This window comes from Eschscholzia californica, unplaced genomic scaffold, assembly GCF_041429995.1.
Source record: "Eschscholzia californica isolate CP2 unplaced genomic scaffold, dmEscCali1.0.p SCAF_5, whole genome shotgun sequence".
NCBI lineage: Eukaryota > Viridiplantae > Streptophyta > Magnoliopsida > Ranunculales > Papaveraceae > Eschscholzia > Eschscholzia californica.
Genome location: NW_028238472.1, coordinates 34,123,232 through 34,193,794, shown reverse-complemented (window position 1 = coordinate 34,193,794; position 70,563 = coordinate 34,123,232). Strand labels below are relative to the sequence as shown.

The 70,563-nt window shown below is 35.9% G+C and overlaps 8 protein-coding genes across 9 annotated transcripts; 6 read left to right on the top strand and 2 right to left on the bottom strand.

Annotated features, from left to right (window-relative positions):
• Positions 1-2,612: 2,612 nt before the first annotated feature.
• On the top strand, positions 2,613-4,616 carry LOC147538773 (endochitinase-like). The gene is made up of 3 exons (XM_086641193.1): positions 2,613-3,088; positions 3,213-3,375; positions 4,029-4,616. Exons 1-3 carry the CDS (start codon positions 2,629-2,631, stop codon positions 4,423-4,425), a joined length of 1,020 nt encoding a protein of 339 aa, XP_086497319.1. The 5' UTR covers positions 2,613-2,628; the 3' UTR covers positions 4,426-4,616.
• A 3,541-nt stretch (positions 4,617-8,157) lies between these two features.
• LOC147538772 (uncharacterized) lies at positions 8,158-10,709 on the top strand. The gene is made up of 2 exons (XM_086643442.1): positions 8,158-8,508; positions 9,878-10,709. The coding sequence occupies exons 1-2, from the start codon at positions 8,499-8,501 to the stop codon at positions 10,693-10,695; spliced, it is 828 nt and encodes a 275-aa protein (XP_086499568.1). The 5' UTR covers positions 8,158-8,498; the 3' UTR covers positions 10,696-10,709.
• A 4,889-nt stretch (positions 10,710-15,598) lies between these two features.
• On the top strand, positions 15,599-17,909 carry LOC147538771 (endochitinase 2-like). The gene is made up of 4 exons (XM_086643922.1): positions 15,599-15,696; positions 15,737-16,626; positions 16,695-16,857; positions 17,410-17,909. The coding sequence occupies exons 2-4, from the start codon at positions 16,140-16,142 to the stop codon at positions 17,804-17,806; spliced, it is 1,047 nt and encodes a 348-aa protein (XP_086500048.1). The 5' UTR covers positions 15,599-15,696; positions 15,737-16,139; the 3' UTR covers positions 17,807-17,909.
• A 2,268-nt stretch (positions 17,910-20,177) lies between these two features.
• On the top strand, positions 20,178-23,244 carry LOC147538770 (Tetratricopeptide repeat (TPR)-like superfamily protein). Of its 2 annotated transcripts, XR_015225555.1 has the most exons (3): positions 20,178-21,735; positions 22,408-22,499; positions 22,620-23,244. XR_015225555.1 is itself a non-coding variant. In XM_086641560.1 (2 exons), the coding sequence occupies exon 1, from the start codon at positions 20,314-20,316 to the stop codon at positions 21,730-21,732; it is 1,419 nt and encodes a 472-aa protein (XP_086497686.1). In that variant the 5' UTR covers positions 20,178-20,313; the 3' UTR covers positions 21,733-21,735; positions 22,408-23,244. The 2 variants fall into 2 exon arrangements, 1 of the variants encoding a protein (XP_086497686.1); XM_086641560.1 differs by having other exon boundaries at positions 22,408-23,244.
• Positions 23,199-25,759, bottom strand: LOC147538769 (expansin-like A3). Its single transcript, XM_086643001.1, has 5 exons — positions 25,594-25,759; positions 25,282-25,391; positions 24,978-25,159; positions 23,966-24,098; positions 23,199-23,622 (listed from the first exon to the last, which is right to left on the bottom strand). Exons 1-5 carry the CDS (start codon positions 25,757-25,759, stop codon positions 23,383-23,385), a joined length of 831 nt encoding a protein of 276 aa, XP_086499127.1. The 3' UTR covers positions 23,199-23,382.
• Positions 25,760-33,274: 7,515 nt separating this feature from the next.
• LOC147538768 (uncharacterized) lies at positions 33,275-51,300 on the bottom strand. The gene is made up of 2 exons (XM_086643363.1): positions 51,135-51,300; positions 33,275-40,560 (listed from the first exon to the last, which is right to left on the bottom strand). The coding sequence occupies exon 2, from the start codon at positions 40,277-40,279 to the stop codon at positions 34,769-34,771; it is 5,511 nt and encodes a 1,836-aa protein (XP_086499489.1). The 5' UTR covers positions 40,280-40,560; positions 51,135-51,300; the 3' UTR covers positions 33,275-34,768.
• Positions 51,301-55,611: 4,311 nt separating this feature from the next.
• On the top strand, positions 55,612-58,297 carry LOC147538767 (Regulator of Vps4 activity in the MVB pathway protein). Its single transcript, XM_086643345.1, has 7 exons — positions 55,612-55,820; positions 55,907-56,039; positions 56,527-56,630; positions 56,720-56,891; positions 57,072-57,212; positions 57,317-57,405; positions 57,526-58,297. Exons 1-7 carry the CDS (start codon positions 55,747-55,749, stop codon positions 58,148-58,150), a joined length of 1,338 nt encoding a protein of 445 aa, XP_086499471.1. The 5' UTR covers positions 55,612-55,746; the 3' UTR covers positions 58,151-58,297.
• A 1,737-nt stretch (positions 58,298-60,034) lies between these two features.
• LOC147538766 (uncharacterized) lies at positions 60,035-61,832 on the top strand. Its single transcript, XM_086643000.1, has 3 exons — positions 60,035-60,205; positions 60,324-61,076; positions 61,750-61,832. The coding sequence occupies exons 1-3, from the start codon at positions 60,091-60,093 to the stop codon at positions 61,830-61,832; spliced, it is 951 nt and encodes a 316-aa protein (XP_086499126.1). The 5' UTR covers positions 60,035-60,090.
• The last annotated feature ends 8,731 nt before the right edge of the window (positions 61,833-70,563 follow it).

The window sequence follows — 70,563 nt, the reverse complement described above, 5'->3', positions numbered from 1 at the left end:
GATGTCATAGAGGAAGGTGATGTTTCTCTCATGAAGGTACACACAGATGAGAATCCCGCAGACATGTTGACTAAAGTGGTGACGTGTAGCCAGTTTCAGCATTGTCTGGAATTGCTACAAATCGGCTCGTGTTAAGTTGCCCGAAAGGGCGTAATGGCGACAAGGTAAACTTTATGTGAAGGATTGGTAGAACTACGGTAGGCTTGATCCTATAAAAGGGTACGTAGGCAGCCATGGTCATATGGTGCAGTCGGATGAAGTTACAAGAAGCAGATATATCTTACAAGGAGTATCCTGGTGTTCGTCCAAAATTTGAGGTGTATCAAATTGTGTACGAGGTGGAGAATTGTGAGAGGCAGAGGCGGTTTGGAAATTGGCTATGGCGGTTTGTGCAATTGGAGGCGGTTTAGGATGCTTCAATTTTTGGCGGTTTAGTTTTGGTTTCCAATTCTAAATTGGAATTGGTTTCCAAAATTTGGTTCCCCCACCGGCTTATATTATAATATAAATAGGGGGTCTTGGGTCCAATCTAATCATCATCAACAACAAACACAACTCTTCTTTAGAGAGCTAGAGAGAGAGCAAGAGTGAGAGAAATTTTTCATAGTTTTTTGAGCGGTGTTAAATTTCTCGGTCGTCGAAGATTTAGTATAGAAGGTTATTACTATACGGTACCATCTTGGGACGAACTTGCGGGTTGTGTGAGTCGTCTTCATCTATCCTTCAATAAAGATTTCTTGTTCGCCCGAGGACGTAGGCTTTAAAGCCGAACCTCGTTAAATTCTGTTCGCATATTTGATTTTGACTTAGCTTTTCGATTACTCTTCATAATCGGATCAATTTCTAGGATAGGTTCGATAGCTTCCGTGACTTTTAGTTATAACAGGTTGCCGTCAACAATTGGTAGCCCAAGTGGTTCCAAGGTGTTGACATAAACTCCAGACCTCCCTGGAGGTCCCAGGTTCGAATCCCAGAGAAGGTGGAATCTTTTGTTATTTGAATTGGGGTTATTAGGGTGTAAATAATGTTGTTGGGCTTTAGGCCAGGTCTTGTTGGGCTATAGGCCCGGTTCTGTTAGTGTTTGAGTGGGCGGTTATCGAGCTTATCACATCTATGATGTATCAAGTGCCAAACGTAACGACATACGTAGATCGTAGTCGACTTCCAAAAAAAAAAACATCTGGTTGCCAAAGTGGTTGAAATGTCTATTGACTCAACATCTTGAAATGTCTCAAGGATATTTTGTATATGGGCCAAATGTCTTGGAATGTCAACAAGATATTTTGTCTATGAACCAAATGTCTTAAATGCCTCCAAAATGTTTTGTCCACAAATTCAATGTCTTGAAATATCTATAACGACATTTTGTCTATAGATAAATATCTCGAAATGTCTTAAAATATCTACGAAATATTTTCCATGAATGTCCTTCTAATTCTCTATCCACTACCACCCCTTATTTTTTAAATAACCCTCTTAATACTTTCTTGGCTTTTGTGTAACGGAATCTACAGGAAGACAAGTCGCAAGTGAATCAATCACCCTCCAGGCCAGATCAGTAGATGAAGGGGAAGAGCAGGCTGCCCTCCATGACATTTTGTGGGCTCGAAATTATGGCATCAGGAAGTTACTTCTGGAAGGAGACTCACTCAATGTCTCTAGCTTTTTAAATGGGAACCAAAGCTCGGTGCATTGGACGGGCAAAACATGTTTTAAAAGAGAATAGAAAGCTAGCTGCAACTTTCACTTCTCTTTCTTTTGGTTTTGTCGATCGAAAGTTATATAGCACTCCACATAACCTTGCTATTAACTCTAGGAAATCAGGTTTATGCGTCTGTATATGTTTTCCTAACTGTAGTTCGGATCACCATAACGTGCCTGTAACTCATAATCTCATATTACTTCTATAGAATAGATGTTATGGTTTGCTTAAAAAAAAAAAAGAAATCACATGTGATATATCCTTTGAACTTAATTTTCTCTTATTATTGGATAAGATAGAGTATGTTTACTGTTGTTAATACTTCCTCTCTCCTGATTCACTTTCTCTTTCCACGTTTTTCTCGAAGAGATTAAAAAATAAAACAAGAGTGGACTTTCATCTATATGAAGAACATTTAGAATGGATGGAGATAAGAAGAGAAAACAATTAAAATAAAGAACCCACAGGACCTATTAAAAATGAAAGTCACCTAGCTCGAATAACAATATAAAAATGATAAAACAAGTGAAGAAGATCAGTGGATATCTTAGGAGATGGTCAGATTTCGCCGAAACAATCAAGAGAAGAGCACGAAAGGAAATCCTGCCATCCACCTTAAGTTTCAGCCCAATTTCGGTCTAGACTTTCTGCTCATTAGACATATAATGAACTTCGAAACTTGCGCTTAATTTGTAGGTGCCCATTGCAGTTAACGTGTTACTTGCGCCAATACGTGATCATCTTACCAAATCAATTATAGACTATTACCATATACTAATATATCATTTATCCACTCCCCATTTGTATTTTTATATTATACCACGTTTTTCATATCAACTCATAAATTATCTTTTCTTTCTCAAGTCTCTTTCTAAATAGGTATATATATAGTGGTACTCACCAAGTTGAGTATAACAAGAAGAAAAATGAGGTTTTCCCATCTGTTGTTAATCTTGAGTTTGATCAACTCCTTAGCAGGAGTTTCTCTAGGAGATGGAGAATGTGGACCTGGACATCCTCTTTGTGCAAAGGGTTTCTGTTGTAGTAAATCGGGTTATTGTGGTACTACCTCTGCCTACTGTGGTAAGGATAATTGCCAGAGCCAATGTCCCACCGTTCCATCCCCACCACCACCACCGCCACCAATTACTCCTCCAACACCACCTAGTGGAGGCGACCATTTAACCTCTCTTATTAGTCGATCACGTTTCGAAGAAATATTCAAGCATAGGGGTGATCCTCCTAATTGTGAAGGGAGTTTCTACACTTACGATGCTTTTATTGAGGCCTCAAAATCTTTTACCAAATTTGCTGCCGTTGGGAATACCGAAACCCGTAAGCGAGAGGTTGCAGCATTCTTAGCTCAAACTTCCCATGAAACTACTGGTAAATATAGATTCTTGCATTTAGAGATATTACCTGTGTTCTTGACAGGGCAGTTTATATGTATATTTCTCTACTATAAACAGCAGAGCACAAATCTTACCCTTGATTTTATGTGATGGTACAGGGGGACCAGGCTGGGCTGCTCCTGATGGGCCATATGCATGGGGTTATTGTTTTATCAAGGAACGATTCCCACCAATTATTTACTGCGATCCCAACAGTGAAAAAAGGTGGCCATGTGCCCCCAGTAAAACTTATATTGGCCGAGGACCCATGCAACTTTCCTGGTAAAGAATTTCATGGATCGTTAATGTTAAAAGGCATCAAAATTATGACTTCGTACAATATATAGTGTTTGAAGTGGTCCCTTGCTCTTAGGAACCTGTCTGTGAAACCACCACCCTTTGACTTGGTTCACAAACAAGGCTTGAGTTCTGGTTAGCCGTAGCTAACCTTAGAAACAAAATATATAGATGAATAATGAATAGTGATTATAAATTAGGTACCCCTCACTCTATATTGCTCTATCATTCTCAGGGAGAGGAGAAAAATATGAGAAAAATGAAGTAGACTAACACAGTAGAGTGTTAGGATAATCCCACATTGGTTGTGGAAGGGGCATGCCTTCACTTAAATAAGTATTAAGAAAAACCTCGCCTTTTCAGCTTTTGAGGTACGAGATACCCACAAAATACTAATTATCCTCATGGAGAAATTGAGGGAAACACCCTCCCTAGCATGTTCTTCCTCTCCCTCTCTCTCGGTCAGATCTTCTCTGTCGACGTCCCATTTTCATCACCTTCTTCTTATCTCTTTTTTATCACAAATTTGAAAGTTGTCAAACTAAGGTTGTTATGGTTGTGAAAATGAATTATTGGGTGGGTTTTTCTTGTCATGTAAGAACCAGGGTCCTCTTATACCTGCCCTTGATTTCTTTCAGGAACTTCAACTATGGACAAGCTGGAGAAGCCTTAAAGTTAAATCTCCTCAAAAACCCAGATTTGGTAACCCAAGACCCAGTCATTTCCTTCAAAACAGCATTCTGGTTCTGGATGACTCCTCAATCCCCAAAACCATCTTGCCATGATGTAGTGACCGGACAATGGACTCCATCGGCTGCTGACATTAGTGCCGGACGAAAATCAGGTTACGGAGTCATTACCAACATAATCAATGGAGGGATGGAATGCAACAAAGGCGAAAATGATGCTGGCAAGGATAGGATTGGGTTCTACTTGAGATACTGTAAAATATTTGATATTACCCCTGGTCCTAACCTTGACTGTTATCACCAAAGGGATTTCAATTTAGGTCTCAAATATGTTGCATCATATTAGAAATGTAAACTTCAAACTCTTCTCATGCTTCTAGTAGCTGGTCTAGTCGAACCTGCTTATAAATAAGAGAAGGTGAAATAAAGTAGTATTTGGAGATGTATGTTTTTATTTTATTTTTTATGTTTCTTCTAGCTTGTTTCTTCTAGCTTGTTTCTTCTTTTATTGAGATTAAATATAGCTAGATTTGTATATTTGTGTTTGGCCTATCTCACCTCCTGAGTATTTTTCAACAAAGGGGAGCTCATTCACGGTCAGCTGCTGCTCGCTTATAACAAGCAAGCCATAACCAGTTTCTTGCTTGACCCCATATCTTTCTGAAAATGTTAGTTTGACCCCTATATTGGTTATATTAACTATTGTTCGACACTTCTATAGTTCTACTTCAATGTTTGACATGCTAGGTCAACCACGTGCAACTTTTCGTGTTGATGTATTGTTCGACACTTCTATAGTTCTATTTTCTTTACCAGACTACCATGTGAACTACATCTCTTTGATTAGGCAATTCTCTTGATATTAATAAGATTTGAGTGTGAAAGAAAATAGTACACTGAACATATATGCCTCCTAACAGATTGATGGGTCGCACGCTGACATACACGTTTCGGGCTTGTGTGTTAGTAACTCAAAATCGATGGCTTAATGAGATTTCGCTCCGCTCATTTAATTATGTGGTTAATGAGATTTGTGAATAGGTAGCTCTTGTTTGGTGAAGAATCAATGGAATAGCTTATGCCATCAGAAAATATCCAGGTGAAATACATGAAGGAAATATTAACTTATAAGCTTCCTTTATCTTTCTTTGTATTCAACCTATATTGTTGGTAAAGGGTAATTACGAAGTGTAGACGACCAGCAGATGGCGATGGTTGGCCGGACCTCCAGTAGGTGGACATTCCCTTCTCAAGCAACTACACCTAATTAGATTTCCCCATTGGCAATTACAAGGTTCCATCTTGAGCTTCTTTCTTCGACCCTTGTCAGACGAGCACAATCTGCCCTTAATTTTTCTTCTTGGGCTCAAGACTCTTTAGGTTATTGAATGGTAGTGAACAATGCTGCTACTTGCTAGCATAGAGGGACTGACCTGCCAAAAAAAATCGCTCCCTGCTACTTAGGAAAATTATTTTCTCCTGTAAAGAACATATTACACTCTTATCAGGTAAACGGGAGATGTAAAATTAACTATCTTTTTATGGTTAATTACCACGCGTTACAACCTTTATATGTATATATTATCTGAAGGCTTTGGCTGATAAGTTTATGGAAGTAATTAATTAGAAAATGATCGAAATTGCGGATGTTAGAATCACGCGAAATGCGGATAGTTGATGTGAGACGGTGCCATAATCAAAGGCAAAACCAGAATTTTTACTAGGTGGTGACAGAGTGATGAAAGAAAATTACTGTGAGATGTTTAAACCAACACACCTAATGATTTATCAACTTGGAGTAAACAAAATTGAAAAAGATTGAGTGTGGGTTATTCATTCAGAACTTTTATTAGAAATTTAGAGTTTTTAAGAATTCTAAAGTTTACCGTTAATTTTAGGCCGCGGCTTTGCTTTGGGGAATAAAAGAAAATCTCCGGAGAATAAAGTTTTAGTCGATTAATATCTGATTTTTAGTCCAAAAATTGATTTAGTCAGACATTGATCCCTAATCTTCATCTTCTTTCTCCCCTCTCTTAGTTTTTTTTTCTCTCCCTAGTTCTCTTAGTTTACTATCTAAACCATGATCATATCTATGATGTTGGTTTCTCTTAGTTTTTTTTCTCTCTCTTAGTTTTTTTTCTCTAGTTCTCTCTTAGTTTTTTTCTCTCTCTAGTTCTCTTAGGGTTACCTATGCTACTTTCTCTAAACCATGATCATATCTTTGATGTCGGACTTCTTCGGCTAACTTAGATGTGAAGTTTTCATTAAAAAGATTTAGGGATTTTTTTTTTCTCTCTTTAGAAAGTTGGACCAAGTTATAAAGAAGAAAGTTAGGGATAAAGGATGATGGGAATTATAATGAAGTATAATTGTAAAAAAGAGAATGTAACATTTAGTGAAAGAAAAGAAGAGAGGAGAGAAAATAGGTGGCAATGGTGGTGGTGGGAAATTGTGGTGGTGAAGGTGATAGAGAAGATGAAGATTAGGAGGTAATATTTGATCGAGTAAATTTTTGGACTAAAATAAATATTCCTCTGAGAATGAACAAAAAGCATGAATTCCCTAGAGAATTTATTCCCCGGAGATTATTCTTTATTCCTTAAAGCCGCGGCCTAATTTTAAGAACTTTGAAATTCATAATTATTGGTTCAGAATTTTATTAAAAGCTTTAAAATTCAGCGTTATTGTTTAGGATTTTGTAAGAACCTTTAAGTGACGTATTATTCTTTGTTTTTTAATCATAAATCTAGAATTTTTAGCCTAAAATCGAACCCATAAATTTTTGAGAATTTTTAAAGATTATTTTACTCCCAATTTTGCCCGTTTGAAAGTCTCACCTGTTTAGATGGAACTCAGAAATTCTAAAATATGTGTACTAAGGTGTATATAACAAATTCTTGAGGTTAGAAGAAACTATTTAACGCTCTCTTTCTGTCACGTCCTTCTCCCACTCTCAAGAAAAAAAGTTGCAGTTGAAGAATCCAATTTAAAACTCCAAAATTTCTTTATCTATATCCATTATTCTCTCTCCAAAATCGAGTTCAACTCCCGATTTGTACCACCCACACCTATTCACCAACACTTAATATTTGCTTTTTTCAACTCTAACATGGTGCGTTTTGTTCGAGCACAAAATTTTTGTTCCTTTGTTGGTTTATTTGTTGAAAAAGAGTCAGTCTCACATAAAAGAGGGATAAAGTTGATACCACAGAGGAAAAGTTATAAAAGCAAGCTCCAAAGAAACATTTTCTCAGAACTTCAAGTATGGATCAACTAAACCCTGTAAAGAAAAAATTGGTTACAACTCAAAGTAAAATACTTTGTTTGTTTATATTAGGGTAATATTCTTACTAATTATAACAATGTGGGTGGTATCTTTATTAATTAAATAACCCGTTTTCTAACTAGTTAGTGTGGTCGTGGCGAGTTAGGAATGACCCGGATCGTGGCAGGTCGTGCTTTCGTTCCTAACGGGGCATGGTTGACGTGTTTGAGACTTTAAATCTCAGACCCTCCACGATCCAGTTAACCGTGACAGGTCGTGTCGTGTTGCCTTATAAACGAGTGATGTCAGTCTGTTTTTGACGACATTTCTGTTGGCCACCATTACATGATATATTCATGCCCTATAATGTAATGACTCTTGGAGTCTAACGTAAAGTGACAAATAATAATAAAAAAAAAGAAATAAAATAAAAATAAAATAACCTCTCTCTCTCTCATAACTTTCTCTCTCTCTATCTCGTAACTTCCTCTCTCTCTCTGAGTTCGTGATCTTCAAGTTTTTCTGGCAAAGGGGGGATCCCTATGCCGGGATTTCCTCTTTATTTGTATATTATCTATTAGATCTAATATTATCATGTTGGAGTAGAACAAAGAGATAGAGACGAGGATGGTGGTATAGGTAACGGTTCCCCTGACGTTGATCGATCATCTCTTTCTCCTTGACAAGAGAAACCAATCCTCCATGTGGCTAACTATAGATAGGAAGTTTTCAGTAAGGAGTGTGAGAGAGACGGTTGTGGTGCGATCAAGCGTGATTTTGTCGGCCTTCATCACTTACCCCGACTAGTTTCTGTTGGAAGAAATTCCAATATATGTGGGCTCACATATGTATAGACATTTGTATGGCTATCTCAGTAAATTGTCAAGTCGTAAAGTGGTCTAATATGGATTGACTTGATCAGTAGGTATCAAAGTGTCATGGAATAAACGTGTAGAGACCATTAAGTGATTTCTAATTTGATGAGGGGCCAAATTAGAAATAAAAGTCTATAAATAGGGGTTATGGTCCCCATTTGGGCTTCTTCCCTAATCTCTACAAGTTTGGTTAAAGTGTGAAATCCCTTCATCACAAGAGAGGTTCTAAAGGAAGAAGAACTAAGTGGAAGATCAACCCTACCCAACCATCTTCAAGCTATGGATCAAGGTACGCTTCCGTGATTAAGTTTCATCTCTATGAATCTTTTGGAGTTTATGTAAGTATGCTTGTTCATGTTATTTGATTTCATCATAATCATCTTATAACATGATTAGTTTAAGCATGTAAGGTTAAATATATTTACTAACAATTGGTATCTAGAGCCACTCCAATTTTAAGGTTCATTGAGAGATTTAGGAGTTTATGGTATTTGATTTATCTTATGAACATATAACAAGGTTTTGTTATGTATAAAAATTAAGGTTATCATGATCTTCCATGAAAATTAAGTTCGGATAGTTTGTAGATAGGTTATCTTGACATATAAATATGTATAGCATGTGATTTGGTTCCATTTCAATGTTTAAGGATCAAAGTTTTTTTTATAAAATTAAGACATATTGATCTTACATATTCGGATTGAAAGTTTTATAGATTCGGCGAAATCACATTTTAATACAATTTTGATATTGGTTTAAACAAATTATATGTCAAAATTTGGGATAAATTTTTTTTTTTATATAGTTCCTATATATTTAAAAAAAAAAAAAAAAAAGGGTTGGCATTCATTCCCCACTTAAAGTGGGGAATGAAACCGGGGTGCGTTACCCAACCCCACTTTAATGTGGGGTTACTATAACAGTAACATCCCCACATTAAAGTGGGGATAAGTAGTGCCCATGGAACGTGGGCAGTCCAACGGACCGAGTCAGACAGATCTGATTCGGACCGAGTCAGACAGATCTGATTCAGATCTGACTCGGACCGAGTCAGACAGATCTGACTCAGATCTGAATCGGGCCGAGTCAGGTGTCATGTCAGTGTGTTAGACCGGTCTGAGTCAGACCGATCTGACTGGGTCAATTGCAGACCAAATTAAAAGTTGTTTTTGAACATTTATTTTGTAAAATTTAAACAACTAATAACTGATATATCCCTCAAACAATATCCGACATTCGATAGAATTAATTGAAGTAAAATGTCGCCAAAGTGACCTCTTTTATGTAGATTAGTTCAATGACAATGTTGGAGTAGGTCGTGTGTATGTAAATTCATGCGGGTATTAAGTCGACCCAAAGGTAGTTTAATATTTGGCCGAACTACATATACACCTGCGGTGATAAATGTGAGATGATTGTAAGGTGTCCATGTGAATAATGAGTTGGTCCAAAGATAGACTTATTGTTTGACAGGATTTATCGTCTATGTTTGATTACTGCAACAGAGATACCACTTACAAATTAGTATTACTGTCCAAAGACTTGATGCTAATGTTGTGCTCGGTATTCTGCTATGTATCTAGTTATTGTTTAAATTTTAAATCTCACTTTAGTTAGGATGTGAACATGTAAATTTATTATGTCTATTCTCTGTGTAGTTGCTGCAAATATACCAATGAATGCTAACAACATTCCCATTCTCAATGGGAACAACTTTAAGGACTGGAAAGAGAGCGTTCTGATCGTTCTGGGCTGCATGGATCTGGATCTTGCACTTAGGGTGGAGCAACCTGCCCCTCTTACGGATGATAGTTCTCCTGATGAAAGGAGACACTATGAGAGGTGGGATCGCTCCAATCGCATGAGTCTCATGATCATTAAGCGTGGCATTCCAGAAGCTTTTCGAGGCGCAATCTCTGCTGAGGTAACTAAGGCCATTGATTTCCTTGCCGAAATCGAAAAAAGGTATGAAAAGAACGATGAGGCAGAAACAGGAACGCTTTTGGCGAACCTGACTTCTATGAGGTATAAAGGCAAGGGAAACATAAGGGAGTACATCATGAAGATGTCTCATATTGCTTCCAAACTTAAGGCACTGAAGCTCGAGCTATCTGAGGACTTACTCGTGCATTTGGTAATGAATTATCTTCCTGCACAATTTGGTCAATTTAAGGTCAGTTACAACTGTCTGAAGGAGAAGTGGACTCTTAATGAGCTCATTTCAAACTGTGTGCAAGAAGAGGAAAGAGTGAAGCATGAGAACTCTGAAAGTGCTCATTTGACCAGTACCTCAAAAGGGAAGGGCAAGAAAAGGAATAAGGATAATGAAGCTGCTAAGGGTCCAGAGCAAAAGAAGCCTAAGGAAGAAAACGGTTGTTTCTTTTGCGGAAAACCTGGGCACATGAAGAAAGAATGTACCGAGTATGCTACTTGGCGTGCCAAGAAGGGGTTGTCTGAGCTACCGAAAGCCATTTGATGGTGAAAGATACATCTATGTGGGAGACAGGCAGGCAGTAGAGGTCGAGGCAACGGGCCATTTCAGGATATTATTAGGAACTGGTTTTTATTTGGATTTGAAAGACACTTTTATTGTACCGTCATTCAGACGAAATTTGGTTTCAGTTTCTGTTTTGGACAAATTTGGTTATCATTGTTCATTTGGAAACAATCAGTTTAGTCTTTCTTTAAATTCAAATAAGTGTGGTACTGGTTCCCTAAGTGCTTATGATAAGCTATACATCCTTAAAGACAGCAGCTTAAATCCTTAATAGAGTACCATCTAAAGCAGTTGCTAAAGCCAAGTCTAGCATCTACTTATTTGGGGATGTCCATCTGAGGCAAGGCTTTATAGGCCGAACGAAAAGAATTTGGACTCCAAAACAATAAGAAGCTACTTTATTGGATACTCGGAGCGATCTAGGGGCTACAAATTTTATGATCCCACAAGAAAGTCTATTTTTGAGACGGAAACTGCAGTATTTTTTGAGGATGTTGAGTTTGGGGGGAGATATAAGGTCAGAGATATTGTCTTTGAGGAGGAATCGGTTGTGATCCCTACTACTACTTCTGACAATGTACCAATCTTAATGCGTACGATTGTCGAAGAAGGAGATTTGGAACCCTTAGAAGACAATGTTGAACAACTCCCCACTCCAGTTCAGGAAGTTGTTCCTGAAGAACAAACTCAACAACCTCAAGAGGAAGTGCCATTAAGGAGATCCAACAGAGAGAGGAGAAGTGCCATTTCGGATGATTACGTAGTATATCTCCAAGAACATGAGGACACTGGTGGATTGACAGAAGATGATCCAATCAACTTTCGTCAAGCCATGCAGGATTCTAACTCTGAAAAATGGATCAACGCCATGAATGAAGAATACAAATCAATGCAAGACAATCAAGTTTGGGATCTTGTCCCATTACCTGAAGGTAAGAAACCCATTGGTTACAAATGGATTTTTAAAACCAAAAGGGATTCAAAAGGTAATGTGGAGAGATATAAGGCTCGTCTTGTAGCTAAAGGCTTCACTCAAAAGGAAGACGTAGATTATAAAGAGACTTTCTCTCCGGTTTCTTTGAAAGACTCTTTTAGACTAATTATGGCACTTGCAACACATTTTGATCTTGAGCTACATCAAATGGATGTCAAAACGGCGTTTCTCAATGGAGACATTGATGAAACAATATATGGTTTGCAAATTAAAGAAATCCATCTATGGGCTCAAGCTGGCTTCCCGTCAGTGGTACTACAAATTTCAACAAGTTGTAGTCTCATTTGGTTTTGAGGATTGTGTGTATCACAAGTGCAGTGGGAGTAACTTGGTATTCCTGGTTTTATATGTCGAAACCAGGAGACCCCCCAGTCGCTAAAGGAGACAAATTTAGTCTAAACCAGTGCCCTCAAACTAATCTGGAAATTAAAGAAATGCAACAGATTCCTTATGCTTCAACAGTTGGGACTCTGATGTATGCTCAAGTTTGTACACGTTCAGATATAGCATTCATTGTCGTTATGTTAGGCAAATATGTAAGTAATCTTGGAATGGATCACTGGAAAAGCAGTCAAAAGGGTTTTCAGATACTAACAGAGAAATAAAGATTATATGCTCACATACAAGAAGTCGGATCCTCTGGGAGATCATAAAGCATTTGATTCCGACTATAGTGGATGCAAATAATTACAAAATCAGTATAAGGCTACATTCGTCTATTTACTGAAAGAGCTATGTTAGGAAGAGTGTTAATTAAACACTCATAGCTTCTTTTGGATCATGTAATAGAAACTTGTAGCAGTTTTAAGACATCCAATTTTGGATTAGGATTGCAGTATTTTGTCACTAAAAATGTCATTCTAAGGGTATTAAAATATCATTAAAGTCATATTGTGACAATTATTTTGCATCTGTTTCATATTAACAACAATGAGAACTAAAATTTAAAGTTCTCGGTTGTGAATAAAAGAAAATAGAGTGGGTTTCTTATAGAGCATATTAAGACAAACTCCATTATTGCGGAACCGCTAACTAAGGGATTGACACCGAAGGTGTTTAATGAGAACATTGTTCTCATTGGTGTTATATCACTATATGGTAATAAGGTTTAGACATTGCTCTATGTTTTGGATATTTTCTGCAGAAATAAGGTATTCAGTTATTTTACACTCTGTGATATTATGTTAAGGTCGATCTCAATAAAGTTTCGGTAGGACCAGTTGGAAATAGACATGGTAAGATCACATTGCATGTAATTTCCATGCTACGCGTCCATGATTGATCTATGTCATTTGGTTATGTTGGTATGTGTGACTACTGATGGATTTAGTGACGATTGAATGTTACGAAAGTCACTTTAATCCCATACTAGCACAACTGATGGACCAGATTGTTTGGGATACCTAATATTTGATAGCATATTTTGAGCTCATAAGGATGTACACATTTCTAGATAGCATATGTGGCCCAAGTGGGAGATTGTTGGAAGAAATTCCAATATATGTGGGCTCACATATGTATAGACATGTGTATGGCTATCTCAGTAAATTGTCAAGTCGTAAAGTGGTCTAATATGGATTGACTTGATCAGTAGGTATCAAAGTGTCATGGAATAAACGTGTAGAGACCATTAAGTGATTTCTAATTTGATGAGGGGCCAAATTAGAAATAAAAGTCTATAAATAGGGGTTATGGTCCCCATTTGGGCTTCTTCCCTAATCTCTACAAGTTTGGTTAAAGTGTGAAATCCCTTCATCACAAGAGAGGTTCTAAAGGAAGAAGAACTAAGTGGAAGATCAACCCTACCCAACCATCTTCAAGCTATGGATCAAGGTACGCTTCCGTGATTAAGTTTCATCTCTATGAATCTTTTGGAGTTTATGTAAGTATGCTTGTTCATGTTATTTGATTTCATCATAATCATCTTATAACATGATTAGTTTAAGCATGTAAGGTTAAATATATTTACTAACAGTTTCTTCATCATCAACCTCCATAACACTAACAGGATTCTTCTCGGCTTAAAGATGATGGATCCATCATAACAATTTCATTGTCGGCGTGCCCGTCATCAGAGAAAGGAGAAATTTGTGTCAGGACTTGATGGTTTGAGAGTCATAGAGATCTTTGAATGATGATGGTCATGGTTATGCGCAGAGCCGGCCCTGGCCCAAAGCGAGCAAAGCCTCGCTTTGGGCCACATAATTTTGGGGGCCACATTTCATTTGCAACTTTAAAAAAAAAAGGGTGCCTCAAGAAAAAATGAATCAAGTAAGGCCCATTATTAGACTAGAAGTCTAGAAGGTCATTTTACTCTCACATACGGGCCCACGTTTATACTCTTGGGTTCACGAATCACGTGTAGCTAAATTCCTTTTTCAATTAGCTTTATTACAATTTCGCCGTAAATTGTAACTCACCGTAGAATTTGGCCCTATATTTATCTAATACTCAAATTTGGTCCAAAATTATAATTCCACTATGTTAGTTTTTTTTTTTTTTTTTTCCTTTTTACTCTTTCTTTTTTCAAAATATTTTCTTTCTTATTCTTTCTATATATTCTAAACTATTTTCATGTCTAAAATATGACTTACGCGGTAGAGAGCTGTAAGCTGTCATTTTTAGGGAGGTCTCGCGAACACACATCTCTATCACCTTTCTCTTTCTTTTTCTCTCTTCTCCATATCCTTTTCATGTCTCTCTCCTTCCTCCTCTTTTTTTCACTCTCGAGAATTTAAATAGAAGTTGTTGACGAAACTCTTAAGATTTGAGTCAAGATGAAAGACAATATTTTTTTTTAATAGACAGTGATACTGATAATCTGAGTTAGTATAATAAAGGTAACTTGGACTAACTTATGCGTGAGGATTGAAAGAAAAAATTCATTTATGAAAAACACAAGTTTATTTAAGAAAATTGAATACCACTAATTAAAGTTGGGAAGACTTCTTAGTACTAAGGACTCGGTAGGATTTTTTTGCAGATTTAGTCAATATATTTGGGTACCTATGTATATACAAGATATTTAGTCCATTTTTGTGTTGGAATTGGTTAAAAAGGCATGTGAATCTTTTCTAGACTTCAACTACTTGTGGAACTATACAACTATGTGCTAACTTGTGCAAACTTACGTGTAGATATTGTATATTTGTGAAAACTCCATACGTTCAAATCCATCCAAACTTACATAGCTTTCAAATACATCCAAACTTACTTACGAAATTCTTGCTAAAAATTGATTGATCTTTTATGAAAAAAAAACGTTTGAGGAGTTTGGAGGTCTACACACACACACACACACATATATATATATATATACATATATATGGGGCCACACTTTACTAACTCGCTTCGGGCCTCACAAAACTCAGGGACGGCCCTGGTTATGCGGTTTTTTGAGAGGGACTAAGAGAACTTGGCTCAGAGTATCAACTTCTTGATCACGAACTTACGACATCTAACTCTCAAACCATGTAATTTGTTGGATTGTATTCCTTCATATGAATGAAATTCTAGTTTAACTCAAAAAAAGAAAGTGACAAAAAAAAGATTTCTTGTTAGTATGTTTTTTAAATCTTAATAAGAAAACTTGGTGATTTACGAGAGAAAGAGGAATAAGAGATGGTGGTGGTGGTGGTGGTGGTGGTGGTGGTGGGAAGTAAGAAGTCCCTTTGCCATCTGGCCATCTGCAGAGAGTTCTCGATGTGAAAACACATAAATTAATGAATGATCTTTGAGTACGAAAAAGAGATTTGGTGGTGGAAAGAGAAGAGATGGGTAGTTAGAGGAAAATTATGATGGTAGTTGGGTGGCCAAGAAAGAAATAAAGACATGCAGTAAATGTTTTTGGAAAGTAAGGGTACATAGAGAAAAAAAATCGACCAGTAAAATTGACCAAGATCGAGTGTTTTGGCCGGAATCACGGATCTAGAAATGAAAGTTATCTAGATTGGCACATGATTAGCTTTGAAATTCCCACTGAAGTTGTTTTTTTTTTTTCGTTGAAATATCCCACTGAAGTTGTAGATCCAAGTGCATTGAAGCCATATTTGTGGCACTACCTAAGAATTCATTTTCTTTTTTTGTTGAGATAGAATTCATTTTCTTGCTATCCTATTTTATTGTATTTTATTTGGAAATCTGGGTTGAAACGGATTTTGTGCATACACTATTTGATTGACTGTTTAATTAGAAAATTTTGAAAATCAACTTACTCTTCTATACTAAATTAGAACGTGGTTAATGTCATAATACATAGTCTTAAAGGGTTATCATATCAATTCTATACCATGTGCCAATATTATTGGTCACTATCGATTTCTGTTATTATATTATAACACGTTTTTTTTATCAACTCATTACTCATCGATGGTAGTTCTCTCTCTCATCTCTATATAAGGCAGTAAGAGAGTTGAGTTTAGTAGCAAAAATGAGATTTTCATATCTATTTTTAATCTTGAGTTTGATAAACTCCTTAGTAGGAGTTTCTCTAGGAGATGGAGAATGTGGAAGTGGAGCAGGAGGTGCTCTCTGTCCCGGCGATCTCTGTTGCAGTAATTGGGGTTATTGTGGCAGCGGCTCTCTCTACTGCGATGAGGGTAACTGTCAGAGCCAATGTCATCCCACTGTTCCATCCCCACCACCTCCTCCTCCATCCCCACCCCCTCCCCCCTCCCCACCAACTCCTCCACCACCACCTAGTGGAGGCGATGATTTAACCTCTCTTATCAGCAGATCACTTTTCGAAGAAATATTCAAGTATAGGAGTGATCCTGCCTGTCAAGGGAGTTTCTACACTTATGATGCTTTTATTGAGGCCTCAAAATCTTTTACCAATTTTTCTACCATAGGGGATATCGATACACGAAAGCGAGAGGTTGCAGCTTTCTTAGCTCAAACTTCTCATGAAACTACCGGTACGTAATAGTAACTGCATCCATCATAAAAAAATCTCCGGCTAATATTAGTTGATGTGGTACTGCAGGGGGATCAGGTTGGGATGCTCCTGGTGGGTCATATGCATGGGGTTATTGTTTTGTCACAGAACGATTCCCAGGAAGTATTTACTGCGATCCAAATAGTCAAGATCGGTGGCCATGTGCCTCCGGTAAAACATATATTGGTCGAGGACCCATCCAACTTTCCTGGTAAAAATATCTAGTCATGAATATATAGTTTGTTTGTCTTCATGCTATCATTGTTCTCTTCTTCCTTTCTTTTTCAAAAATGAAGTGAAAAATGTATCAAAACTATTCTAGGATACAACCTGTCGGTATTTGAAATGGTCCCTAGCTCTTAAGAATCTCTTTACGAAACCATGGGCCCATTATTGAGATCTAATCATTCTCGAACGAGAGAGAAAGATTGAGAAAAAAACGAAAAGAATGCATAGAGGACGCTGACAGAGGACATAGTGTTGCTATAAAATCGACACATTTCTTGTGGCCGATTGTCTCTTAATAAGTGTGAAGAAAAATCTCTCCTCTTGACATAGTTAATGAGGTGAAAGAGGCCCAAGACCACCCAATACTTATAACTCCACCAGCTAGACAGACAAATACAATCTTCTTTTTCCCTCTTCTTTTTACAAAATTGAAAGTTGTACAAAATGTTAGGGTTGTAAAAATGAAGTTTTGAGTGAGTTTTTCTTGTCATGCAAGAACCTGGGCCCCCTTATACCTGCCCTTGATTTCTTTCAGGAACTTCAACTATGGACAAGCTGGAGAAGCCTTAAATTTAAATCTCCTAAGCAACCCAGATTTGGTAGCCCAAGACCCAGTCATTTCCTTCAAAACAGCATTCTGGTTCTGGATGACTCCTCAATCCCCAAAACCATCTTGTCATGATGTAATCACTGGACAATGGATTCCATCCATAGGCGACATCGATGCGGGACGATTGCCAGGTTACGGAGTCACTACCAACATAATCAACGGCGGAATCGAATGCAACAAAGGCGAAAATGACTATGTTAAGGATAGGATTGGGTTCTACTTGAGATATTGTGAATTACTTGGTGTGAGCCCTGGTGACCACCTTGATTGTTATCGTCAAAGGCCTTTCAATTCTGGCTTACAAAATGTTGCTTCATATTAGTCTAGAAATCTAAACTTCAAAATCTTGTCATTCTTCTATCTTTTTCTACTTGAAACTGCTTATAAATAATGGAACGTGACAAAAGGTAGTACTTCAATATGTCTCTTTGATGTTTCTTTTCGCTTGTTGTTTCTTTCACTGGATCGAGTATAGATAAGTCTGTGTTCCTGTAGGCTAACTCAACTGCTGAATACGATTGAATATTTTCACGAATTTTTTTACTAAAATCAGCATATAATAAAGATATAAAAGCATTCATAAAACGACCCTCACATTTGAGATGCAAAATTTTGTATACACTCACCATTTTTACTAGCAACCCTCACATTTAACTTCACTTGGTGTATTTAATTTGATCAAGTAAAGTTTTACTCACACTCACTACTTGGTCACTCAGATTCTAACTGATAAAAAAAAACCCAAATTCCTTTACCACTCCCGAAACCCATGAATCCCTCCTCCATTAACTCTTTTATAAATAACACTCTACCCCCACCACTTCAATTTTTTTGATCTGTAGGAACACCGAAACCATGTCATTATCATATTTCAATATCATTTTTTTTGTTGTTGAAGCTTTGCATTGGTGTTTTAATGGTGAAACTTACGGGAAAAGGAAAAAATTCAAATTCTTTATTTGATCCGGAAAAAGAATTCAATGAAAGTGGTGCTTTAGTTGGAAAGTGAAAAATTTCATGTAGGAACCTAACGGACATACCAGTCTGGTAGGTATATATACCCATCAATCTGAAGCTTCCTATGGATGAGCGAACATATGTCGGCTTGTTGCATCCGACCTTTGACAGTGAATAACCACTTCTTTTTTTAATTTCCCCAAATCATGGAGGATAAATGGATAATCACTTCTCAAGTATTTGGCCACCAAGTTTTCTTTTACCCATTCTTGGGACTTTGGTGGTACAGTTAGTGAAGAATGTTCAGATTAAGAGGTCAAGAATTTCTTCAAGGTAGTGTCAATGCCTCACTCATAAGTGAACATGCATTATCTTAAAACGTGAATGTGTCATCTTCAAGCGAAAATAATGTATTTGAATGAACCACCTATAAGTGAAAATCAAGGTGTCCAAATTAAACAAATAGGTCATAGTATTTATAAATCTTTCTAAGTTATCTGAGATGGACAAAGTATTTGAAAGTCTGGAAGCACTTATAACATGGTGTAGAGCATTGGTGGACAACACAAAATTGTCATTTGTGTAAGCAAGTGAAGCAACTCGTTCAATGGTAGCAAATCTCGACTAAAACTTAATTGTGAAAGGATTGGTTTTTCGACCGAGATGCTCTAATTTTCTAAAACCGCGAGACTGTGTTAGTCAACTAAGTTGTCGATAGCAAATGAAGTTATACATGCAAGTAAATGTTCGGCTGTTGACAAATGTATATGAATGAAAGTTTGACCTTATTTATCTACATTTTTGTTTTTCATTTTTATTTTTATTTTTTTCACATTGCTCTCGACTTTCCATCCGCATGAGGAGTGCATGCGAGCAAAAAATAAAATTAGAGGCCTCTTTCTGACTTTGTTCGTATGGAATCGGTAGTTGTCTTACTGGCGGAATATTGAGAGCTAGATACTGCTCTCAGTTTTTTCACCGATAGTCGAGTACTACCGTCGAAACATCAAAGTCCGATAACATCTTTCCGATTGAGTTCAAATGACATCGATAATTCTCCTACCGACGGAAAATCGAGAGCTAGCCTTATAAAGTATTGCTCTCAGTTTTTCGTCGCTAGGATGAACACCGACGAACGAACATCAAAATCATAAGCATCTTTCCGATTTAATTGAAATGGTGTCCCTAGTTCTTGTCTTTGTTACACATACCGCTAATATTTGAATAAACAAAGAAAGAAACGGAAGATGAGAAGAAAGATGATCATAGGAGAGATGACGAGGGTTGAAACCCCCTCTGGCTATCAAAACCAGGGTTTTGAACCCCTTCGACTTTCACTTGTATATCCTCTTCTTTATTACCTGTTACTTTTTAGAAATTGAGATTTTTTTTTTTTTTTTTGGAAGTCGACTACGATCTACATATGTTGTTACATTTGGCATTGATACATCAAAGATGTGATACATTGTCATGTTGGGCTATAGGGCCGGTCTTGTTTGAGTGGGCAGTTATTGAGAAATTGGGATTGTACAAGTATGGGTTGCCCTGGTAAAACCCCCCAATTTGTTGGTGGTGCTTTTAGACGGATTGCCTAGGTAAAACTAGGAGTGTCTTATAACTTCCCACTTCAGAGCTCCACCAAAGAGAAAGAGAAAGAGAAAGAGAAATGTTATGAGCGCTCCCATATACTAATACGATTGAAAGATTGGGGCACTTGTAATTTCATTCATACCGTGTGTAAATGACGAAGAAGAAGACTTAACCAACCCTGAACCCTAAAACCCTAAAACCCTGAACCTTACTCGCGCGTAAAAGCTTTCAGGCGAGTACAGAAAACTTAACCAACCCATCGGAGAAGAAGAAGACTCTAAGATGGGGAAGATTCCTCCGTCGATGAGACCATCACAACTTCCTCTCTCCTTTCTCAAGAACGCTCCTTCCCTTCCAAATCAACCACCGCAAACTCCAACTCCCACTCATCGTCCCCATTTCCCCTTTTCAAAAAACCCTAAGAAGAAAACCCCCAAATCATCTTCTTCTAAAACCCTAATCAGACCTGAAAACACAAGACCCATATTCAATTCCCCAAGTCTCTCCGATGCCAAAAAGACCTTCGATTCCCTTCTTTCATCATCCTCTTTTCAACTCGATATCCGCCACCACAATACCCTCCTTCAATCTTTCTCTCATATCTCCTCTCTTGATGATTCTCTCTCTTACCTTCGTTATATGACCAAGAAACACCCTTCCTTCTCCCCTGATCGTTCAACTTACAACATTTTACTCACTCAATCCTGCAAATCTCAACCTGATTCTGACCTCTCAACCGTCCATAAAACCCTAGATTTAATGGTCGATAATGGGTTCCCTCCTGATCATGTCACCGTTGATCTAGCTGTTCGTTCACTCTGCTCCATTGGTCGTGAAGAACATGCTATTGAATTAGTCAAGGAATTATCACTAAAATTTTCACCACCAGATCTTTATACTTATAATTTCCTTGTTAGACATTTATGCAAAACTAGATCTTTACCTATGGTTTACAATTTTATTGAAGATATGCAGAATTCAGTATCTTTAAAACCTGATCTTGTTACTTACACAATTCTCATTGATAATGTTTGTAATAGTAAGAATCTTCGAGAGGCGACAAGATTGCTTGGAGTTCTTGGGGAAGCTGGTTTTAAACCTGATTGTTTTCTTTATAATACAATTATGAAAGGTTATTGTATATTGAATCGAGGAAGTGAAGTAATTGGTGTTTATAAGAAGATGAAAGAAGAAGGAATTGAGCCTGATTTGGTTACTTATAATACAATGATATTTGGGTTATCAAAGGTTGGAAGAGTTGATGAAGCTAAAAAGTATTTAGCTATAATGGCGGAAATGGGTCATTTTCCAGATACAGTTACATATACTTCATTAATGAATGGAATGTGTAGGAAAGGAGAAGCTATTGGAGCTTTGAAGCTATTAGGAGAGATGGAAGAAAAGGGGTGTACTCCGAATTCGTGTACGTATAATACATTGCTTCATGGGTTATGTAAATCGAGATTACTCGATAAAGGATTGGAGTTATATGAAACAATGAAATCTATTGAGATGAAGCTCGAACCAGCTTCTTTTTCTACATTTGTAAGAATGTTGTGTAGGGACGATAGAATTGCGGTGGCGTATGAAGTTTTTGATTACGCGGTCGAGAGTAAGAGTTTAACAGATGTTGCTGCTTATTCGGCGTTGGAGAGTGAGCTCAAATGGCTGAAGAAAGTTAAAGATCAAAGAGTTGTTTAGATGGTTTGTTTCTTAATCAACTATTCAATTTTGCTCTTGCTGATATTGTAGGTTATTATGTTGGTGTTTTAATGAACTAAATGTACGTCTTATTTATCATCGGAGGTGATTTCTTTACCAAATAATGAACTAAATACACTAATAGAAGCTAAATTTTTTGTCTGCAATTACCCATCCTAGTTGTTTCACTGCTTTTAATATTCATTTAGTAATAGTTTAAAACTAATTACTTGGTCAAAACATTGTACAAGCACCGTGAAGGATAGTTAAGAGCAAGATCACGAGTTCGAAATTTGTTGTTAACCAGTCCCACCTGGGTGTCTATTCTACCCTTAATTGCTAGGGTCGTATGACAAAGGGATTGGTCTCTAGATAGAGCAAGACGAAATTTGGATTGTATAATAAGGTTATATTAGGTTACTCCAAAGCTTATCTTATCATTTCTTTCAGATTTACATGTAATATCGTATTACTTTGAAACTTCAAAAGTTCACATGATAACAGAACCCTTTCTCTTCAACTGCATTCCACGTGTAGTTTACTACTTCTGCAACTTTGTAATTGAATAGCTCTCTGTGCTGATACAACGGACAACATAGCTGTGGGTTCGCAATCTGAAGTTTAGTGATGAAAAAACTTCTTTTGTGATCTGACTGTCTTTTTGTGTCAAAACAGGGAGAAACTAAACCTAATTCGATCCAGCAGTCAGTTATGAAAAACTATTCATATGTGGTAAGTTAGGAACCTGCGTAGTCTAGCAGTTGAAGGTATGATAAATTCTGGAACCCTCTTCAAGTACTACCCATTTATAAAACCATTTGGAGCTCTAACCACAGACAGGAATCTCTCTTGATTATGAATTTGTGATATTGTACCTGAATGGCAAGTTGGATACCCTGTTGGAAACCTTGCGTCTAACATTCTTTGGCTGAAGAAGTATCGGTCAAGAACAGATGAAAGATCCATCATGCGTGCGGGTCACTGCGGAACAGGCTGCCTTATGTGGGTGGAAGCTCCGTCAACGGTCCATTAAGTTTGATAACGCCAGATGGTGATGGAGTCCATACATTGGGCAATGGACCCGTGGTGTCGAGAGAGTTAGCCGAGAGTGAAGACAGGTTCAGCTCTTGTAAACCGATTAAATTGGAAATTGTTACAACTGTCCAGATTTCCACAGACACCATGCAGAGAGACATAAGAATAATATTTTGGGATTGAATCAAGAAAACACTTTCTGCAAATTCTGTGACATCCATCGAGCATTGGGTAATTGCAGGAGAAAATTATAGCTCATCATATATTACAATTAGGGATTTTTCTCGCTTCTGCCTCTTATCTTCCCCATATTCACCTGCAAATTGGGGGTAATAGTAGTAGCATAGTACTAACCTTTCATTAATGGACATCATCTAACTGGTACATTGTCATACCCATTAACACAAGCAGAATTAGAAGAGGTAATAGTGTAAGTACTAAATTAAATTTTCATTAATAGATATCTCCTAACAACAAGATACATTGTCTTCATGATCTACCCATTCTCTCTTATTTTGTGATTGACTTCTCACAAACACACAACACCATTGTTTTTTAGTACTCTAAGAACTTACTAGTAATAATAGATCATGTAATCCCATCTAGGGTGATAGATTAGGTAGTACAAGGACTGCAACCATCCCTAGCATCAACAACATCATTTATCTGATCACCCAAATCATATATCTCCCCAGCCTTCCAGTCAGCAGGCAACCCTTTCTTTGTCCAAACCATTCTTCTATCATATCCTCCTATCAAGAACAACCTGAACAAAAGTGGTCCTTCTGGCACTGGACTCACATCCCACACTGCCCCAAAATTCCTATGCATGGAACTCCCACTTGACGAACTCGGCTGCAAATAACAATACAAATTTGAATTATTGAGACAATTTTACATCAGTAGCCGGACGGGCAAGTGATAAGTCCATAACTATGAGGGGACCCGAGACACCCAACATTGGTATCGGATCCAAGGAAATAGTAAGTCTCGTATCCATAGTCTTATCGAAATAAACCTGATGTTTAATGGGGATATTGTTAGGATAATCCCTTATAGTATTAGAAGGGGCAGATAATCAATTTACAAGTGTGAGGAAAAACCTCCCGTCCTGAGCTAGTTTTCAGAGGGAGAGAAACCCGAGACTACCAACACTGCAACGTCAACACCTAGTTGATCGAACATATTTCCTGATTACCTTGAGGACATCCAAGAGTTGGATTTCCGTTTGGCCACCTTGGTACAAAACAGTTACTGCTAAATAATTTGGCTTCTTGCTTGTGTTTTCCACTCTCAACGACAAATTCTGGTTCTGGTACACACATGGTATCCTGCATTCATATTCAACTACAATCAGTGGTTCGTCTGAGTATGATTAATTTGTACCCAACTCGCTCATATATCTGACTTATTTGGAAGCCAAAAAAAAAGTTAAACAAACTTGGAAGAACTCCCAAATTTTCGAAACTTGTCAAGTGGCTCATACATGAACTGATAATCTTTGAGTAATGTACATTTCTATAATTTTAAGATAATGGATCAATCATTTCTTGAGTGCCACATAGATGTATTCTTTTTGTTTTTTTTGGGTGTTATCCTACCATATCTACAACCCAAAAATAGAATTATAACTAAATTCAACCAGATATCCTCATTAATCGGAGTGAAGTTTGTGAGAACAGTCCTAGAAGGAAGGCGATCTAGCAACCAAGAATATAACGTCTAGGTCATGTCCACTCATTGTCAATTGGTTTTGAGTTGGATGACTACAAACTTAACATGCTATTAGAGCAAGTCTCACACGTTTAAATTGGTTTTGAGTTGGATGACTACAAACTTAACATGCTATTAGAGCAAGTCTCACACGTTTAAAAGCCACGCGTGCACCAAGTCATTCGTAAAGAAAGAAAAACATGTGTTAGCTAAAAAAAACGCCACACATGACGCGGCGTGTATGAATAGTCCCACATGGGAGTAAGATGATCTAGCAACCAAGATATGATGTCTAGGTCCTCTTTTACTCATTGCTAAGTGAGACCTTTGGTATCAGTGCCAATTGATTATGAGTTGGATGACGACAAACTTAACAAAGTTGACCAAAATTAGTCCAAATCAGACAAATATCATACTGAAATCAAGTGAGAATTGAAACCTTAAACAAAAAACACTAAAGAAACTAAATTCACCTTAAAGTTGTAAGTAGTAATTACCTTCTATATTCAACGTCAATTATCCCTTGACCTAAGAGCTCACGAGCCATACCCTTACTAGCCATGGAAATGAAAGCTCTATCACTTAGAACAAAATCTGTTTCATTGTTGGCTTTATGAATATCAGTTAATATCACATTTGTCCCTTCTCCTCTACACAATCTCTCATTCTTGCACCTTATCTGTCAAAACACAATACCAATTTGAATAGGTTTGATGGAAAAACAAGTAAAAAAGAAGTTTTTTTTTTTTTTTTTTTTGAAGGAAAGTAAAAAGAAGTTAAATCCGAAAGTTTCAATCATACATGGAAGCAATCTCCACAGCCAACTCCAGCTTTAAACAGAGAAGGAACACCAGCTGCAAGGTAGCCATTGTTGAAGTTTGGAGCTATTGGTCCATACCCACAAGCTCCAGCTGCAATCAATCAACAAACAAAATCTTACCCATTAAAAAACTTTCAAGAATAAAACATGGGTCGTCATCTAAATTAGCATTCACAAATCAAACATCGCCTGGGTCGAATATATATTTAGAGAGAGAGATGGAGAGAGAGAGAGAGATGGAGAGAGAGAGAGAGAGAGAGAGAGAGAGAGAGAGAGAGAGAGAGAGGGTTTACAAGAAAGAGGTTTGGAAGAGGTGAAGTAAGCAGCCTTGCTTTGATGCAAACAACGAGAACTACACTTTGTAGCAGCTGATGCAGATGAAATCAGAAAGATAGAAAAGAAGAAGAAGAAGAAGAAGAAGAAGAAGAAGAAGCACAAACTAGAAATGCGAGCAGACATCATTGATTGGGGGTTTGTGTTAGGGCAGAGGAGTGAGGAGTGAAGTAGAGTGAGAGAAAGAGAGAAGTACTTTATTTAAAGAGAAGAAAAGATAGAAAAGAGTGGGAATTTAAGAGAGTACAGTAGAAAAATAGTTAAGGGGTTAATTTTAGGGTTATTTCCCTAATGGCCCCCAACTTTGTGACCAGCTTCCCGCCTGGCCCCTTACTTTACGAGAAATACCTATATGGCCCCCTTCCGTTATAACACCGTCACTCTCTCTTTTCCATCATGTGTTTCTCTCTCTGCCAACTCACGCCACATCATCTGTTACGCCACCTCATCACCTTCTCCGGCAGAGGTCGTCGGCCGGCCAAATTTCCGGCCGGCGACCTTCAAACTAAAAAAAAAAAAAATTTCTCTCTAAAATTACTCCGGCGAAGGTCTGCCTTCGCCGGAGTAATTTTAGAGAGAGAGGAAGAGAGAAAAAAAAAATAATTTTTTTTTTTAGTTTGAAGGTCGACGGCCGGAAATTTGGCCGGCCGGCGACCTCTGCTGGAGAAGGTGATGAGGTGGCGTAACAGATGATGTGGCGTGAGTTGGCAGAGAGAGAAAACATGATGGAGGAGAGAGAGTGACGGTGTTATAACGAAGGGGGTCATATGAGTATTTCTCGTAAAGTAGGGGGCCAGGCGGGAAGCTGGTCACAAAGTTGGGGGCCATTAGGGAAATAACCCTTAATTTTAATTTGGCCTCCAACTCTAATTTGTGAATAGTTGGGTCTATGTGACCCCCATATTTGTCCAATTTTCAATGTTGGCCACTATAATCATATTCTCATCCTATTTTCTTTCTTACTGGCCGAGTTAGGTCGCTAGAAGAGCTGCCGGCAACGACCAGCTTATCATTTTCAGCGACCTTTTCAACAAAAAAATCACTGGTTTTTTTTCTTCTCACCACCACCACCACCACCACTACCAACATCATCATCATTTGCATTCTCAGTCTCTTGCTCCCTCACTATCTTTTTTCTTCTTCCTCCCACCACCACCACCATCATCATCACCGCTCTCTCTCTCTAGCTACGTATTTGAATGTTTTGTTGAGCTTCAACATAAGCTTCGACCTGAAGCTTAATTCAACCAGAGAGAGAGAGAAAATGGTGATGATTGGGGTGGTGAAAAGAAGAAAAGTAGAGAGATTGAATTTTATTTTATTTTTTATAAGAGTCAACGAAAATGAGCTGCAAGCTGTTAACGACGACCCTTCCGTACGAGTTAACCTGACTAGCTAGTAAGAAAAAAAGAGGATAGAGAGAAAAATACTTTTTATACACAGGTTAAAAAAGAGGGAAAAAATTGACTATTAAAGTTGAGTAAGAAAAATTTGAGGGTTAATTTCGTTTTAGCCCCCAATTTGTGACAAATTCACCGTTTTTCCCTCATAAGCAGTTCGATTTAGTCCCCAATGGCCAAAAAATAACCAACTTTTTACAAAACTACCCTTGGGATCCAAAGTGGAATTAATTCCAAAAAGAATTATAAACACTAATGTCACCTCATCTCTCCTTCTCACTTCCAGTTCATTATCTCTCTAGTCACTTCATCATCTTCTCCAGCGTACGATTTTTTCAGCGACCTTCAAACTTAAAAGAAATTTGTCGTTCCCTTCTTCTTCGCTTTATCTTATTCATCTATCTCCTTCTTTTCTCTTTCTTGTCACTATCTCTCTTTATTTTCTCTCTAGCGAAGGGGGAGCCCTTTGCCGGCCAGAGGTATGGGAAAACAAGACTGACAAAGGTCTGGAAAACCCAGACCTTGAACGTCTAGATTTTCACATCTCCGACGAAGGGGGCGGAGAGATAGTGAGCAGAAAGAGGAGGGGAGAAAAGTGAAGAAGAGAGAAAAAGATGAAAAAGAAAAGAGAGGAAAGAAGGAAGAAAAAAGAGAAAGAAGAACAAATAAAAAAATTTCTTTTAAGTTTGAAGGTTGTCGAAAAATTGCCGATCAGCGACCTTCACTGGAGAAAATGATGAGGTGGTGAGAAAGATGAAGTGGAAGAGAGAGGAGATGAACTAAAAGAGAGATTAAGAGATGAGGTGACGTTAATGTTTATACAACTTTTTGAAATTAATTCCATTTTGGCCCTCAATAGTAATTCCGAAAAGAAAAAAAGTTAAAATATTTTTGATTCTCGGGGGCAAACCTAACTATCAAACACTAACGGGAGCGAAAATGTGAGTTGGTAACAAGTTGGGGCCCAAAATGGAATTAACGCAATATATTACTGAAATAACATATTATTATAAGGGGTCAAAAGTTTAGTGGATCATAAATTAGGGGCCTTGTCAGAAATAAACTCAATAGTTATCCAATTGAAGGGGGAATGGGATATTTGACGGAAAGGAGGAAAGAAGTGGACAAACATTTAAACGAAAACGCGGTGACCAGACAAAATAATTGTTTTTTTCTCCCCACCGACCCCATTCTTATTTCTTCATCGAAGAGAGATAACCATGGAATTAGAAAAGACAACTCCACATTTTCACCTAAAAAGATGAGCCCAAAAAATTGCAATATTCTGCTTTACATGCTAGATTTAAGGTTAACTAATGGGTCTGCTAGTTTATATATACCATTATTATTATTATTATATAAAAAATTATTGTTTATGATTTAGGAAGCCTTTATTCCTTGAGTAATAGTGAAATCTAGTTTACAAAGAGTAATAATAAGGCTTCTTTTTTTTAATTGTTTAGATCTAAAATCTGAATTTTCAGGTTGGATTTTAATTCAGATTTCAGATTTGTAATTGTTGTTTAACCACATATCAAATGTTACCTGAATAGACTAGATATTTTAAGGGGTGAAATAGAAGGCCACTCATTTCAATCTTTTAAACAAGTTTGAGACGGAAGTCCAACATCCGAAATATATCAAATAAAAATATAACATGTTGCTCTATCTTCATCTTCACTTTCACACTAGCACCACCATCATCAGTACTGACCACACCGCATTACTAGCACCAACCACTCCACGACCCTCTATCAGTCTTTCTTTCTCCTTTTATCTCTCACTTTCAGGGAGAATTTTTTGTTGAACCCTTGGTCGACTCTGGTGTATGATTATTATTATTGTTAGATTAGCCAATGATAGGCAACTTATGATTTCGGTTTCAAGGTTATTATTTTTGAAAGAAAGAGACATGCGGGCAAGGGTTTAAGAAAACTGAAACGAAAGGAAAACTTTGAAATAGTAAATCCAGTTGAATGATCGATCAGGTGGGAAGCCTATTAAGAAAGTAATATACTCAAAAGTAGAAGGCATCTTCAGTAAGTTTCTTGATAGAGCCACTAAATCGAGAAATTTGTGATTCTGAAAGAGAGAGAAATAAATCAAATCTTGAAGAAGTGAAAAGAAGATGAGGAGGAAAAGGAGGAGGAGAAGAAAAAAGTTCAGTTATTGGTTTTAAAAGTATGAATTTCATAAATCAAAGTTCAGATATGATAATTTAGATTGGAAAACAAACATGCTAACTATTAAAACAATTCAACCATCAACGAGGAACTCGATTATAAGGGTGGTTGTTAAGTTTGTGGTCATCTAACTCAAAACCAATTGACAATGAACGGGGAGGACTTAGACATTATATTCTTGATTGCTAGGTAACCCTTCTCCCATGTCGGACTATTCTTAACGCCCTTCACGTGTGGCATGGTTAGCCTAACACGTGTTTTTTTTTTCGGGTAACGTGGAGCACGTGTGGATTTTAAGCGTATGACGTGTGGCCCTAGCTCTGATACCATGTTAAGTTTGTGGTCATCCAACTCAAAACCAATTAGAATGAGTGGAGAAGACCTGGACATTATATTCTTGATTGTTAGACAGTCCTTCTCTCATGTGAGACTATTTTCACAGGTGTAAATGTCTTAAATCAAAGTACAAACATGATAATTTAAATTAGAAAAAAAATATTTGAGGGGTAGTCAATCCAAACATTCGGTGACATTTCATAGCCCACAAATGTCAGACACATCCAATCAGGGACATTTTAAAGTCTGTTAAAGTGTGAGGCTTTCAATCGCAGACATTTCAAAGTTCACAAATGTCCGAGAGACATTTCAAAGTTCACAAATGTCCGAGGGACATTTCAAAGTCTATAAATGTCGGTGACAATTGTCAGTTTATGAGCTTTGGTGGATTTGGATCTGTTGGAATCGGTACTTAGCTCAAAAGGAGCTGGACCGATTTTTCCTTAATTTGAGGTACCTATATTCATCGGAATCTCGATCAAGACGTCTAGTTGGATTTGTCTCGTCGAGCTATTAAATTTAGACTCAAATTTTGTCCAAATCCGATTCCGTATGAGTGAGTTATTACAAAATTCGTTTGGTATGGGTACCATTAACTCAAAACCGGGATTTTGAGTTAGTACCACATTTATGAAGGAGGAAACATTTTATTTCCTTATATAGAACCTTCCATATATTTCTGGTATGTTCTTTAGAATAGAAAGGTGACTCACGTGGTTTGCACCACGCAAACCATGCACGCGCACGCGCGGCGTGGGCGAATGGGCGTTTAGGGCGCATTGGGCGCTTTTGAGGCCCCCGCACGCACTTTGCACTTCGCGAGGAGCGATTGGAGCCTTGGATTTTACGATCATAGATATGATCTGACGGTCAGGATATTTGGCGCTCTTTAAGATAGATCCGTTGATGATCTAACGGTGGTCATTCAATGCGCGAGATCTTAATAGATCCGTTAAGATCTGACGGTCAACATGGCACCCGAAAACCAACAGACAAATATGACTGTTGGGAAGCATCCATTCTTTTCTAAGGCACCTGTCTGAAGTGTCACCAATACTTCTATAAATACCAAACAGAATCCAGCAAACGAAATACGAAATTTTAGCATTCAAAGTTAAGAGCATTTAGAGTTTAAGAAGTCAATTCATCTGTCGTTCTTACTGCTTGTTCTAAGTTCGCACGCTTTCAGAGAAACGAAGTACTCTCGTCGTCATACTGAAAGGTACAGCCGTTGTATCCTGGGAGACAAACATCTCACTGATTTTAGTACTAATACCAGGGTGTTCACTGTCTTAAGGAAAGAGACAACTCGACTCGGCTTTTCTCTCTCTAACCTTTTTTTTTATTTTATTAATCTTTGTTTGATTATACTGGTTTTAATTTTTTAAGTTTTAGACATAAAAGTTATCTCTGAATTTATTTCAGAAAGACACAGGAAGGTATATCCTTGTTTTTATTAAAACAGGAAGACATAACCCTGGTTTTTCATAATACCAGAGAAACAACAGGATCTTGATAGCTATTTTGTGGATTCTAGAGTAAAACATAACAAAGTTTATCCACAAAAAAAATGAGCGACTTTCGTGACATTTTTACATTGACATTTCGCTGAAATATACCACTAATGATAATTTTTAATATCGAATAATGATAATTTAATATTGGTTAATTTTGTATTTTATCACAAATAAATACATTACGCTTTGAAATGAAGTCCATGAAAGTCCATATAATGGCAACGAAAAAATTGTCAATGGAGTCCACGAAAGTCAATGAAAGTACCTATACACAATCTCAATAGAAATGTCAAAGAGAATCCAATAACTCTCCATTATCGATGAAAATATACATAGACATGAAGTCTATGAATGTTTGTGAATATCCGACTTAACTACCGCCTCCTATAAAACAATTCAGCCGTAATTGTATATCTTTTGATTGTGTACGAGATGGTAACAAACTTATAAGGATTGATAACAAATTTCCAAGACAAAACCCTCTTATTCATTAGCATAAACATGCATCATTTAAGAAGCAATAATGGGTCAGCTACCTTTGGTTTGGCAGAACCACGATCTGAATTATTGTCATCACATTAAGATTTTGTCTAGTAAGGTCCTCTCATTAATTATATGTCTGTTGATTTGGTTCACCAAGCTCATAAAATTATACGGTAAAAGGTAACTTTCGGAAAAAAAAAAAAACAAATACTTGGCCATTCCCATTCTAGAATTTATCTGAAAAACATTAGGAAGTGCCTTCCAAAAAAAATTTAACGCTAGGAAGTATGGGTTTTGTTGTTTTCATTACAGTTTGTTATCTCTAGACTTTGGTGGGTTCTTTCCTCTAGGAATTATTCTCCCTTAAAACTTGCCAAATCCTTATCCTTTCACATGTCTCCTGTTATAACACAACCCTAGGGGTGACAAAACAACCAAAAACATACATGGTACTAGAACCCAACCGAATCATCTACGCGACTCCGCTTGGACTCGGCTACCCGTGATTCATTGCCTATCTTGATGGTGTAAACACATCTAGGATAAGTTAGATCAAGTTTGTTAATATCTTTTACATTTGATAAGTATTTCTTATGTACACGCTACACATATATAAACTCGTATTATACTGAATACAGATTATAGTTCATCAAAAAAAAAAAAAAAATTATAGAAAATTATTTTCTTTTTTCTTCTCTAGATCTCGGTTTTGACTCTCTCCCTCTCGGCTTCTCATATTCGATCATCATCTTCATTATTATTATTAAGAGGTTCCTGCCTATTTACACATGGTTTCCTTTTAGCCAAAAGAGGAGGACGCTCCCGGAATGAAAATGTGCATTCCAATGGGCCCAATTCTGGCTCCACCCAACTGTAACTTGGGGAACTGACAATGGCCCTTGGAAATTTTAAGGCCACCGTCATAATTGTTGAGGCTAAGTGGCTAACTGTAGCCAGATAGGGCCAGGTGATGTTATAAGCAGACCCTTGTTTTTTAAATAAGAGTTGTAGCCTTGTAGGTGTTTAGGTCAAAATTTCAACAAAAAAAAGGTGTTTAGGTCAAAATAATATTAAAAGATGGGTAAAAAACAACAAAATTTCATAATTATTATTGAAGTCAAAATATTTTATAAAGACTAAATTAACTTTTTGTGTAACTAATCTCTAATTTTTGAACTTAATATGCATAAAACTCTTGCATTAGAAAATTTATTTTGATAAAATATATTTTCTTAGAAAGGGTTTTTGGTATCTTTCTAGGAAGTTTTACTTTCAATATTTTTTTTCTCAAAAAGAAAAGTTTCGGAAAAAAAACCATATTTTTTTTCATTTTCTTTTTGTAATCTGGATTTGCAAATCTCGCAAACTCAATTTGCAGATCTTGCAAACTCGATTTGTCAAACGAAAACCGACTTGCTGATCTTGCGAACGTGGGCTACACAATTGAAAGTTGGTTAGAAAATCTTGCAAACTCTGTTTACACAATGCAAAGACAGTTTGCATATTTCGCAAGCTCCATAGGTAATCTGGAACAAAATAGTTAGGACTACACCCTACGCACTTGGCTCTGATACCATTCTATACAGGATCATGGGTGGAAGATAGTTAATGGAAGAAGAAAGGTAGTGGAAGAAAGAAATAGTTAGTGGAGGAAGTGAGTGGAGAAATATGGAAAGAGGAAAAGGATTTTATTCTTATTGTTCTTTCAAGATTACAAGGTTATTTTTCCAGGTAAAATGAAAGGTACTCTTACAAATGAACTGAGTCTCCTTATATAGGCGGAGCTCTTTACAAAACAACAAAATAAAAAACGTAAGCAATGACATAATATAATTGCTTTTAGAAAAGTAAAGGAATCGCATCATTGCTGGTAACAGTAATGGAATCGCATTATTGCTGGTAACAGTAACCCCGGGTGCTCATTGGGCCCCATCGCCAGGTTATTAGCACTGCTAAAGCACGATTCTCTATAAAAGATAACTGGCATTTTATGCCGACACCTTAGAATGTGAATATAATAATATTCTTCTTTAGACAAAATGCTTCACTTTAATAAAAGCGATCATGATTGAGATTTTAGACTCTTATGCAAATGGGTCCTGAGAATCTTGCATTGAGTCATCATCTTCAGTTTCTTCATCTTCATCAGATGAGTTGTTTAGAATTTCTTTCAACTGCTTCTTTAGATCTGACTTTGATGATGAAGCGAGCAGTTCTTTCAGAAGATCCGAGACATCCCTTTTAGGAGCCTTTGGTGGAGGCGCTGGTTCAAATGAAATAATTCCCTTTACAGAAAATATTGAATCCTTAAAGAATTCAAATTTATCCCACCATTTGATAAGAATTCTTCTTCCCAAATAAGGGACATGAGATACTGTTATTTCAAATTTTTTGATAGGACAATTTGCAATAATAACGTCCCATCTAACTATCCATGGTACCTGATAATGAGCTGCAAAGATAAGCTCGGGATTTTTTAATGAGGGGTTTGATTTAATAAAATCATCAAATATACTCCTGACTTTGTCAGGGAAAATTATGGGGTGTGATCCCCAAGTGTAAAACCATTTAATAAACCACTGTGGAAGATTAGTGGTGTTGAAATCACGAAATTGAAGGAACCAACTATGTTTCTTTAGTCTGTTCTCATAACAGAAGGCCCCTTCCCAGGCTTTTATGTAGTCGAAGTAGTTGAACCAATATTTGTCCAACTCTCGTCTCCCAGCTCTGGGTATTTCATGATATTTAAATAAATCACCCTGCCAAATTTCAGGGGTAACAACTTTCTTGATAAAGGCTTTAGAATAAGCCCATTCTGCGCCTGACCTTATGACCGAATCAAACTCTACTGATTGAGTCACTTGCAGAATTGCGCAATAAAAATTGTATTCCTTGGGATAAAGGAATGGGTCCGCTGATTCCCGAAGATAGAAGGATGAAGCTTCAGCTGGAGAAAGATGAGCATATTTTAGCTCAATAGGCGCTATCCATATAGTAGTGTACGGAATATATGGATAGATATATTCGTTAGTCTGATTAGACTGAATTGCTGCTAAATAAGCATCTTCTCTTAATTTTAACTCCGTAGGAGTCGCCTTTAAGGCTTCAGCTTTAAGCTGTTCCGTTGTTTTAACAATCATAGTCTTATAAGACCGAGAACTTGCGCTTGAGGGAGAAACTGCAAATTTAGCTTTCCCTTTGCCATCATCAGGCTTTTTACTCATGACTCTGCAAAAATTCACGAGTTAAGAAATCAGGTAGTGAATTACTACTTCCTTTGATAAATTCAATGTCAAAATCAAACACAGACAATATGCCTTGCCATCTAGCAAAAATTTGTTTTGATGCTATATTTTTAACATCCTTTTCTAAAACATCTTTGGCTGATTTACAATCAACCCTGACCAAAAATTTTTGGTTCAGTAAATCGCTTTCAAATTTTTGTATGCACAGAACTATAGAAAGGATTTCCTTTTTAATTGTGGAATAATTTTTCCTTGGCCCTTGCCATATCCCTGAAGTAAATCTCACTAGGGTTTCTTTGTTATTAATCCTTTGTTTAAGGATTCCACCATAACCTAATTCAGAAGCATCAGTTTCAACAATTTTAAAGGCTTCTGGATTAGTAATGGCAAGACAAGGGATTTCCTTAATCTTTAATTTTATCTTTTGGACTGCTTCTGTATGAATATTAGTCCAGTCAGGAGGATTTTTCTTAAGCCTGTCAAATAAAGGCTTAGCATCAATTGCTAAGTTTTTATAAAAGTCAGAAATATAATTAAGACTTCCTAAAAACCTTTGCAATTGAGTTTTTTCTTTGATTTCATCTGGAAATTTATCCGCAAAAATAATAGCTCTATCAATGGGGAAAATAGTCCCTTCTTTGATGGTATGGCCAAGAAATCTTATTTCTGTTTGAAATAATTTGATCTTTTTTTCTGACACAACTAAACCAGCATGTTTGACAGCATTAATAAATGCTTGAAGATGTTTAAAGTGTTTATCTATATTTTCAGAAAATACTAGAACATCATCGATATAAACAATACAGAATGACGTATAAGGACTAAAAATGTCATTCATTATATTTTGAAATTCTGAAGGGGCATTCTTAAGCCCAAAAGGCATCACGTTCCACTCATAGTGGCCAAAAGGAACTGTGAATGCAGTTTTGTATCTATCCTTTTCATCGATCTGAATTTGCCAAAACCCAGATTTCATATCAAATTTGGACATAACTTTGGCTGAAAACAGCCGATTTAATAAGTCCCTTTTATTAGGGATTGGATACCTTATCCATCTAAGAGCTTTGTTCAAAGGTTTGTAATTAATTACAAGCCTAGGAACACCTCTTTCAAGTTCAGCAGCATTTTCAACATAAAATGCAGGACAACTCCAAGGGCTGTATGATTTTCTAATTAAACCTTTGAGTAATAACTCATCAATCTCTTTTTTGCAAATTTCCAAATGGCGAGGCCCCATAGCAATAGGTCTAGCCTTAGTGGGAATTTGCCTTTCATTGAAGTCTGGCTCATAAGGCAGACTAACAATATGTTTCTTTCTTTCCCAGAAGGCATTGGGGATATCAGAACATATTGTTTTGACAATAAGATCATAAAGATCATTTATTTTCCTTTGAATTAAAGGATGCTTGATTTTTTCAGTAATTTTCATGCAACTGATCTCCTGAGATAAGGAGTTAAGAAAACTTTCTTTTCTCTGAATTTTCTTTTGTATTAAATCAATCTCGTGATAACGAGGTTTAGTAACGAAATTAAATGTAATTTCTTGAGAATTAATAGAACTTGTTATACCTTTCTCACTAATGCTTTTAATGGGATATAACATGTGAAGAAAAGGATTTCCCAAAATAACATCATGAGAAAGATTCTTTACCATTATAAATGGCATCTCTAAACAAATTCCATTATTGCAAACTGCAGTATTTTGTAGCTTGTAATTTACAAGCATTTTTCTACCATCTGCAGCATTTAAAATTTCAGTAGTTTTTGAAAAATATCTGGAGGGTATCAATCCTTCATTGATACAGTTTAAATCTGCTCCAGAGTCTACCATGGCAATTGCAGAAAGAGTATATTCTTTATGAACAATGATTTTAATTTTAATATGCCATTTATGGGTAATAACCCTGTCTAACATATTAACATATGTTAAAGATTCATCCTTCAAAGATTCTTCGTCTTTTGCAGATTTCTCTTTAACAGATGTTAAAGTATTTAATTTTTCCTTTAAGGAATTCCATTCTTCTTCATCTGACTCATGATCAGAATCAGACTCAGAAGGAATAGTTTTATCCTTTTTAATTTCAAGAGAAGTTACTCTAGATTTAAGAGTATTAATTTCTCTTTTAAGAACTTTGACTTCATGCAGTAATTCATTAACGCGAGAAGATTCTCCAGGAGTTTCTTCTTTTGTTGAAGCCTTAGCTCTTTGTAAAATTTCTTTTAGACTATAAGTCTCTGGTTCTTCAAATTTTAACCTTTTGTCACCTTTCTTTCCATTGTATTCTTCTAAATATTTTTGAAGCATTTGTCTTTTAACAATGGGATCAGAAAGTTGATCAATAAGGTCAAGGATGAAATTATCCTCTTTAGTTAAAGGAAATAGACCATTTGCCTGACATAAGGCTTTGTAGTAATCACAATTTCCTTCGCAAGAGTCATCTCCAGATTCTTCTGTTTGATCAACAGATCCTTCTGACGATGATTCTTCCTCAGGATTATCTTCTGCAATAGCAGCTACTTTAAAATTTTTTCCTTCTTCATTAAGAAGTAATTTTTCAAGTGACCTCTTAAGGCCTTCATCAATATTCAGACTATTGATTTTCTTTTTCATTCTACACTTATTAGCGTAGTGGCCAGGTTTCTGGCATTTCCAGCAGACAGGGATAGTCTTTTGCCGAGAATTATTCTCAGGTTCAGACTTCCTTTTCTTTCCTTTAAAAAATTTTTTCTTTTTCTGCTTAGGAAAATACTTCTGCTTGGCATAGACCTTATTAGTCCTTTTCCCTCTATTTTCGATAGAGGTTCCAATAGGTGGTAAGCCAATTTGCTCACAAAAGTCCCCTATAATTCTTTTTCCAAGGACCTTTTCCTTTTGGATTTGTCTATGTAATTTTATTTCATTGCATAAATTAATGCCTTCAGCAACCACTTCTGAGGCTAAATCCCCATAAGTGTATTCGGAATAAGGAATAATTCCATTGTGTCTTTGCTTAATACGATTGCGTATTTTTTCCGCAAAGAAATGGGGTAGTCCTGATAAGAACTTCTCTTTCCAAAAATCATTTTGACTATCATGCCTGGTGAAGACTTTTGAAAAGAATACGTCTTTATACCATTTGAACTGAGATAAGTTCTGACATTTTAAATTCATCAGTTGCTCTTGAGATCTGTCAATAAGCAACGATGTAGTGCCAATAAAATGTTTTGCTATTGTATACAGAAGTGTATTAACACAATCTGTAACCTGTACAGGCTGATTTTCTCTAACTTCTGTTTTAATAGCCTGTGAAATATGTATTTTGGCTTCTTCAGGAAGGTAGAAATCCCACCATCCTTTCAATTGACCAGTAAAGCCTTGAGTTAAGGCTTTGGCAATATTTTGATCAGAATTTCCATGTGTTTTACAAGCAGTTGCATACATAGTCATGTAGTGCAATACCGTTTGTATTTGGTATTCTGACATGCCATCTATATTCCATTCATTAATGGATTTTCCATCAAATTGAACAGTCATGAATTCATCATGTTGTTCTAATTGAAGATCTACAGGTGTAGGCCTATGATAATAGGGCTTAGCAGGAATATTATAAGCCATTTTCTTCTTGTAGGAAGATGCAAGCTTATTTACTTGAAATTCATTATTTTTTTGTTCTGATAAGAACATATTCTCCAGAAGATTGATTTTATCTTCTGTCTTTGAAGAATTTTCTGCTTCATCATAAGAAGCATCAGAATTATAATCTGACTCATGTGTCTCTAGAGGAGCACATTCATTGTCTTTGATTCCAAGATTTTTTAATCTTTTCATAATCTCATCAACCATTTCGGAATTCTGAGGATCCATCTTGAAATCAAAGTTTTCAGAACTCATTGGTTTGAATAAAACCTTTTCTTCAAAAGTAGTTTCTGAAATTTTAGAAACATTTGAAGCCTTTTCTTGTTTTTCAAAATCAATATTTTTCTCAATTCTATTTAATTGATCTCCCATTGTTCTGAGAGTTAAATTTGTAAAATTGTTTTGTTCAACAACAGCCTCAATGTTGTCGCTTTTCCTGTAAGGAGTTGCTACAACTTCTTCGTTGTTGATTCTTATTGCTAATTGGGTTTCCGGAGGATGAACACTTCTAAAAACTTTTCCATTTTTAGCAATAAAATTCTTATAAGAAGCTTCAAGAGAAAATATGAAATCTTGATCCTCGAAGTCAGGAAATTTTTCATAAGCACGTTCCATAAAATTAAAGAAATCAATAACTTCTCCATTTTTTATTAAAAATTTTTTATAGCGAGAAAACCATCTTTCATGACTCTTAGAGTCTTTAGCAAGGGAAAACCATTTTCTCTTTAATTTGTTTTCTTTGGAATAAAATAATTCCTTTGGAAGTCCCCTAAAAGGAAATTTAAATTTGAATTTTTCTTCTTCATGGATCGTTATAGGCGAAAGGCTATAATAACCCATATCAGAAGGAGTGGGGGATGTTCTTTCACTATTAATTTCAGAAGTGGGTAAATTAACCCTATATTCAGGTTGGTTTACTCCGTCAGAGGTAAATTTTGTTCCAGAAATTTTTTCAAAATTAGTTGTTGGAACTGACGAAGTAGAACTTCTACCTGGAATAACTTTGTTGTTTAGGCTTTCTAATTTTAGCCTTGCAATTCTCTGATTAGAGAAGACAATTTCAACATCACCGTCAGGGAACTCTTTGATTTCTTCGAGTTCACGGTTATCTTTTTTAACAGGCTCATTAGCCTTTTCAAGTATCCAATTTTCAGGTAAATTAACCTGATCCCATGTGATTGTTTTTGGGACCTTTAAATTACTTTTTTCTAAATTGGTTATAAACAAAGTAGTAGACCCCTTTTGATCTTGTAAAATATTTTTCATCTTGGGTACTACGGTGTTCATAACTTTATACTGAATCCTGTAAATAAGGATTATGTTTTCAGCTCCTTGCATCATATTAAATCCATCAGATTTAATGTCTAAGCAAAGAGAGTGCATAATTGTGGGGTCGTTTAACGACAGTGTAAAATTTGGAAAACACGAAAAGAATATGGGTCCGTCACAAAGACTAGACTCCACAATTCCAAGTAATGAATCGTGAAATTTGTTATGCCTTTTATCACGTACGCAAATAATTGCGGACGTGTTTAAGCCTAATCGGGTAGCAGGTTTCAAACCTACTTGAATTAACCCGACATGCAAGAATTTGAACTGTTGTTGTCTATGTTTGTCAATCAAATTTTTTGACAACAACTGAAATGAGTTGTAACCCTCAGTTAAGGGTATAGCCTCTTCTACAGTCTTTATGATATAATCCGAGGCGAATTCAAAAGTTCCTTTCTGTTTATAAACAGAACTCTGAACTGGTAAATTCCAGTTTTGTAAGGTTTTTTCGAAATTTTCTTTTATCAAAATTTCTTTATTATAGCTACTATTAGCCTTATCTTGTCTTTTAGACATAGCTCTAGTTAGCCCAAGCATATTTGCCTGATCACTGTCAACGCTTTAATGCCAATCCCTTCAAACGCCCTCACCGGCTACACGGGACTTCCAGGCGACGCGACTTAGGGTGAAAACCCGGGTTTCACAGGACCAATATGCTTTAGTTCACCAAAGTTAAGCTTCAAGACTTAATAAGTATAATAGTATACAAAGGAATTTAATATGAACTACAACTTAAATACTAAAACAAAGATTAAAACAAAAACTAAATAAAACTTAAAACAACTTAAAATAAAGATATACTAAAAACATAAACGAAACTAATATACTAAAAACATAAATAAAAGAAACTAAAACTATGATAGATTACATACCTCCCTACGCACTTGGCTCTGATACCATTCTATACAGGATCATGGGTGGAAGATAGTTAATGGAAGCTTAACTTTGGTGAACTAAAGCATATTGGTCCTGTGAAACCCGGGTTTTCACCCTAAGTCGCGTCGCCTGGAAGTCCCGTGTAGCCGGTGAGGGCGTTTGAAGGGATTGGCATTAAAGCGTTGACAGTGATCAGGCAAATATGCTTGGGCTAACTAGAGCTATGTCTAAAAGACAAGATAAGGCTAATAGTAGCTATAATAAAGAAATTTTGATAAAAGAAAATTTCGAAAAAACCTTACAAAACTGGAATTTACCAGTTCAGAGTTCTGTTTATAAACAGAAAGGAACTTTTGAATTCGCCTCGGATTATATCATAAAGACTGTAGAAGAGGCTATACCCTTAACTGAGGGTTACAACTCATTTCAGTTGTTGTCAAAAAATTTGATTGACAAACATAGACAACAACAGTTCAAATTCTTGCATGTCGGGTTAATTCAAGTAGGTTTGAAACCTGCTACCCGATTAGGCTTAAACACGTCCGCAATTATTTGCGTACGTGATAAAAGGCATAACAAATTTCACGATTCATTACTTGGAATTGTGGAGTCTAGTCTTTGTGACGGACCCATATTCTTTTCGTGTTTTCCAAATTTTACACTGTCGTTAAACGACCCCACAATTATGCACTCTCTTTGCTTAGACATTAAATCTGATGGATTTAATATGATGCAAGGAGCTGAAAACATAATCCTTATTTACAGGATTCAGTATAAAGTTATGAACACCGTAGTACCCAAGATGAAAAATATTTTACAAGATCAAAAGGGGTCTACTACTTTGTTTATAACCAATTTAGAAAAAAGTAATTTAAAGGTCCCAAAAACAATCACATGGGATCAGGTTAATTTACCTGAAAATTGGATACTTGAAAAGGCTAATGAGCCTGTTAAAAAAGATAACCGTGAACTCGAAGAAATCAAAGAGTTCCCTGACGGTGATGTTGAAATTGTCTTCTCTAATCAGAGAATTGCAAGGCTAAAATTAGAAAGCCTAAACAACAAAGTTATTCCAGGTAGAAGTTCTACTTCGTCAGTTCCAACAACTAATTTTGAAAAAATTTCTGGAACAAAATTTACCTCTGACGGAGTAAACCAACCTGAATATAGGGTTAATTTACCCACTTCTGAAATTAATAGTGAAAGAACATCCCCCACTCCTTCTGATATGGGTTATTATAGCCTTTCGCCTATAACGATCCATGAAGAAGAAAAATTCAAATTTAAATTTCCTTTTAGGGGACTTCCAAAGGAATTATTTTATTCCAAAGAAAACAAATTAAAGAGAAAATGGTTTTCCCTTGCTAAAGACTCTAAGAGTCATGAAAGATGGTTTTCTCGCTATAAAAAATTTTTAATAAAAAATGGAGAAGTTATTGATTTCTTTAATTTTATGGAACGTGCTTATGAAAAATTTCCTGACTTCGAGGATCAAGATTTCATATTTTCTCTTGAAGCTTCTTATAAGAATTTTATTGCTAAAAATGGAAAAGTTTTTAGAAGTGTTCATCCTCCGGAAACCCAATTAGCAATAAGAATCAACAACGAAGAAGTTGTAGCAACTCCTTACAGGAAAAGCGACAACATTGAGGCTGTTGTTGAACAAAACAATTTTACAAATTTAACTCTCAGAACAATGGGAGATCAATTAAATAGAATTGAGAAAAATATTGATTTTGAAAAACAAGAAAAGGCTTCAAATGTTTCTAAAATTTCAGAAACTACTTTTGAAGAAAAGGTTTTATTCAAACCAATGAGTTCTGAAAACTTTGATTTCAAGATGGATCCTCAGAATTCCGAAATGGTTGATGAGATTATGAAAAGATTAAAAAATCTTGGAATCAAAGACAATGAATGTGCTCCTCTAGAGACACATGAGTCAGATTATAATTCTGATGCTTCTTATGATGAAGCAGAAAATTCTTCAAAGACAGAAGATAAAATCAATCTTCTGGAGAATATGTTCTTATCAGAACAAAAAAATAATGAATTTCAAGTAAATAAGCTTGCATCTTCCTACAAGAAGAAAATGGCTTATAATATTCCTGCTAAGCCCTATTATCATAGGCCTACACCTGTAGATCTTCAATTAGAACAACATGATGAATTCATGACTGTTCAATTTGATGGAAAATCCATTAATGAATGGAATATAGATGGCATGTCAGAATACCAAATACAAACGGTATTGCACTACATGACTATGTATGCAACTGCTTGTAAAACACATGGAAATTCTGATCAAAATATTGCCAAAGCCTTAACTCAAGGCTTTACTGGTCAATTGAAAGGATGGTGGGATTTCTACCTTCCTGAAGAAGCCAAAATACATATTTCACAGGCTATTAAAACAGAAGTTAGAGAAAATCAGCCTGTACAGGTTACAGATTGTGTTAATACACTTCTGTATACAATAGCAAAACATTTTATTGGCACTACATCGTTGCTTATTGACAGATCTCAAGAGCAACTGATGAATTTAAAATGTCAGAACTTATCTCAGTTCAAATGGTATAAAGACGTATTCTTTTCAAAAGTCTTCACCAGGCATGATAGTCAAAATGATTTTTGGAAAGAGAAGTTCTTATCAGGACTACCCCATTTCTTTGCGGAAAAAATACGCAATCGTATTAAGCAAAGACACAATGGAATTATTCCTTATTCCGAATACACTTATGGGGATTTAGCCTCAGAAGTGGTTGCTGAAGGCATTAATTTATGCAATGAAATAAAATTACATAGACAAATCCAAAAGGAAAAGGTCCTTGGAAAAAGAATTATAGGGGACTTTTGTGAGCAAATTGGCTTACCACCTATTGGAACCTCTATCGAAAATAGAGGGAAAAGGACTAATAAGGTCTATGCCAAGCAGAAGTATTTTCCTAAGCAGAAAAAGAAAAAATTTTTTAAAGGAAAGAAAAGGAAGTCTGAACCTGAGAATAATTCTCGGCAAAAGACTATCCCTGTCTGCTGGAAATGCCAGAAACCTGGCCACTACGCTAATAAGTGTAGAATGAAAAAGAAAATCAATAGTCTGAATATTGATGAAGGCCTTAAGAGGTCACTTGAAAAATTACTTCTTAATGAAGAAGGAAAAAATTTTAAAGTAGCTGCTATTGCAGAAGATAATCCTGAGGAAGAATCATCGTCAGAAGGATCTGTTGATCAAACAGAAGAATCTGGAGATGACTCTTGCGAAGGAAATTGTGATTACTACAAAGCCTTATGTCAGGCAAATGGTCTATTTCCTTTAACTAAAGAGGATAATTTCATCCTTGACCTTATTGATCAACTTTCTGATCCCATTGTTAAAAGACAAATGCTTCAAAAATATTTAGAAGAATACAATGGAAAGAAAGGTGACAAAAGGTTAAAATTTGAAGAACCAGAGACTTATAGTCTAAAAGAAATTTTACAAAGAGCTAAGGCTTCAACAAAAGAAGAAACTCCTGGAGAATCTTCTCGCGTTAATGAATTACTGCATGAAGTCAAAGTTCTTAAAAGAGAAATTAATACTCTTAAATCTAGAGTAACTTCTCTTGAAATTAAAAAGGATAAAACTATTCCTTCTGAGTCTGATTCTGATCATGAGTCAGATGAAGAAGAATGGAATTCCTTAAAGGAAAAATTAAATACTTTAACATCTGTTAAAGAGAAATCTGCAAAAGACGAAGAATCTTTGAAGGATGAATCTTTAACATATGTTAATATGTTAGACAGGGTTATTACCCATAAATGGCATATTAAAATTAAAATCATTGTTCATAAAGAATATACTCTTTCTGCAATTGCCATGGTAGACTCTGGAGCAGATTTAAACTGTATCAATGAAGGATTGATACCCTCCAGATATTTTTCAAAAACTACTGAAATTTTAAATGCTGCAGATGGTAGAAAAATGCTTGTAAATTACAAGCTACAAAATACTGCAGTTTGCAATAATGGAATTTGTTTAGAGATGCCATTTATAATGGTAAAGAATCTTTCTCATGATGTTATTTTGGGAAATCCTTTTCTTCACATGTTATATCCCATTAAAAGCATTAGTGAGAAAGGTATAACAAGTTCTATTAATTCTCAAGAAATTACATTTAATTTCGTTACTAAACCTCGTTATCACGAGATTGATTTAATACAAAAGAAAATTCAGAGAAAAGAAAGTTTTCTTAACTCCTTATCTCAGGAGATCAGTTGCATGAAAATTACTGAAAAAATCAAGCATCCTTTAATTCAAAGGAAAATAAATGATCTTTATGATCTTATTGTCAAAACAATATGTTCTGATATCCCCAATGCCTTCTGGGAAAGAAAGAAACATATTGTTAGTCTGCCTTATGAGCCAGACTTCAATGAAAGGCAAATTCCCACTAAGGCTAGACCTATTGCTATGGGGCCTCGCCATTTGGAAATTTGCAAAAAAGAGATTGATGAGTTATTACTCAAAGGTTTAATTAGAAAATCATACAGCCCTTGGAGTTGTCCTGCATTTTATGTTGAAAATGCTGCTGAACTTGAAAGAGGTGTTCCTAGGCTTGTAATTAATTACAAACCTTTGAACAAAGCTCTTAGATGGATAAGGTATCCAATCCCTAATAAAAGGGACTTATTAAATCGGCTGTTTTCAGCCAAAGTTATGTCCAAATTTGATATGAAATCTGGGTTTTGGCAAATTCAGATCGATGAAAAGGATAGATACAAAACTGCATTCACAGTTCCTTTTGGCCACTATGAGTGGAACGTGATGCCTTTTGGGCTTAAGAATGCCCCTTCAGAATTTCAAAATATAATGAATGACATTTTTAGTCCTTATACGTCATTCTGTATTGTTTATATCGATGATGTTCTAGTATTTTCTGAAAATATAGATAAACACTTTAAACATCTTCAAGCATTTATTAATGCTGTCAAACATGCTGGTTTAGTTGTGTCAGAAAAAAAGATCAAATTATTTCAAACAGAAATAAGATTTCTTGGCCATACCATCAAAGAAGGGACTATTTTCCCCATTGATAGAGCTATTATTTTTGCGGATAAATTTCCAGATGAAATCAAAGAAAAAACTCAATTGCAAAGGTTTTTAGGAAGTCTTAATTATATTTCTGACTTTTATAAAAACTTAGCAATTGATGCTAAGCCTTTATTTGACAGGCTTAAGAAAAATCCTCCTGACTGGACTAATATTCATACAGAAGCAGTCCAAAAGATAAAATTAAAGATTAAGGAAATCCCTTGTCTTGCCATTACTAATCCAGAAGCCTTTAAAATTGTTGAAACTGATGCTTCTGAATTAGGTTATGGTGGAATCCTTAAACAAAGGATTAATAACAAAGAAACCCTAGTGAGATTTACTTCAGGGATATGGCAAGGGCCAAGGAAAAATTATTCCACAATTAAAAAGGAAATCCTTTCTATAGTTCTGTGTATACAAAAATTTGAAAGCGATTTACTGAACCAAAAATTTTTGGTCAGGGTTGATTGTAAATCAGCCAAAGATGTTTTAGAAAAGGATGTTAAAAATATAGCATCAAAACAAATTTTTGCTAGATGGCAAGGCATATTGTCTGTGTTTGATTTTGACATTGAATTTATCAAAGGAAGTAGTAATTCACTACCTGATTTCTTAACTCGTGAATTTTTGCAGAGTCATGAGTAAAAAGCCTGATGATGGCAAAGGGAAAGCTAAATTTGCAGTTTCTCCCTCAAGCGCAAGTTCTCGGTCTTATAAGACTATGATTGTTAAAACAACGGAACAGCTTAAAGCTGAAGCCTTAAAGGCGACTCCTACGGAGTTAAAATTAAGAGAAGATGCTTATTTAGCAGCAATTCAGTCTAATCAGACTAACGAATATATCTATCCATATATTCCGTACACTACTATATGGATAGCGCCTATTGAGCTAAAATATGCTCATCTTTCTCCAGCTGAAGCTTCATCCTTCTATCTTCGGGAATCAGCGGACCCATTCCTTTATCCCAAGGAATACAATTTTTATTGCGCAATTCTGCAAGTGACTCAATCAGTAGAGTTTGATTCGGTCATAAGGTCAGGCGCAGAATGGGCTTATTCTAAAGCCTTTATCAAGAAAGTTGTTACCCCTGAAATTTGGCAGGGTGATTTATTTAAATATCATGAAATACCCAGAGCTGGGAGACGAGAGTTGGACAAATATTGGTTCAACTACTTCGACTACATAAAAGCCTGGGAAGGGGCCTTCTGTTATGAGAACAGACTAAAGAAACATAGTTGGTTCCTTCAATTTCGTGATTTCAACACCACTAATCTTCCACAGTGGTTTATTAAATGGTTTTACACTTGGGGATCACACCCCATAATTTTCCCTGACAAAGTCAGGAGTATATTTGATGATTTTATTAAATCAAACCCCTCATTAAAAAATCCCGAGCTTATCTTTGCAGCTCATTATCAGGTACCATGGATAGTTAGATGGGACGTTATTATTGCAAATTGTCCTATCAAAAAATTTGAAATAACAGTATCTCATGTCCCTTATTTGGGAAGAAGAATTCTTATCAAATGGTGGGATAAATTTGAATTCTTTAAGGATTCAATATTTTCTGTAAAGGGAATTATTTCATTTGAACCAGCGCCTCCACCAAAGGCTCCTAAAAGGGATGTCTCGGATCTTCTGAAAGAACTGCTCGCTTCATCATCAAAGTCAGATCTAAAGAAGCAGTTGAAAGAAATTCTAAACAACTCATCTGATGAAGATGAAGAAACTGAAGATGATGACTCAATGCAAGATTCTCAGGACCCATTTGCATAAGAGTCTAAAATCTCAATCATGATCGCTTTTATTAAAGTGAAGCATTTTGTCTAAAGAAGAATATTATTATATTCACATTCTAAGGTGTCGGCATAAAATGCCAGTTATCTTTTATAGAGAATCGTGCTTTAGCAGTGCTAATAACCTGGCGATGGGGCCCAATGAGCACCCGGGGTTACTGTTACCAGCAATAATGCGATTCCATTACTGTTACCAGCAATGATGCGATTCCTTTACTTTTCTAAAAGCAATTATATTATGTCATTGCTTACGTTTTTTATTTTGTTGTTTTGTAAAGAGCTCCGCCTATATAAGGAGACTCAGTTCATTTGTAAGAGTACCTTTCATTTTACCTGGAAAAATAACCTTGTAATCTTGAAAGAACAATAAGAATAAAATCCTTTTCCTCTTTCCATATTTCTCCAAATGAAACTAAAAGAAATTAAAGAACAAAACATAAATAAAAAAGAAACAAAATACTATGATAGATTACATACCTCCCTACGCACTTGGCTCTGATACCATTCTATACAGGATCATGGGTGGAAGATAGTTAATGGAAGAAGAAAGGTAGTGGAAGAATCATCGTCAGAAGGATCTGTTGATCAAACAGAAGAATCTGGAGATGACTCTTGCGAAGGAAATTGTGATTACTACAAAGCCTTATGTCAGGCAAATGGTCTATTTCCTTTAACTAAAGAGGATAATTTCATCCTTGACCTTATTGATCAACTTTCTGATCCCATTGTTAAAAGACAAATGCTTCAAAAATATTTAGAAGAATACAATGGAAAGAAAGGTGACAAAAGGTTAAAATTTGAAGAACCAGAGACTTATAGTCTAAAAGAAATTTTACAAAGAGCTAAGGCTTCAACAAAAGAAGAAACTCCTGGAGAATCTTCTCGCGTTAATGAATTACTGCATGAAGTCAAAGTTCTTAAAAGAGAAATTAATACTCTTAAATCTAGAGTAACTTCTCTTGAAATTAAAAAGGATAAAACTATTCCTTCTGAGTCTGATTCTGATCATGAGTCAGATGAAGAAGAATGGAATTCCTTAAAGGAAAAATTAAATACTTTAACATCTGTTAAAGAGAAATCTGCAAAAGACGAAGAATCTTTGAAGGATGAATCTTTAACATATGTTAATATGTTAGACAGGGTTATTACCCATAAATGGCATATTAAAATTAAAATCATTGTTCATAAAGAATATACTCTTTCTGCAATTGCCATGGTAGACTCTGGAGCAGATTTAAACTGTATCAATGAAGGATTGATACCCTCCAGATATTTTTCAAAAACTACTGAAATTTTAAATGCTGCAGATGGTAGAAAAATGCTTGTAAATTACAAGCTACAAAATACTGCAGTTTGCAATAATGGAATTTGTTTAGAGATGCCATTTATAATGGTAAAGAATCTTTCTCATGATGTTATTTTGGGAAATCCTTTTCTTCACATGTTATATCCCATTAAAAGCATTAGTGAGAAAGGTATAACAAGTTCTATTAATTCTCAAGAAATTACATTTAATTTCGTTACTAAACCTCGTTATCACGAGATTGATTTAATACAAAAGAAAATTCAGAGAAAAGAAAGTTTTCTTAACTCCTTATCTCAGGAGATCAGTTGCATGAAAATTACTGAAAAAATCAAGCATCCTTTAATTCAAAGGAAAATAAATGATCTTTATGATCTTATTGTCAAAACAATATGTTCTGATATCCCCAATGCCTTCTGGGAAAGAAAGAAACATATTGTTAGTCTGCCTTATGAGCCAGACTTCAATGAAAGGCAAATTCCCACTAAGGCTAGACCTATTGCTATGGGGCCTCGCCATTTGGAAATTTGCAAAAAAGAGATTGATGAGTTATTACTCAAAGGTTTAATTAGAAAATCATACAGCCCTTGGAGTTGTCCTGCATTTTATGTTGAAAATGCTGCTGAACTTGAAAGAGGTGTTCCTAGGCTTGTAATTAATTACAAACCTTTGAACAAAGCTCTTAGATGGATAAGGTATCCAATCCCTAATAAAAGGGACTTATTAAATCGGCTGTTTTCAGCCAAAGTTATGTCCAAATTTGATATGAAATCTGGGTTTTGGCAAATTCAGATCGATGAAAAGGATAGATACAAAACTGCATTCACAGTTCCTTTTGGCCACTATGAGTGGAACGTGATGCCTTTTGGGCTTAAGAATGCCCCTTCAGAATTTCAAAATATAATGAATGACATTTTTAGTCCTTATACGTCATTCTGTATTGTTTATATCGATGATGTTCTAGTATTTTCTGAAAATATAGATAAACACTTTAAACATCTTCAAGCATTTATTAATGCTGTCAAACATGCTGGTTTAGTTGTGTCAGAAAAAAAGATCAAATTATTTCAAACAGAAATAAGATTTCTTGGCCATACCATCAAAGAAGGGACTATTTTCCCCATTGATAGAGCTATTATTTTTGCGGATAAATTTCCAGATGAAATCAAAGAAAAAACTCAATTGCAAAGGTTTTTAGGAAGTCTTAATTATATTTCTGACTTTTATAAAAACTTAGCAATTGATGCTAAGCCTTTATTTGACAGGCTTAAGAAAAATCCTCCTGACTGGACTAATATTCATACAGAAGCAGTCCAAAAGATAAAATTAAAGATTAAGGAAATCCCTTGTCTTGCCATTACTAATCCAGAAGCCTTTAAAATTGTTGAAACTGATGCTTCTGAATTAGGTTATGGTGGAATCCTTAAACAAAGGATTAATAACAAAGAAACCCTAGTGAGATTTACTTCAGGGATATGGCAAGGGCCAAGGAAAAATTATTCCACAATTAAAAAGGAAATCCTTTCTATAGTTCTGTGCATACAAAAATTTGAAAGCGATTTACTGAACCAAAAATTTTTGGTCAGGGTTGATTGTAAATCAGCCAAAGATGTTTTAGAAAAGGATGTTAAAAATATAGCATCAAAACAAATTTTTGCTAGATGGCAAGGCATATTGTCTGTGTTTGATTTTGACATTGAATTTATCAAAGGAAGTAGTAATTCACTACCTGATTTCTTAACTCGTGAATTTTTGCAGAGTCATGAGTAAAAAGCCTGATGATGGCAAAGGGAAAGCTAAATTTGCAGTTTCTCCCTCAAGCGCAAGTTCTCGGTCTTATAAGACTATGATTGTTAAAACAACGGAACAGCTTAAAGCTGAAGCCTTAAAGGCGACTCCTACGGAGTTAAAATTAAGAGAAGATGCTTATTTAGCAGCAATTCAGTCTAATCAGACTAACGAATATATCTATCCATATATTCCGTACACTACTATATGGATAGCGCCTATTGAGCTAAAATATGCTCATCTTTCTCCAGCTGAAGCTTCATCCTTCTATCTTCGGGAATCAGCGGACCCATTCCTTTATCCCAAGGAATACAATTTTTATTGCGCAATTCTGCAAGTGACTCAATCAGTAGAGTTTGATTCGGTCATAAGGTCAGGCGCAGAATGGGCTTATTCTAAAGCCTTTATCAAGAAAGTTGTTACCCCTGAAATTTGGCAGGGTGATTTATTTAAATATCATGAAATACCCAGAGCTGGGAGACGAGAGTTGGACAAATATTGGTTCAACTACTTCGACTACATAAAAGCCTGGGAAGGGGCCTTCTGTTATGAGAACAGACTAAAGAAACAAAATACTATGATAGATTACATACCTCCCTACGCACTTGGCTCTGATACCATTCTTTACAGGATCATGGGTGGAAGATAGTTAATGGAAGAAGAAAGGTAGTGGAAGAAAGAAATAGTTAGTGGAGGAAGTGAGTGGAGAAATATGGAAAGAGGAAAAGGATTTTATTCTTATTGTTCTTTCAAGATTACAAGGTTATTTTTCTTCTTCATGGATCGTTATAGGCGAAAGGCTATAATAACCCATATCAGAAGGAGTGGGGGATGTTCTTTCACTATTAATTTCAGAAGTGGGTAAATTAACCCTATATTCAGGTTGGTTTACTCCGTCAGAGGTAAATTTTGTTCCAGAAATTTTTTCAAAATTAGTTGTTGGAACTGACGAAGTAGAACTTCTACCTGGAATAACTTTGTTGTTTAGGCTTTCTAATTTTAGCCTTGCAATTCTCTGATTAGAGAAGACAATTTCAACATCACCGTCAGGGAACTCTTTGATTTCTTCGAGTTCACGGTTATCTTTTTTAACAGGCTCATTAGCCTTTTCAAGTATCCAATTTTCAGGTAAATTAACCTGATCCCATGTGATTGTTTTTGGGACCTTTAAATTACTTTTTTCGAAATTTTCTTTTATCAAAATTTCTTTATTATAGCTACTATTAGCCTTATCTTGTCTTTTAGACATAGCTCTAGTTAGCCCAAGCATATTTGCCTGATCACTGTCAACGCTTTAATGCCAATCCCTTAAAATGCCCTCACCGGCTACACGGGACTTCCAGGCGACGCGACTTAGGGTGAAAACCCGGGTTTCACAGGACAAAAATGCTTTAGTTCACCAAAGTTAAGCTTCAAGACTTAATAAGTATAGTAGTGTTTATAGAAATTTAATTTAGATAACAACTTAAACAAAGATTAAAACAAAAACATAAATAAACTCGTATTATACTGAATACAGATTATAGTTCATCAAAAAAAAAAAAAAAATTATAGAAAATTATTTTCTTTTTTCTTCTCTAGATCTCGGTTTTGACTCTCTCCCTCTCGGCTTCTCATATTCGATCATCATCTTCATTATTATTATTAAGAGGTTCCTGCCTATTTACACATGGTTTCCTTTTAGCCAAAAGAGGAGGACGCTCCCGGAATGAAAATGTGCATTCCAATGGGCCCAATTCTGGCTCCACCCAACTGTAACTTGGGGAACTGACAATGGCCCTTGGAAATTTTAAGGCCACCGTCATAATTGTTGAGGCTAAGTGGCTAACTGTAGCCAGATAGGGCCAGGTGATGTTATAAGCAGACCCTTGTTTTTTAAATAAGAGTTGTAGCCTTGTAGGTGTTTAGGTCAAAATTTCAACAAAAAAAAAGGTGTTTAGGTCAAAATAATATTAAAAGATGGGTAAAAAACAACAAAATTTCATAATTATTATTGAAGTCAAAATATTTTATAAAGACTAAATTAACTTTTTGTGTAACTAATCTCTAATTTTTGAACTTAATATGCATAAAACTCTTGCATTAGAAAATTTATTTTGATAAAATATATTTTCTTAGAAAGGGTTTTTGGTATCTTTCTAGGAAGTTTTACTTTCAATATTTTTTTTCTCAAAAAGAAAAGTTTCGGAAAAAAAACCATATTTTTTTTCATTTTCTTTTTGTAATCTGGATTTGCAAATCTCGCAAACTCAATTTGCAGATCTTGCAAACTCGATTTGTCAAACGAAAACCGACTTGCTGATCTTGCGAACGTGGGCTACACAATTGAAAGTTGGTTAGAAAATCTTGCAAACTCTGTTTACACAATGCAAAGACAGTTTGCATATTTCGCAAGCTCCATAGGTAATCTGGAACAAAAAAGAATGAAAGTTTTTTTTTCTTTTAAATCGACGAAGCTTCTTCTTCTTCATGACCTAATGTTGAAGGACAATGAAAAGAAATCCAAGTACAAACTTCTGAAACCCTAATATTTTTTTCATGAACCAAATCTAATCTGATCTACAAACTTTAATGTAATAAACAAGTAAGAGAGAAAAAAAATAAGATCGATGAAGCTTCAATTTCCTGCATTTTGATGAAGGCTCGTATTCCTCCACATTTCAAAAACATATCTGAGCTACTGCATCTTCTTCTTTTATCATCTTCTTTGTTCCAAAATAAATCAGATCAACAAACTCAGTTTGAAAAATATGAGAGAGAGAAAACGAGTCACTGAAGAAGAAGATGAGAAGAAGATAAGTGGACCATGTCTAGAAAAAAAAAAGAGAGTCATATTCGGTGTGGAGATGCTGAGTCGATGACGAAAAAGATGAGGGGAAGAAGATGAGTCAGTGAGGAAGAAGATGAGAGGAAGATGATGAGTTACGAGAAAGTCGATGAGTTTAGAGAAAGAACGAATGAGAAAGTCGTTGAGTTTGAGAGAAATTCAGAAAGAAAGTGAGCTTTAATATGGGATAATTTAAGAAAAATAAATAGTTAATTCCTATTTGGCCTCCTACTTTGTGAACAGCTTCCTTTATGTCCCTCTCTTTCTGTAAATTCAAATATAGCCCCCTTTTTTCAAGTAAATGTCCTAACTGCCCTTTCTATATTTGTTTTTTCAAAATAAAATCAAAAAGAAAACTTCAATTCCACCTCATTTTCCTCTCCTCCACACATATCTCTCCAATCACCTCTCTCTCTCCAACTCGCCTCTCTCTCTCTCCAAGGTCATTTTTATTCCACCATGAGAGCTTATAAGTCAGAAGTTTGAGGAATACTAGAAGAGTGAAGACATAAGGTTATGCTACATAATGAAAGGGTGGCTGTCAAAGTTGGTCATCAATGTCCTATTGAACTTGAAAGGCTTGGTTCTCTTGGGTTAATTGGTTGAGGTGGTTGGAAGAATAGGCAAATCAATACTGTCTAAATGACTAAGAACCGAACATAAGCTCCAAGATTGATCGACGAGAGCTCAATCTAGTCGTTCTTAAATTCGATTACCTTGACATTGGAGGTTAGACAATGTATAAGGATCGCCTTGAAAACCGATGTCAATAAAAACCTATCGTATCAATAATATTTGTAATCTTGGGAACATAAGAAGGTAAGGGCGTCAGCCTTCGATTATGTTATCTAGGTTTAAGATGCTACTAAAATCCATGTTATTAACAACGGTCCGACGTCAAGCCCATGTGGCATAGCTGTTTCTAAGGGTCGATTATACTTTGACGTATGGACTCCCATAGAAGGCAATCACAAAGAATGCCTGGATCATGCCCATGGATTAAATAAACTACGTTTATAAAATATATGTGGTAAAGGTTAGTGTTACTCTTTACTCTTGTCACGACTAAAATGCTCTCTATTTCTTTTCTTTCTGTGTATAAAACCCAGTTTTTACATTGATTTCGGCCTCCCAAATTCCATATTTCCCTCCCATGAATTTGGTCCTCTATGGTCCTAGACGGATACGACATCTCAGATTTCTTTCCGCCCCTATTAAGGGGAGATTCTAAAGGCGCACAGCATCATTGGGAGGCCTATACCAATCATGGGGAGCGCCTTTAGATCTTCCCCCTCTGGAGGATGTTGATATGGTCTCTCATCTGGATCCCAATCGGGAAACTTATCATTTCAATGGATTCATTATGTCTGAAATTGAAAGAGATTTGTACACCCACTTTCATAGGTAGGTATTGGAACGTCATTATCTAACCGTCCAATGTGAAGAATCTAGGGTAATAGAAAAAATTAGCCGTTAGATGATGGACGTATCTTACACCCCGAGGCAGATGGGGTGTCAAAATCTGAAGAGCGCGGAGTAACGGCTCTCTTTTCTAAGACAAAAAGTCGGTGAAAGGAGTGGGCCCAATAGAGAATAGAAAGCGTTTTCTTTCCTATGTCAGATTACCGTTACTTTAGCCTATCTGCTTCACTCATGTAGAAGGACCCTTACTTAGTGTAAAGGGGCACCTAAAGTTGAAGCATTTTTATTTGATGTCCCTATAAGGATGGTAGAGGGACATCTTTGACCCCCCTTTCATTTTCCTTCCTCCCAAAATTACGACTGACCTTCATCTTTCATTTCCGTACCTAAGTAAACCCAAAATGATTTATTCAGACTTTAGAAACAAAATAAAAAGTTAATTTGAATTTCAATCTGTTTTAATTTAAATTCTAGTTCCACCTTTTTTATCACCACAATCACTATCCCTATTGCCGCCCCGTCATCTTCAGTCTATCAACTTTGTCTTTGTATTCATTTCCATTTTCTTCACAATTTCTTTTTTCCCTTTCTCAGACGAAGGCGAGACTCATTTCTTAGAAGAAGAGCGTTGTCCACAAAGGGCTTCCTATTTTTTGACAAAGAAGAGCGAGATTTTAGGGTTTAACAAAGTTGGGATTTTATACGTAATACCGAGTACGTTTTAAAAAATAATACTCCCTACCTAAAAGGAAGGATTATTTCAATGTGGTGTTAGCAAAAGGTTTGATACCCCTACTCTAAAGTTTGTGCCCCTATATACTAACTAGGGTCCCTATACAAGACACCATCAGCTTCTTCATCACTCTATTTGATACTATATCTCTCTATCTTTCCTCTTACTAAATTTGCTTTGTGGTGAAGCTATGGTGTCACTATGGAAGAAATTTGTGAACTTCGGAATTTCACTCTTGGGCGGAGGCTTCAAATCTTCCAAATGGTTAGACTTTCATTTTCTTTCTCACTTGATCTTTCTCAATAACAAAACCCTAATCTTTCCTTTTCTTGTTCTCAATGTGGAAACAGTAAAACCATGGCTAAGTTGGCTACTGCCAGGATCAAATTGCTCAGGAACAAGAGAGAAGTTGTTGTTAGACAAATGAGACGTGATGTTGCTTTGCTTCTTCAATCCGGTCAAGACTCCACCGCCAGGATCAGGGTAACTCTAACTCTATCTCTATCTAAGAACTGCTATCATCATTTCCACTAACCCTTGTTAAGTTCTCCCGATGTTTTCGGTTCTAGTAGCTCAATGTGATAGATTCCCGTTTCGGGTAGCTAGCAAATCCATGTTTGATATCTAGAGTCGAATCGAATCGATATGCCTAATCCCATTTCAAAAGGGAAAATGGGTTGATTTTCTCAATTCCCAAAATAAGAATAAATTCTTACAAAGAAAGCATTACCTTTTGTTGGTACTAATTCTAGGTAGCTCTAGGTTGATAATAAAAAACGAGCTTCGAAGGCTCGAACGTGTAGGTGATGTTAATTGACCTGTCTCATATTTAGCATCCACAGTTTCATTTTCTCTTTTGTCGATCCTAATTAAATAAACAGTCAAACCCAAAAGAACATTCAATCTATCCGTTATTGACACAGTGAGAAGTAAAATTATGTGTGTATTGAGAACTTAAATCTCTTTTCAGGTTGAACACGTTATAAGAGAACAAAATATGATGGCAGCAAATGAGATAATTGAGCTTTTTTGTGAACTTGTTGTAGCTCGGCTTTCAATTATATCAAAGCAAAGGTAATATTCAAGATTTACTTCGATATCCTTATTTTGCACTATAGAACTTATAGCCACTTTGTTTTGATATGGGACTTATATTATCTCAGGGAATGCCCAGCTGATCTGAAAGAAGGAATTTGTAGTCTAATATTTGCATCTCCAAGGTGCTCAGATATACCAGAGCTTGTGAAAATTCGTGATATCTTTGAAAAGAAATATGGAAGAGAGTTCGTTTCAGCAGCTATAGATCTTCGTCCTAATTGTGGTGTTAACCGTACGGTAAGCTTGTCGATTTGTTGGTTGGTTGTTTTTTATAGCACAAGTTAAGTGCTGTGAGAAATGGAGAAGAGAATCATCTAGAGCTACAGACTTCTTTTGAATGGGTTCTTCAATTTTTTGTTTTTGCTTCAACTTCATCCAAGTGCTTATTATGTACTAAGTTCATTTTCGTGTTTATAGCTCATTGAGAAATTATCAGTACGATCACCTACTGGTGAAGTGAAGTTGAAGCTCATGAAAGAAATAGCGAAGGAGCATCAGATTGAGTGGGATACAACTGAGTCCGAGCAGGAGCTTCTCAAGCCACCTGAAGAGCTTCTTGTTAGTTCCCTCTCACTCTCTCACTCTCTTTCTCTCTCTCTCTCTCATTACTGCTATTTTGACATTTACACCATGAATGCTTTTTAAACATCACTATTACACAGGAAGGTCCTCGTACATTTGTTAGTGCCGCAAGCATGCCTGTGAAACCTGTACCATCACAGCATGTTGAACAAAACCTATCTTCAAACAGGTATATTGCGCACTATATAATTTTTCTGAAACGCTATGCAGAACTATGCTTATTCTTGGAAATTGGGAAGCACGATCGTGTTTGTTGAAAGTTATTTATGTCTTGTGCTCCTCCATACAGATCAGTGAATATTAGAGAGACAAATACTATGCATTATGAAGACATGGCTTCAGCTGCTAAAGCAGCTGCAGAATCAGCAGGGAAAGCAGTTGCTGCTGCACAGGCTGCTGCTTATCTAGCTAACCGTGATACTTATGATGTGCGGAGGACAAATGATTTCAGCAACAGAGTTGATGGTGGGGAGAATCGTTCGAGCAAGAAACATTCATTAGATAGTTCCCCAATTTCTCCTATGCCATATGATGAATCTAATGGTTTCAATAGATCTGATTATATGATGGACAAGAAATCGGACGAAGACAAGAGGGTCTATAGGAGGCACAGCTACAACACGAACAATGTACGTTCAAATATACAGTTTGATGAGTCAGACGAGTCAGATTCAGACTGTGATGAAGAGATTGAGGTTGAAAGACCTTATGTTGGAAACTATGCTCCTCCACCTAATAGGGCTCCTCCACAAGTACCCTCATCTAATGATGCTTCCAAGTTCGATGACCAAAGAGGTTTAGGAGAGAACCCAGATTTATATCGAAGGAATTCGGTTCCTGGTGTTCATCCTAAGTTACCAGATTATGAAACACTCGCTGCTCGCTTTGAAGCTCTCAAGACAAGGAAGATGTAAGCATCACACCAAATTTACTTGATAATATTTCTTTTGTAATACATGTCAATGTTTGTTTTTCTATATAGATGTCAATTACAAGTGCTGAAGTCAATATGTGAACGGTGGACTTCTTTGGTATAGAAATACAAAATAAACCTTTCCTCCCTTCCCCTTACTTAGCTTCTTGGAGCTTGTCATTACCTTTTCTTTTGATAGCTTTTTTTTTTTTTTTTTTTTTGTTGAAAGATAATATATATTAGATAGAAATAAGAGTTCTATTACAATACAACTTGCAAAGAAAATAAGGTACTTGTTTCCAAACCTTCGATCTGTTTTTCTTTCTTGCCCATTTTGCCAATTTGTCCGCTGCTTGATTGAATTTCCTGCTTGTATGAGAGAATTTAACTATTTCCAACCTCCTTTTTATTTCCTGGATTCTTTTGATGTGTATTAGGGATTGCCATTGAATATTATTCTTTCCTTTCTGAAGATATTTTATGATTTTGATGTTGTCACTTTCGATAATGATTTTTTTATATTCATGAGATTCTGCCCATTGTATTCCTTTGAGGATCGCAATTGCCTCACCTTCCTCCGCGTTTCTGCTTCTTGAGGTGTATGATGCAGCTTCGACCAATTTAGATTCATTGTCATGGACGATCAGGCTGATACCTGTGATACTTTGTGTGTCTATAAAAGATGCATCTACATTGATCTTTAATAAGGATGTTTCAGGGGGGATCCATTTTCCTTGTTCTGTTTTGGTTTTTGTTTCATTCACTATTTGAATTTGTGGGAAAGTCGTAATGATGGTAATAATTGTGTCTAGCTTGTTGATTTCGTGTTGAAAGCAATGGTCACATCTAATTTTCCATATGTTCCACATAATGGTAGCGTAATGAATGTTGTTAATTGTGTAAGCCTTTTGGTCATTTATTTCCCAGGAGAAAATCCAATCTCGAACAGATGTAATATTTTCAGAAATTATGTTAAAATAGAACCAAATATTTTTTTGCCAGAGGACAGTGAAGGATAGCATGTTCTATAGATTCTATCTCATTACAATTCGGGCAGATTTTCTTTTGATAGCTTGATATGGGTTGTTTAGACAAAAAAAAAAAAAACATTATTCATACAACTCAATTACAACAAAAATAAAACCCTGAAACATTTTCCCAAAAAACAAAAAACTGTTATAAGGAGGTGGCTGCCCACATAATAGTTTAACTCTATTTACTAATGTGGATGCCCACAGACTTAATATTAATTGGGTGTTGTTAGTTCAATTTTATGCTTCATCTCACCGGCCTATTAGAAGTGGATAGAGGAGGTTCAATTAAATGAAAGTATATGATGTCAATCATTATGCCTTGCTTGGAGATAAACAAAGCTTGGGGAATAAGCAAAGGGTCGGTTTGGCTTATGGAGGTGTGCCGACTATAAGCACCTCAAGGGCATTCACCATTTCACCTCCCTGTGTCCTATAAATAGACCCTCATACCACTAGTGTTACTTACTTTTCAATTGTAACCTTTCTCTCCCTTACATTAGTGGATAATGAAAAGTTACTTTTAAGATATAACTATTATTCTCCATCTCCTTTTTACTCTATTTATTTATTAGGGTTATTTCCCTAGTGGCCCCCTACTTTGTGACCAGCTTCCTGCCTGGCCCCCTACTTTACGAGAAATACCCATATGGCCCCCTAAAACCGTTAACTTTAACTTTCCGTCACTCTCTCTCCTCCATCTCTTTTTCTCTCTCTGCCATGTCACGCCAACTCATCTGTTAGGCCACCTCATCACCTTCTCCGGCAGAGGTCGCCGACCGGCCAAATTTCCGGCCGGCGACCTTCAAACTAAAAAAAAAAATTTTTTTTAGAAGTTCATCTAAGTGGTGGAATTCTTGGGTTTCCTTCTCTTTTCTCAGTTCAGCTAAGTGGTGGGTATTTGAAAAAAATGGAGGAAGCATCAAGACTTCGTCTTGTTCGTTGCCCTAAGTGTCAAAATCTTCTTCAAGAAATCCCAAATGAACCTGTTTATAAATGTGGTGGATGTGGTGCTTTTCTTCAAGGTGAGCAACTAATTTCTCATACTTTCTCTCTCTAAACACTACCTTTTTTCTCTTCAGTTGTTTATTTGGGAGTAATTTTGAGTTTGGGTTTTATGTAATTTGTGTTGAAATCAAACAGCAGAGAAACAATCTTTATGTTCAAGTAATGAATCAATGGAGAAATCTAATGAAGAAAGTAGTGTAGTTAGTTCTGAGAAATTTGAGGGTTTATCTAATGAGAAAAGGGTAGATTTTAAACTGAGTGGGATTTCAGAGGTATTAGATAGAGAGAGAAATGGATTAGAACCTAGGAAGAGAGAGAAAGAAAATTCCTTTTCTTCCAATAGGGACAGTGTTCTAGCTTCACCATATTTTCCAAGGAAAACAAGGCAGGAAACTAGATATAGTGATAAGTATAGGCATTTTAGCAAAGATCTAGTCGAAAATCGGGTTATGGGGAACAATCACGAGATGAATATTGACAGGGATAATGGGGTTGGAGTTAAGCATGAAAGTAGGGAATCTGAACACCAAATTGGGTATAGGAGATCAAAGCAAGTTCTTGATTATGGGTCAAATGAAAGAGATCAAATGACAGCTAATCGGAAAACTGCAAGAGGTGTAGTTGATAATGTGAGTTTCCCTGGTTCGTCTTATCCTAATTATCGACAACCAGGTTCTTCTTATGGCAATGGAGGTATGATGAATAATCATAACAACCTAAGTGGGTCTGATAGAGTGGAACTACTTGAGGAAGATCGTGCCGAGCTTCTTAGGAAGCTAGAAGAGATTACACAACAATTAACTAGATCTTGTAGTGTATCAAAGAGGGCAAAAGAAATGGTTCCTTTGGCTACTTATGTTCGTGAGAACAGACGAACTCCGGCGAAGGGTTCCTTCGCCGGAGTTCTGAGAGAGAGAGAGATAAAAAAAAAAAAAAAATTTTTTTTTTTTTAGTTTGAAGGTCGCCGGCCGGAAATTTGGCCGGCCGGCGACCTCTGCCGGAGAAGGTGATGAGGTGGCCTAACAGATGAGTTGGCGTGACATGGCAGAGAGAGAAAAAGAGATGGAGGAGAGAGAGTGACGGAAAGTTAAAGTTAACGGTTTTAGGGGGCCATATGGGTATTTCTCGTAAAGTAGGGGGCCAGGCGGGAAGCTGGTCACAAAGTAGGGGGCCATTAGGGAAATAACCCTATTTATTACACGTTACTAGCACGAGCCTCTAGCCAGCTGAGAAGCCGTTATTCTGTCAGTTTGTCGACGCCAAAGATCGAACAACTAGATGTTCCTCTGTCCGTTTGTCGACGCCAAAGATTGAACAACTAAGCAGTTACTCTGCCCGGTGAAAGGTATACATTTAAATTATTGGTTTGTTTATAACTAACCTATACTAATCTCCTATTACAGATTTAGATTTATCTATGAGGAGATATTGTTAGATATGATTAAGTGATTGACAACACTAAACACCTTTCACGCCTCGGATATAGTCCTGCAGACTCAATATCGAGAGCGTCGTCTTCTCAAGTATTTTCATTTTCTTAATTGTCTCGTTTTAAACGAAGAAAACAACCAGCTGCTGTTACACAACCATGAATCTCGACCTACTGGGTCTGCAGCTATGCCTGAAGCACCTGCAATATTGTGAAATGATTATGGAAGGAAAGAAAAATACAAATGGGAAATGGTTATGGAAGAAACCACCAATATGTAACCCACCTGAAGTGGGAAAAGAGATAAACTCAATATGTAGTACCGAACCTAAGAATGATAAGGTGAATAACCTTCTGAAGGTTCGGGAAGAAGCTTGTCACAGCTGTAGAATGCTTAGTTGTTTGTCCCGTACCTGTTGTACGACAAAACACTTTGTGGATTTATATCAAGCATCTTTGAAGCCTGAAGCTAGAGAGATGAATCTCAAGAGCTTGATCCACCATTGTGTATAAGATATTGTCTCCCTGAAGGAATCAATCGATCTAATCATATATTTGATTTTACTAACTAATATGTTAATTTATCTAACTATGATTTGTTTATTTTTGGTATTGTAAATTATTTACTTTCTTTTACAATAGTTATCAATATTATATTGTTTAATTTTATAAAAGGTGTGGATTCTGGAAGAAACATATCCAAAGGTGGTGAAGATATCTGTGTAGCAGACAGTGGGACCACAAATTCGATACTTCGAAATACAAAATATTTCTCGACCTTAAAATTATTTGAGGCAAATGCGGTTACTATCGCCGGCTCATCAAGCCTTATAGAAGGCTCCGGAAGATCTACTATAATATTGCCTCGTGATACTAAACTAATTATAGACGACGCTTTGTACTCGACCAGATCCCTGAAGAATCTGTTGAGCTTCCTAGACATATGTCGAAATGGGTATCACGTCGAAACTGGGTCTGAGGATAAGAAAGAATATTTATATATCACCTCAAGTATATCATGCCAGAAGCGTGTTCTAGAAAGACTTGAAGCTCTTTCTTCTGGGTTATATCTTACTGAGATTAAAACAGTCGAATCCTATGTCGTTGTTAACCCGAAGTTGCACGATACAAATACTTATAAGATTTGGCATGATCGACTGGGACACCCAGGCTCTACCATGATGAGTAGAATAATACAGAACTCCCAGGGACACCCTCTTCAGAACCAGAAGTTTCTGATAGATAGAGATTTTACTTGCACAGGTTGTTCACTGGGAAAGTTTATAACTCGCCCATCCCTGACAAAAGTACATATCGAATCTCCCAAATTTTTGGAAAGGATTCAAGGTGATATATGTGGCCCTATACACCCGCAGTGTGGACCATTTAAATATTTTATGGTATTAATCGATGCATCAACTAGATGGTCTCATGTAAATTTGCTCTCGACTCGGAAGCAGGCGTTTGCAAAGTTATTAGCTCAGATAATTCGTTTACGAGCTCACTTTCCTGATTATCCGATTAAGTCGATTCGTCTAGATTGAGCAGGAGAATTTACATCGAGTACTTTCGATTCCTATTGCCTCTCAGTTGGAATTAATGTTGAACATCCTGTAGCTCATGTTCATACTCAGAATGGTCTAGCTGAATCATTCATTAAGCATATCCAACTGATTGCAAGACTTATGTTGATTAGGACGAAGTGACCTGCCACTGCATGGGGACCCGCAGTCCTCCATGCTGCCGCCTTGATAAGGTTACGCCCTACTTTAAATAACCAATATTCACCTTTGCAATATGTTCAAGGCCAGCAGCCCAACATATCTCATTTGCGTATTTTTGGATGTGCTGTATATGTTCCTATATCAGCTCCACAATGCACAAAGTTTGGGCCTCAACGCCGACTAGGAATATATATTGGTTTCGATACACTATCTATTATTCGATATCTCGAACCCCAGACGGGCGAGACTTTCACTGCACGCTTCGTCGATTGTCATTTTGATGAGACAATTTTCCCGCCATTAAGGGGAGTAAATTTGCCTGAAGCAAATATTACTAAAAAGGAACTTTCTTGGTTTACTCCAAATTTGTCTCACTTTGATCCTCGTACTAATCAATCTGAAGTTGAAGTACAAAGGATAATACATCTACAAGAGATTGCTAATAAATTGCCTGACGCATTTAATGACGCAGCGAGAGTGTCAAAATCATACATAATATTCATGATATTCGTATAATTTATGGACAATAATATAATATTCATGATATTCGTGATAAAGTATATATATTTTGTCAGAAAATACATATATCATGTTCTCAATTTGAAAAACATAGTAGAGGAGATGTTTGTATAATTTACTTTAAATTATGGTAATTTAAGATAAAGTAAATGTAATGTTAATACTGTTATGAGAAACCGTACGAAAAATCACGTTTCATAAATCCGTACGGATGGAAAACCAGATCTGAAGAAAAATGTGAATATCATACTTCGCATAATCTACAAATCTATATATATCTGATATGATGATTGATTGCAACAATCTGTATACTCGATTTGTAGGATTCAGTAATGAAGGATTATCTCATCAAGATCAAAATCATTAATGAAATATTTAGAGAGAAAAAGACAATAATAACTTACTCGATTTGAAACAGAATCAGTAAAGAAGAATTTTGTTTACCTGATTAACAATTAAGATGATGATTTTCAAAAGCTCTAATGAATATGAAACAAGTTAATGGAAGATTTTCAGTCGATTAAGATTTATAGAGAGATAATCAACTATAATAAACTGAAACATAATCTGAAAACTTATAAATTGATTTGTGTTTTACCTGATTAACAATGAATAAGATAATTTCAACAACTCAAACGATTATGAAACTAAGGTTTCCGTTTTAATGGAGGATAGTTTCAGACGATTAAGATGGAGAGAGATAGAGAAAGATAAAACCAGAAGGTTTCGTTACAAAAAGATGATGAAGATCACGGTTTCTTTGTTTAGAAACGTGATTGGAGAGAGAAACATGGAGATAAAAATGGAAAAGATATTTGGTTATTTTGAACTTAAATATGTTTTTATATATTTAGAAACGTGATTGGAGAGAGAAACAGGAGATAAAAATGGAAAAGATATTTGGTTAGTTTGAGCTTAAATGTGTTTTTATATATACTAGGTATAGCCCGTGCCCAATGGGCACGGCCAAATTCTTTTTTTATATCACAAATCTTATATAATTATATAACTCAAACATATTAGCCGTAACACGTGGAATTTTCAAAGAAGGGACATAAACAAGTTTGTTTGAAATTCAAAGTAACATGCAATAAAATGAAAACACAAAAGTAACACTTTGCGAACTATGAATATTGAATAGTCAAATGACATATATGAGTGTAGCATATCTTACAATGGTAGAAGTCAAAAACTGGATTTAAAAAGTTACTTGCAACAACCTCCTCCAACTCTTCGATCGATGGACGAAATAGTTTAATACAACGACTACCAAGTGTCGTTATTACATCTTACTCCTTAAAACATCAATATATCAACTACCCATAACCTGCATATTCCTCTGAAGTGCATATTTGAAATTGTATTCTATTGTTTCCCCATAAAATAACGGGGTCGGATCAACTATTCGTTACCATTTCTGGCCGAATTCATGTTCATAATCACCATCAACATATAAAAAAGTCAAGAAACAAACCACATGTCAATATATGCTACACACCCAGAAATCCATTCAATATCTGCGTAGAGATTCAACATACAACAAGTTAAGTATCACACTCATATTTACAATCAATTTCATCTTAAACCCTTTCAACAAAAAAGTTTCATCTTAAATTTAACTTATTATTTGATATAAACTATTGCTAATAGGTGCAAATTTTAAATTTATTTATCGATATACACTCAAAGTAACCGTCTCAAATTTACAACAAAATTTTCTTAAACCTAATCTATATATCATTTTACAATCAAAATAGAACACTTTGGTTCCACTTTATCAAAGACCAGTGTAGTAACACAGAAAACTGAAGCTAACATATAACATTGCACAATTAAACTCAATTCTAACCTTGTTGGCTTGAACTCCAAGTGAATCTATTCAACATTAACAGATATATTGAATAAACTCAAGTGAGAAATGAAAGATCCCAATCAAATTTAGTGTTTAAAGAAAAATGTATGTGTGAATGTGAGACAAACTTACCTTGGTTAATATCAACCTCATTCTTCCTGATGATCCATGGTTTCCATGCTTAATTTTGAAAACACATGTCATAAAAATATGATCATACTATAATTATGACGAATGCGTCGAAAAATGTTGAAATGCAGAAGACATTAAAATAATTAAAAAAAATTGATTTTTTTTTTAGTTTTAGTACCTTATAAATGATCCATATACTGAAATGTATTATATGATTATCTTTGGTGATACCTACCTTTATTAATTATAACAAAAACTAAAGATCATTATTCATGGAAAATTACTTCTTCTAAACCCTAAAATCTTCAAACACATCAAGACAACATTGGTAAAACTCGCAATTCTAACCACCAGCCCTCGCAAGATCAACATACAACTTATTCACGTCGGAGTAGATACATTATGCTATAGTGAAACAGTAATCTGAACAAAATGAGATACAACATACGTTAAGTCTCGCAAATCTGATGCTTCATTCTAAATATAACAAAGAGATAATCATATATCAACCTCATCTATCATATAAAAAGAAATATGATTACATAAATACTATCTGATTTCTTTTCTTAACCCGGTCGAAGAGTTAAAGTGAAGGAACAAAGTTATGAGGAAGTTAAAATCGCAAAAAATGAATGAGTCGTTAGAGATTTAATCAATGAATTAAAGTATAGATTGTATTGAAAAGAGACCTTTTATCATGCCTTCTCTTAAGTGGCAAATGAGTATGGCAAATCACAAGTTCCTGCAAAAAACTCCCACAATTTTCTCTGAGAGAGTCACACCCAACCACAAACAATTGGCACATTGAAGACCACTCAAAGCCAAAACAACTTTAGAAATAAAAAAAGCTATCATGAAAATAATTAGATTAATATTATGGATGTTTCTACAAAAAAAAATTTAGATGAATGTGATTTACCCTTCTCCGTTGTCATCTACGTTCGAATTTAACTGGGACAATTATCATGAAAAAAGTTTGATAAATATTACGGATGTTTCTTTATAATATTCATTACCATCTTTGGGTTGGTCTACCACAACCAACCAGACATTTTGGAATGTTATTCCCTCTCTTTCATGAACAAATGAAAACTAAAGTGAATGAAGGTCAAAACAACATATTGAATATATAAATTTGACGAAAGAAGATCAAATTTAGATAACCAATTACCTTAATAACAAAAATTTGATTATACGGAAGATTATAGAAAGTAGTAACCTTGAAGATAAAATGTCTGAACTGGTTGAGGACTTTCATCAAACAGCTGGAGCTCACAGTATTTTGAATTGAACTTGACCATTGCAAAACCAACCAAATAAATCCAAGTATGTCATTGGTTCAATAGGGAGAAAAAAAATCTTCAATTGAACTTTGCTATGGTTTTAGAATTGTTTAATAAGTAATTTCAAACTTCGAGGAAACGAATGATTCTATCTACTTTTTGATTTCAGTTTTTCTTTGCGTTTTTGTGGTGTTCGGGCCGTGTGTTATGAAGAGAAAGGGATAAGTGAGGCTCGGTCAAAGTGAAGAACAAAATTGAGTGGGGTGTTGAAGAGAAATTGAAGAGACTGAGAATAATTGAAATAAATTCATTGGAGATGGAGCAATCAATACAGCAGTTGTGCAGATGGATTAAAGAGGGGAAATTAAGAAAATTGTAACTGATTTAAGACAAATTGATGATTTATGGAGAAGGTGAATAAATTAATCTTTTGGTTAGAATGTAAGAAATCTAAAGGTCAAGATTAAAGTTCAAACGAAAAAAACGGTTAGATTCAACTTTGTTGGCTTTGACCCAGTCAGCATAAGACAATCTAGTCGGCAAATTTTCCCTTTCTTTGTCCTAGTCAGGTTGTCCCAGTCACAACCAATCTGTTTTGTTATATAGATAGAAGGTTAGTTTAGATACTAGAAATGAACTGGTATTCTAGGGATTTGTGTTTTCTCTCTAGATGTGTCCAAATGGACTAGATATCTATTTGTATTAATAATTTGGTCTTTAAACTCTTTATAAGATTAGAGAGGATTAAAAGTTCTACTAGGAGTCGTTTTTTGGCCATATAGCCATAAATTCTTAGTAGAATCACTTGTGTTAAAAAAAACCATTGATACAGGATATTAAGTAACAATGTTTTCTTTTTTTTACTTGGACTCGGAGAGAGCATTACAGGCATTAGCCATCTCAAACATGACAAATTAGTCCACGAGATGTAAAATCTTCACAGAACCTAGCGTTAACCATCTCAACCATGACAAGTTAGTCCCTAACCAGACTTTTTATACCGATTCTGAGGCCGGGAAAAAAACTCTAAAGTGATTTTTTTGGGATTGGGGAACCTCTTTTTAAGTTTGTTGCCAAGTTTGAATTGAAGTGCTTAAAATTGCCTAAATTAGGGGTATACTTGGGCAAGCCAAATTCCAAAACAGTATATTTAACTAGGGCAGGCAACAAGTAGGCATATGGACCCAACTTAATGTGACATTTAGTCAGCATGCCCCAATTGTTCACTTCCTCACGCAATGCAATATTTCCCTCTGCACATGGATTTGCGTCTCAAGGATTTAAAGCAGCCCCAACACTACATTATTAGCAGCTTGTGGTTATGTCTCTTTCTCTCTCTCATCTTCTTAAATTCACACTAGAATGTGGATCCTTAGTGATTATATGAGACAGCTGAAGGGTTATACAGAGGCTTGAGTGATAAAAGCTCGATTCCAAATTATAATCGAGACATTCATAGGTAGGTATTGTGATCTTGTATTTTTACAGAAATTTTACGTATATGGGTGTGTAAAAGAGTATAGAGAATTGAGAATTTGTACATTTTAGATTCTTTCTTCGTTGTGAAGACGTTTACGATACACATTTGTTTTTTTGTTATGTTTCATCTTGACTGACCACCTAACTTTATTTATTGCATGTTCGTAGTTCATGACATAAGAACAACCGAACTTTAGAACTTAAAACGTGCTATGTTTGTTAAATTTTCCCACCAATAGAAGATGAATGCCAATGTTTCACATATATGACTTCTCATGTAGGGGTGGGAAAAAGGCCCATGAGTCCGGATCTGCCCGAGTTCGATGTGACCGTGGCCGTCCTGTGTCCGAGACGGACACTACCCGACCGAACCGGCAAATTTAGTCGGACGGACACGGACAAGAGGCTCCAACCGGCATTCCGCCCGAGTCCGGCCGGTAAGCCCGACCGATTGATATTTTCGACTTACTTAGACATTTTAATCATATATAGATAGTTATAATTAATTAATATAGTTAACATTTAGACTACACACTTACACGTGTATGCGAATCAATTGATATAGTTAACATTTAGACTACATACTTACACGTATATGCATGGAAAGACTAAGTTTACAATGTGGGATTATGTTTTATCGACTTTGCTTGGGTAAAATCTTAATGAATATCTTTTATAGGCATTCAAGTAAAAAAAAAAGCTTAACTGGGCCACCATTTGCAAACCTCGCAAATTCCTAAAGGCATTTGCAATAGCATTGAGTCCATTCAAAGGACCTTCTGGTGGGGAAAATCCAAAACTTTTCATACGCTTAACTGGGCCACCATTTGCAAACCTCGCAAATTTGGCGGTCTGGGCATTCGTCTCCCTCTTCTTGATAACCAGGCATTTCTGAACAAGATCAATTGGCGTATTATCAAAATTCCTGATGCAGTTTGGGTTAAAATTCTTAAAGGAAAATATTTTCCGAATTCGTTTAAACCCACTCCTCCCAAACCTAACCATTCTTGAATCTGGAAATCCATCAACAAACAGTCTATTCATATGCAGAATTTGATCTTCTGGGACATCAACAAAGGTGACAATATTGATATTTGGCAGGACTTCTGGATTCCGGATTACCCTCTGCCTATCACGAATCACAATGAGATTAATCTCAAATGAGTTTCACAACTAATGGATAACAAAACTTGGAATACTAATATTTTACATTGTTGTTTCAACACTGAAATTTGTAATGCTATCCTGAGCATTAACATACATAGTGACCAGGAGGATATTCCTAGATGGGCGCTGACTAGATCTGGTAATTTTTCAATTAAATCTATGTATAATTCTCTGCGAATTAGATATACTAACCTTATGCAGGATCAAACGGACTGGTTCTTCATATGGAACATGAATACGATTCCTAGAGTCAAATTATTTTTATGGAAATGTTGTACTAATGCTCTACCAGTAAAGGAAAAAATAGGTAAATACATTGGTAACCAATTCTCTTGTATTAACTGTAATGAAAACGAAACTTTAGACCATGTTATGCTTCATTGCACCTTTGCTAAAGCTATTTGGTTTAATTATCAGGTAAGAACAGACCATATTATATCTACTATCCAATGGATACACCAATGGAAAAAACTAGATGAGGAAATTGGTCTACTATATGCCAAAATTCTATGGTTTTTATGGAAAGCAAGATGTGAAAACAGCTTCTCCAAAACGAAACAAAATCCTAGACAGATCATTGATAGGATAAATGCCAATACCATCACGCCTATTAAGATCGAACCCTTTATACCTAAAGTTTGCAGGGAAAAAACCAAACTGGAAAAATGGAGACCTCCATCGATACCATATCTTAAAATTAATGTTGATGCTTCTTTCTCCAAAAGCTCAGAACCAGCAGGGATTGGGTGTATCATCAGAGACGAAACAGGCGCTTTTGTTATTGCAGCGG

Bases quoted from the DNA above. Each gene is read 5' to 3' on its own strand.
- LOC147538773 (XM_086641193.1), top strand. From the start codon at position 2,629: ATGAGGTTTTCCCATCTGTTGTTAATCTTGAGTTTGATCAACTCCTTA. The intron at 3,089-3,212 runs GTAAATATAGAT...GTGATGGTACAG, and splicing joins AACTTCCCATGAAACTACTG to GGGGACCAGGCTGGGCTGCT. The intron at 3,376-4,028 runs GTAAAGAATTTC...GATTTCTTTCAG, and splicing joins GGACCCATGCAACTTTCCTG to GAACTTCAACTATGGACAAG.
- LOC147538770 (XM_086641560.1), top strand. From the start codon at position 20,314: ATGGGGAAGATTCCTCCGTCGATGAGACCATCACAACTTCCTCTCTCC.
- LOC147538768 (XM_086643363.1), bottom strand. From the start codon at position 40,279: ATGCTTGGGCTAACTAGAGCTATGTCTAAAAGACAAGATAAGGCTAAT.
- LOC147538767 (XM_086643345.1), top strand. From the start codon at position 55,747: ATGGTGTCACTATGGAAGAAATTTGTGAACTTCGGAATTTCACTCTTG. The intron at 56,040-56,526 runs GTAACTCTAACT...ATCTCTTTTCAG, and splicing joins ACTCCACCGCCAGGATCAGG to GTTGAACACGTTATAAGAGA. The intron at 57,213-57,316 runs GTTAGTTCCCTC...ACTATTACACAG, and splicing joins AGCCACCTGAAGAGCTTCTT to GAAGGTCCTCGTACATTTGT.
- LOC147538769 (XM_086643001.1), bottom strand. From the start codon at position 25,759: ATGTCTGCTCGCATTTCTAGTTTGTGCTTCTTCTTCTTCTTCTTCTTC. The intron at 25,160-25,281 runs GTATGATTGAAA...GTGTTTTGACAG, and splicing joins GCTGTGGAGATTGCTTCCAT to ATAAGGTGCAAGAATGAGAG. The intron at 23,623-23,965 runs GTAATCAGGAAA...TGTTATTTGCAG, and splicing joins AACTCTTGGATGTCCTCAAG to CCGAGTTCGTCAAGTGGGAG.
- LOC147538766 (XM_086643000.1), top strand. From the start codon at position 60,091: ATGGAGGAAGCATCAAGACTTCGTCTTGTTCGTTGCCCTAAGTGTCAA. The intron at 60,206-60,323 runs GTGAGCAACTAA...GAAATCAAACAG, and splicing joins ATGTGGTGCTTTTCTTCAAG to CAGAGAAACAATCTTTATGT. The intron at 61,077-61,749 runs GTTCCTTCGCCG...TTTTAAACGAAG, and splicing joins CAGACGAACTCCGGCGAAGG to AAAACAACCAGCTGCTGTTA.
- LOC147538771 (XM_086643922.1), top strand. From the start codon at position 16,140: ATGAGATTTTCATATCTATTTTTAATCTTGAGTTTGATAAACTCCTTA. The intron at 16,627-16,694 runs GTACGTAATAGT...GTGGTACTGCAG, and splicing joins AACTTCTCATGAAACTACCG to GGGGATCAGGTTGGGATGCT. The intron at 16,858-17,409 runs GTAAAAATATCT...GATTTCTTTCAG, and splicing joins GGACCCATCCAACTTTCCTG to GAACTTCAACTATGGACAAG.